The 71,077-nt window shown below is 45.2% G+C and overlaps 3 protein-coding genes and 3 long non-coding RNA genes across 12 annotated transcripts; 2 read left to right on the forward strand and 4 right to left on the reverse strand.

Moving 5' to 3' along the window:
* Nucleotides 1–13,963: 13,963 nt before the first annotated feature.
* LOC100275976 (uncharacterized) lies at nt 13,964–26,750 on the reverse strand. Of its 2 annotated transcripts, none has more exons than NM_001403698.1 (8): nt 26,573–26,750; nt 19,651–19,833; nt 19,490–19,526; nt 18,744–18,829; nt 14,974–15,069; nt 14,708–14,867; nt 14,463–14,616; nt 13,964–14,324 (listed from the first exon to the last, which is right to left on the reverse strand). In NM_001403698.1, the coding sequence occupies exons 2-8, from the start codon at nt 19,681–19,683 to the stop codon at nt 14,249–14,251; spliced, it is 642 nt and encodes a 213-aa protein (NP_001390627.1). In that variant the 5' UTR covers nt 19,684–19,833; nt 26,573–26,750; the 3' UTR covers nt 13,964–14,248. The 2 variants fall into 2 exon arrangements, with proteins under 2 accessions (NP_001390627.1, NP_001143353.1); NM_001149881.2 differs by having other exon boundaries at nt 13,964–14,354.
* LOC109946038 (uncharacterized) lies at nt 21,047–21,942 on the forward strand. 2 transcript variants are annotated; one of them, XR_002269150.2, is made up of 3 exons: nt 21,047–21,208; nt 21,312–21,414; nt 21,726–21,784. It is a non-coding gene; the product is annotated as an uncharacterized lncRNA (long non-coding RNA). The 2 variants fall into 2 exon arrangements; XR_002269149.3 differs by having other exon boundaries at nt 21,049–21,208; nt 21,740–21,942.
* Nucleotides 26,751–28,376: 1,626 nt separating the features above from the next.
* Nucleotides 28,377–29,704, reverse strand: LOC109939393 (probable histone H2A variant 3). Of its 3 annotated transcripts, none has more exons than XM_035967345.1 (3): nt 29,585–29,704; nt 29,217–29,275; nt 28,377–29,108 (listed from the first exon to the last, which is right to left on the reverse strand). In XM_035967345.1, exons 1-3 carry the CDS (start codon nt 29,702–29,704, stop codon nt 28,631–28,633), a joined length of 657 nt encoding a protein of 218 aa, XP_035823238.1. In that variant the 3' UTR covers nt 28,377–28,630. The 3 variants fall into 3 exon arrangements, 2 of the variants coding, with proteins under 2 accessions (XP_035823238.1, XP_020407468.1); XM_020551879.1 differs by lacking the exon at nt 29,585–29,704 and adding an exon at nt 29,383–29,435; XR_002268785.1 differs by lacking the exon at nt 29,585–29,704 and adding an exon at nt 29,358–29,441 and having other exon boundaries at nt 29,090–29,108.
* Nucleotides 29,705–30,128: 424 nt separating this feature from the next.
* LOC109945558 (uncharacterized) lies at nt 30,129–33,372 on the reverse strand. Of its 3 annotated transcripts, none has more exons than XR_002268786.2 (8): nt 33,228–33,372; nt 33,066–33,145; nt 32,079–32,153; nt 31,625–31,990; nt 31,459–31,495; nt 30,785–30,971; nt 30,368–30,424; nt 30,129–30,276 (listed from the first exon to the last, which is right to left on the reverse strand). It is a non-coding gene; the product is annotated as an uncharacterized lncRNA (long non-coding RNA). The 3 variants fall into 3 exon arrangements; XR_002268787.2 differs by having other exon boundaries at nt 30,368–30,428; XR_004857827.1 differs by having other exon boundaries at nt 30,368–30,517.
* A 589-nt stretch (nt 33,373–33,961) lies between these two features.
* On the reverse strand, nt 33,962–35,629 carry LOC103653737 (uncharacterized). Its single transcript, XR_002269151.2, has 3 exons — nt 35,282–35,629; nt 34,570–34,643; nt 33,962–34,469 (listed from the first exon to the last, which is right to left on the reverse strand). It is a non-coding gene; the product is annotated as an uncharacterized lncRNA (long non-coding RNA).
* Nucleotides 35,630–51,804: 16,175 nt separating this feature from the next.
* On the forward strand, nt 51,805–52,743 carry LOC103653738 (exocyst complex component SEC5A). The gene is made up of 3 exons (XM_008680553.2): nt 51,805–51,830; nt 51,911–52,105; nt 52,210–52,743. The coding sequence occupies exons 1-3, from the start codon at nt 51,824–51,826 to the stop codon at nt 52,329–52,331; spliced, it is 324 nt and encodes a 107-aa protein (XP_008678775.1). The 5' UTR covers nt 51,805–51,823; the 3' UTR covers nt 52,332–52,743.
* Nucleotides 52,744–71,077: the final 18,334 nt, after the last annotated feature.

A 71,077-nucleotide genomic window follows, 5' to 3' on the forward strand; every position in this document is an offset into this window, starting at 1 on the left:
TATGCATGGAATTTACAACTCAGTGATCCAATCCAGTGTGAAGCATTTGGATACCAATAGTAATATGGTCAAGCCAATTCACGATTCCTCATATCTTGTTCGTTTTGGCTTGACCAATCCTCTTAATCACCTCAATCTCTATTTTGATCATATTTATGCATAGTGATTTCTCAAGTCTTGTCCATATATTCAAACCAATATAGAGACCATATTATATCCATTTTTATTGTCTCATTGATTATTTAACCTTGTGTTGAACCTTTGTTCACTGATCATTATGCACTATTCATGTATGTTCATCATACTTAATTTCCTGTTCAACACTTAGCAAACTTGTTAAACCTTTAAATGTGTTGCTATCCAAATCACCAAAACCCACAAAATGGGATGAATGCACTTTCAAAGATGTCGTTGTAGGAGTCGAGCAGAGCCTTCGTCAGGTCATGTGGTGCGGTCACGGTAGAGCAGTGTGGTCCAGGGGCGCCCATGCTAGACCACGTGATCACGTGGTTGTCACGCTAGAACGTCATATGGAGTGCGTCGAAGTTCCACATGATTGCTCCCAAGGAGGGGTGCCACTGAACACCTAGGATGACGTCGAAGCCAGTGACAGGGAGGACAAAGTAGTAAAAATGTCAAAGTCCTCAGTGTCGATGGAGATGTGTTGCCGGAGGGCTACGCCTTTGTTGGCGATACAGTCGTTGTTCGTGACCTTGACGGAGAGATCCTTGTGTGGCGTAACATGCAAGCCTAGCTAAAAGGCCACCTCCTGCAGTACGAACATGTGTGTGGAGACTGAGTCAACAAGCGCCACGAGTGGGGTGTCATTGATTTGGATCTTTAGCTACATGGTAGCACCGACGTCGATGCTCGTTAGGGCATGCGACGAGATACCCAATGCCTTGGCTACTTCATCCATCTCCTGGTCATCGTCCAGTTCCATCAGAAATACCCCCATGCCTGCACACTTATGGTTAGGTGTGTATTCCTCTAGGCAGTGGTAGCACTCCCCATTCGCCTGCTTCCACTACCGGAATCCGAGGCTTTGCCGAGTGTTGGATTCTTTGTCGAGTGCCTTTTGTCGGGCACTCGGCAAAGAAGGCTTTGCCGAGAGCCGCACTCGGTAAAGTTAGGCTCTCGGCAAAGAGCCTCTTTACCGAGTGTTGGACACTCGGCACAGGACCCCACTCGGCAAAGACAGGTTTGCCGAGTGTCAAACACTCGGCAAAGGGGGCTCTCGGCAAAGGGCCGTCAGCGGCCGTCCCAAAGCTGACGGCCGTCAGTCTTTGCCGAGAGCCAACGGTTGGCACTCGGCAAAGAGTCTTCTTTGCCGAGTGTCACATAGTAGGCACTCGGCAAAGAACTCTTTGCCGAGTGTCATCTCTAGACACTCGGCAAAGTATATTTTTATTTTTTTTATTTTGTCTCCCAAACTTTTTGTGGTATGTTCCTACACTATGTAGACCTACATGTATCATTTGTGGACAATTATAACAGAGTTTCAATCGTTAGTAGATTTAGTTCGTTTATTTGAATTTCTTCGGAAAATTCAAATTTGAACTGCAGGTCACTCGAAACTTGGAAAGCCGTGCATGAAAAAATGATATTCATGTTACTTAGCATAAGTTACGACCAATTGCAGAAGCGTACCGGAAACTTCGAGCAACATGCTCACTAAACATGGCCGTGAACTTGGCATCCACATGTTTAAAAATTGTATAAAACACAAACAAAGTCAGAAAATCATGAAACTTGTCCACGTGTCATGATATCATATGTACAGGCTGTGATAAAAATTTTAGAATGTTTGGAGAAAGTTGTGAGACACTATGTGTAGAAACCTAAGAGATCCACATTGAAACTCTTTGATTTCATGTGTAGTCCTCTAGGTTTCTACACATAGTGTCTCACAACTTTCTCCAAACATTCTACAATTTTTATCACAGCCTGTACATATGATATCATGACACATGGACAAGTTTCATGATTTTCTGACTTTGTTTGTGTTTTATACAATTTTTAAACATGTGGATGCCAAGTTCACGGCCATGTTTAGTGAGCATGTTGCTCGAAGTTTCCGGTACGCTTCTGCAATCGGTCGTAACTTATGCTAAGTAACATGAATATCATTTTTTCATGCACGGTTTTCCAAGTTTCGAGTGACCTGCAGTTCAAATTTGAATTTTCCGAAGAAATTCAAATAAACGAACTAAATCTACTAACGATTGAAACTCTGTTATAATTGTCCACAAATGATACATGTAGGTCTACATAGTGTAGGAACATACCACAAAAAGTTTGGGAGACAAAATAAAAAAATAAAAATATACTTTGCCGAGTGTCTAGAGATGACACTCGGCAAAGAGTTCTTTGCCGAGTGTCAAATGGGTGACACTCGGCAAAGTGTAATGGCATAATCTTTGCCGAGTGTCTCCCGGATGACACTCGGCAAAGACGCCTTTGCCGAGTGCCGCATCTAGGGCACTCGGCAAAGTGTATTTTAAAATTAAAAAAATCTTTGCCGAGTGCCAGATCGCGGGCACTCGGCAAAGACCGTTTAATTACCACCAGTTAAACCTTTCTTCCTCACTCTCTCACTCTCTTTCACACCGTCGCCGCTGCCGCGCCCCTCGCCCTCGACGCGTCGCGCCGCCGCGCGCGCGCTGCTCCGGGGCCGCGCCCCTCGCCCTCGCCCTCGCCGCGCCGGGGCCGCCCGCCGCGCCCGCGCCCCTCGCCGTCCGGTTCGCCGGCGTCGCGCCCTCGCAAGCCCGCCGTCGCGCCCTCCACGCCGTCGCGACCTCCACGCCGTCACACCCGTTCGCCGTCGTGCACCGTCCACGCCGAGCAACTAGGTATAAACTAATTTTGGGATTTTAGTTGCTAAATATTGTCAAATAAATGTTTGATTGTTGTGAAATAGAGTTAGGTTTTTTGTGTGTGATTGTGTATTGTGAAATAGAGTTAGGTTTTTAGTGGTCACTTTGCATGCATTAGGTAAGTCTTTTAATTGCACAAAAGATGTTTATGTGGTTATTTAGGCATTAATGTATATGTGTGGATATGTATATGTGTGGATGTCAGCCATCGTGCTGCTACTTATATTTACAGGCTTTGAAAACCTTCCCGTGCAGGGGAGGTGCTGCCGGATTTTTTTGTTGATAGGATTTGGTTAAATATGTTATAGGATGGAGGACCGTGAGTGGATGTACACGGGCCGTAGAGGAAGGAACGATGTCACCAATGAATGGATTAGAAAGACCGATGATTTCGTGGAACGGACATATGGCGAAGCTGCTAAAGGAGCGAGTCTAGTCCCATGCCCGTGCAGCAAATGTGACAACCGGAAAAGAAAACCAAAGAAGACCATGGTAGAACATATTTGGAAGAATGGATTTACGCCGGGCTATACTCGGTGGATATTTCATGGTGAAGCGCATCGTACGAGAGAGGAGGTGCTGAGACAACGTGTCGAGGATTATGACGCGGATGCGGGGGTAGCTGATATGTTGAACGACTATCAGGAGGCACAGTACACGGGAGGATGTATGGATGACGAGCCAGAGCCGACTGCAAAGGCGTTCTACGACATGTTCGACGCGGCACAGAAGCCCCTTCACGGCCAGACAAAGGTTTCTCAACTGGATGCCATTGGGCGTGTAATGGTGTTCAAGTTGCAGTACAGCATGAGTAGAGACGCATTCGATGGCTTGTTGACGGTTATTGGGAGTCTGCTTCCGGATGATCACGTTCTGCCAAAGAGCATGTACGAGGCACATAAACTACTTCGTGCACTCAAGATGACGTATGAGCAGATTCATGCTTGTCCGAAGGGCTGCGTGCTATTTAGGAAAGAATACGCGGAGGCAAAGTACTGTCCCAAGTGTAATTCGTCTAGGTTTATGGAGGTAGACTCTGGTGATGGATAGAAGAGGCAGCTCGACATCCCCTTGACAATCCTACGACACCTTCCGTTCATATCGAGGATCCAGCGTCTTTACATGACAGAGGAATCCGCGAAACCGATGACATGGCACAAAAATGGAAAACGATACAATCCTGACAATATGGTGCACGCATCAGATGGTGAAGCATGGAAACACTTTGATGACATTCACCGTGAGAAAGCCGAAGAGGCTCGTAATGTACGTGTTGCGTTGGCCACAGATGGGTTCAATCCCTATGGAATGAGCGCTGCCCCGTACACATGTTGGCCCGTGTTTGTTATCCCAATCAATCCCCCCCTGGTGTGTGCTTTCAAAGGCAGAATATATTCGTGTCGTTGATAATTCCCGGACACCCGGGGAACAAAATGGGCGTGTACATGGAGCCTTTGATCGATGAATTGGTACGTGCCTGGGAGGAAGGGGTATGGACGTATGACCGAGCTACGAAGACAAACTTCAGAATGCATGTTTGGTACCAGTACTCCATGCATGACTTACCGGCGTATGGGCTATTCTATGCCTGGTGTGTTCACGGTAAGTTCCCATGCCCAGTTTGCAAGGAAGCTCTCAGGTTCATTTGGTTGAAAAAGGGTGGCAAATATTCGTCCTTCGATAAACATCGACAATTTCTTCCTGCTGACCATCCATTCCGCCTAGACATCAAGAACTTTACGAAAGGTGTCGTAGTGACAGACCGCCCCCCTGCAACGATGACTGGTGCCGAAATTCGTCAACAGATAGATGGGCTCGTGGCCAATACAGAAGGTGGTTTTGTGGGATATGGTGAGCAGCATATGTGGACACATAAGTCTGGCTTGACTCGGCTCCCCTATTATGACGACCTGCTCCTTCCACACAACATTGACGTGATGCACACTGAAAAGAATGTTGCCGAGGCACTGTGGGCAACAATTATGGACATTCCTGATAAGTCAAAGGATAATGTGAAGGCAAGAGTGGATCTGGCAGCGTTATGTGATAGACCAAAACTAGAGATGAAGCCGCCAAGTGGCGGAAAGACGTGGAGAAGGCCTAAGGCCGATTTCGTCCTAAGCAGGGCCCAGAGGAAGGAAGTACTTCAGTGGATCAAGATGTTGATGTTCCCTGATGGATATGCAGCTAACCTGAGTAGGGGGTGAACTTATCTACTATGCGAGTCTTAGGGATGAAGAGTCATGACTTCCACATATGGATTGAACGGATTCTTCCTGCGATGGTTCGAGGCTATGTCCCTGAGCATGTCTGGCTAGCGCTTTCAGAGTTGAGCTATTTCTTCCGTCAGCTTTGTGCAAAAGAGTTATCTCGGACCGTGGTTGCAGACTTGGAAAGATTGGCCCCCGTGTTACTGTGTAAGCTTGAGAAGATATTTCCACCCGGCTTCTTCAATCCAATGCAGCATTTCATTCTTCATCTCCCCTATGAGGCACGAATGGGGGGCCCCGTGCAGGGACGTTGGTGCTATCCAATCGAGAGATGTCTAAAGACTATTCGAAAGAAATGTAGAAATAAATGCAAAATCGAGGCTTCCATTGCAGAGGCATACATTCTAGAGGAGGTCTCAAACTTCACAACAACTTATTATGGTGACAAACTGCCGAGCGTGCATAATCCACCCCCTCGTTACAATGATGGCGACAATGAATCGAACCTTAGCATATTTTGAGGCCAACTCGGAAGCGCAAGTGGCTCGACCACCAAGACCCTGACACATGAAGAGTGGCGGCATATCATGTTATACATATTGACCAACCTTGAAGAGGTGACGCCATACATGGAACAATTTCTTCATGAATTCTGGCGTCGATCAAGGGACCCCACTCCACAGGAATATGACGCTCTTCTTAGAAAGGGTGCGAGAAATGGGTTGCCCGATTTCATTTCCTGGTTCAAACGTAAGGTACGTGCTTAGTTTGTAAAAGAGATACGTCTTTAAACTCAATTTAGCGTCTTTTAACTTGCGAATACTTGCAGGGCCAAAGAGATCCGTCTATGAGTGCCGAGTTGAGACAAGTAGCCAATGGCTTTGCTTATAGGGTCAAGAAATATTCTGGGTATGACGTCAATGGATACCGTTTTCGCACAACACACTACGACAAAAGTCGGCCCAATCGGAAAACAACGTGTTCTGGAGTCTTTACGTTGGGCCTTGACAATGTCGATTATTTTGGACGAATCGAAGAAATATATGAGCTCAATTTTTATGGTTCCAAATCTCTTACTCCAGTGATATTCAAATGTCATTGGTTTGACCCTCAAGTGACGAGACGGACACATTCTAATCTTGGGATAGTCGAAATTCGACAAGATTCCACCTTAGCAGGAGACGATGTCTATATCGTGGCCCAACAGGCCACACAAGTGTATTATCTCCCATATGCGTGTCAAACGAAAGAACATCTTAAGGGTTGGGATGTTGTGTATAAGGTATCGCCACATGGGAGGTTACCTGTTCCTAACGATGAAGATTACAACTTAGACCCGGACACATATGATGGAGAGTTCTTCCAAGAAGATGGGCTAGAAGGGCGATTTGAGATAGACTTAACCGAAGCTATCAGAATGGACGTAGATATTGAAATGGTTGTTGATGAGGAGGATGATGAGGTGCAAAATGATAATGACTTAGCAATCCTTGAAGGCAATGACATTAATGACGAACTTGCGTCTTCTGATGGTGTTGAGATTGAAATGCTTGATAGTGATGATGAGAGTTATGATCCGGCTAACCCCGACACATATGAAGATTATTTTTAATCGATGTAATGCTATATGACTTTTTATTTCGCACCTGTTTTTAAATACAACTTTTTATATGTGCTTATTTGTTTACTCTTAATTGCAGGTTGTTGGACAAATATGGTGGGCGGTTTCCTGAGGAGGAGGAGGGGGAGGAGGAGTAGGACGGCGGGCGATGCAGAGCATGCAGCGCAGCAGGACGAGGCAGAGCAGGCAGCGCAGCAGCAGGCGGCGCCTCAGGACGACGACGACCAGTAGCAGGACGCCTCAGGTTCAGGCGGCTCTAGTTCGAGGAGCATCTACCTGCGAGGCCCCGCGAGTCTCCCGCCGCGTCCCATACTTCGGGACAGACGGCCGCTGATTCGACCGGAAGGGGAGAGGTATGTAACTTTATGTTCTTCATTCTTGTTCATATTATGTGTTCAAAATCATAATATAAACTAATACTTTTTATTTATCACTTGGACAGGTCTTGGACGGTTTTGGATTATGCTGGGGGTCATCGTCGCCCCCCCAATAACATCCTGGGCCTGCTGTGCAGGGAACACTTCCCTGGACTTGTGGAGTACGCCGGAGTGACGGGCCCAGCCTTCACCTTCGACCACTACGCCGTCGCCCCTGATGCAGTAGACCGGGACGGCAGGGAATTCAATAACAAGGCGGAGCGGGTGAAGCAAGAGCCGTGGGTAAGTCTTAGTATAATGTAAAATATGTCGTATTCGTTGCAAATTCTTGAAATAATGTATGGATACATCGTTTTTGTATGCAGGATTTCTTCAGATGCGATGCTGGATATGAGGCTAGGGCGGATGTGGTGGCCACCACGAGCTGTAAGAAGCTCGTCGTGGACATGCACTATGAGGCCCGCATCCAGGCCATCATCACCTACCACGGCTCCGTCCTTGGGGAGAAGGTGACCAAACCTCAAGCCCGAACCATGTCGTTGACCAGGGAGCAGTACCTGCAGGTAAAGTCATGCATGTTTGGTACCAGTACTCCATGCATGAATTTTATTTTATCTTCTAATATGCACTTTATGTGTTTACTTTGTAGGTGATTCCACATTGGTGCGCCGCACATCCTCTGTGTTGGGAGCAGATGGTGGATAGGTGGTGTTCGGCTGAGTGGGACGAGGCGCACACAGCTAGCCGGGAACGGCGTTTGATGATGCAAGGCCCCTCCCACCACCAAGCCAGCCGGAGCCTGGGCCAATATGCCGAAGCATGGGTACGCCACCTTTTTTATTTAGATATATAGCACTAAGTTAGATATTATTTCTAACTATCTCGTTGGTTTTCGTTGCAGTCGGCGTCACATGGTGGCAGACCTTGCTCCACCTTCTCGGCCTATGCTATGGCCCATAAGGGTAAGGTGACGTCCGACGTCACCTACAACCCGGATGACGGGCCCGAGGCCTACACCAACCCCGCCGTCTACAGCCGCCTCCATGATTACACCGCCATGGCGCAGGAGGTCCATGGCCCAGACTATGATCCGAGCACCGAGTCGATCGACCCCGATGTGCTCATGAGGGTCGGAGGAGGCAAGAGACATGGGCGGTACTGGATTGCCGACGGGGCAATCGACTCGTCCTCCACTCCCACTCTATCTCAGGTGAGAGCAAGGAGCACGGGCTCGAGTCCAGCCATACGACCTCGACAGCTCACAGCATCGCATACAGCAACTCGAGGTTAGTGCTTCTGTAACTCGTCCTTTCTTGAGTTATATACCCTCTCTTTGAGTTACTATAACGTTGGCTTGTAATATTACAGACCCAACTAGAATAAGAGAGGAGGGAACGTCAAGAGATGGAGGCGAGGATAATGGCGGAGCGGGCGGCGGCTGATCAGAGGATGGCGGATATGTTCCAGTACATGCAGAGCCTTGGCGCCGCACAGGGCATCGCTCCGCCACCTCCATTGTTCCCCCCAGTTGACCCTACTCTCTTCCACACTCCTGTGAGTATCAAAATTGTAGTTAGATGTTTGTAATGCATTTGGTATAACACATGCAATCTCTTCTCTGTGCAGGGCCAATCTGGGGCGGCATCCAACAACCCTCCGGAAGGGTTCAACCCAACGCAGCCCCGGTCAAACCGCCCACCTCCATGAGTGTTGTGTTTTCATTGTTTTAGACTTCAGAACTTATGTATAATACTTATGTCTGTGTTTGATACTTATGTGAGAGCTTGCGACATTTGAGACTTATGTTTGTGTTTAATACTTGTGTTGAACACTTATGTTTGTGATGGATATTTATGTTTGTGGTGACAGTTTTATGTTTGTGTTGGCTATTTATGTCTGTGATGATATCTGTGATGTATATATGTGATATATATGTGATATCTTCTGTTTGTGTGGATGGAATACAAAAAACAAATAAAAAAGGTATATACTGGTCACTTTGTCGAGTGTTACACTCGGCAAAGAGGCTCTTTGTCGAGTGTCTGTGTCATAACACTCGGCAAAGAGCACAGACCTGGGCACCGGCTTAGGTTCTTTGCCGAGTGTTATGTCGCTGGCACTTGGCAAAGAGGTCGGCTTTGCCGAGTGCCACTTGGGACACTCGGCAAAGAACCTGACATGGGGACACTCCCTGGCGGGTTCTTTGCCGAGTGTCCCACGTGGCACTCGACAAAGATGGATTTTTTGCCGAGTGCTACCTGGAAGACACTCGGCAAAGCTAACTTCTTTGCCGAGTGTCACAAGAGACACTCGGCAAAGCCGTCGTCTCCGTCACCCGGCGCCGTAACGACCGCTTTTCTTTGCCGAGTGCTCTCTGGCACTCGGCAAAGAGTTTTGCCGAGTGCCCGAGAAAAAGCACTCGGCAAAGAAGGCTTTGCCGATGCACTGTTTGCCGAGCCTTCTTTGCCGAGTGTTTTTAAGGCTTCGCCGAGTGCTTTAGGCACTCGGCAAAGCCATTGATTCCGGTAGTGTTCACTGCCAGCGCGTTAGTGGCCAGCCATCAGAATCGAGGTCTGGTGGGGGTTGTCAGTCCTAGGACCCTAGGTTTGGGCTAGCCAGCAATGCGGCCGGACATGCCTTGGTCGCTCGTGGTCGCCTCCAAGCATCTCTCGTACGCCCGCACCAAGCTCATGGATGTCTACAGCTTGGTGGGGCACTAGAGCTCGATGTCGGTCTTCAATGGCTCACCTAGCCTCGCGGTGAAAAGATTCACTTACTGCCCCATGTCAGGTCTGCACAATGATAGAAGAAAGTGGAGAACTATTGTTAGTACACCTCCACCATACCTGTGCAGTACAGGGCCTTCATCTCTGCCAGGTTGTTGGTGCATATGGGAAGCTGTGAAAATGGATGTGGATGAATTCGACGAAGCATGCCCAGGACATGCATGCTGTCATGGTCGCTTTCTAGGGCATAGTACCACTCGTAAGCCACCCCATCTAAGTGTAGCGTGGCGAGCCATACCTTTTCCTCGGCCATGGTGTGCATACCCTGGAAGTACGTCTCGCATTTATTCAGCCACGAGAGGGGATTCGACTCGCTGTCATAGCTAGGAAAGTAGAGTTTGTATCAGCAAGGGCCGCTATTGTGGCGATTGTCACGGTTGTAGAAGCCATCACCACCGCGACGGCGCATTTGGTGTTATTGGGTTGCACCGTCGAGCCCGACAAGTGCTCGGTTTCCGGCTAGTTATCGACCTCCATGCACACTAGGCACACATTATGGGTGTCTGGTGGTGATTTGCGCCAACGCCTTCACCTGCTAGTCCAAAATCTAGCGCAGTCTCTGTAATGGAGGGCTGCTTAGGATCGTCGTCGAGGCCGAACATGGTTGTTGATGAGATGGCGCTAGTTCCAAATTTGATATGGCCTACTGGCCCGAGCTTGATAAGCAGATGAGACTAGGGGGAGAGCGTAGGGCGTAGGGAACTGGTCGGAAACAATTGTCATCACTAGTGTCCAGTGAAGCCACTGGCAATTCCCAATCAGGTCAACTTCTTTGATGATTTCATTATACAAACCACTAGTGCTTGTGTAGATGTTAAGCATCTTATCCTACTAACATGGTCAGATCATGTTTGAATGCATTAGAGCTAATAGTTAGCTACTAAAATTAGCTAAAGATATCCAACCAGTCTAGCTAATAATTCAACTATTAGTTGCTTATAGCAAATTAGTTAATTTTGGTAACAATTTTTTAGCCAACTAACTATTAGCTCTAGTGCATTAAAACATCCCCTAAGTCAACCGACTGCGGATAATTATCCCATTTATTTCTATCCAAACTAACAACTTTATATGCTAACAACCTTGTCTGCAGCAACTAACCTAGAACCTGATCTGCTAACAACTTTATCTACAATAACTAAGGAGGTGTTTGAATGCCTTAAGCTAATAGTTAGTTGGCTAAAAAATTATTAGTGAAATTAGTTAGCTAATTAACAACTAGCCGGTTAACTATTAGATAATTTGCTAAAAATAGTTAATAGCTGAACTATTAGCTAAATTGATTGAATGTCTTCAAGTAACTTTAGCAGCTAATTAATGAATTCAAACATCTCCTAATTTGGGTGCAACAACTAATCTGAACGCCTTCTCTATATAATGATGAAACTGACATATTTATGGAGGAAAGACACACGATGAATACAATACAACTCACGGTTTATGAATTCTTAGACTTTCCTTTCCTCATTTCATTCATTTATACCCGTTCAAAATCTTTTATTTTTTATTTTGATTTACAGCAGAAGTGGCAGTTTAATTAGAAATATAGAAAGGTTGTTGCGCTACTTTGGAGTTGCGATTTGCTACTTCTTAAGAGTACGTGGCCCGCTATGGCTAGGTCTATAGGAATAGATATTAATTGTGTAGAAACTGGGGCCCTTCGGAATACGTAAAAAAGTTCTTGAATCCTGTGCTTTTTCTACAAAGCTAAACATATGGTCAGCTATCGGCTCATTTGAATTTCCACGAGCTGACTTAACATCCTAGCTCGGTTTGTTAACGAGTCATCTCAATTTATTAACGAGCCAACTCGCGATCTAAACGAGCTACCATATTCCAGCAAAACGAAACTATATGCATATCATTTATACAATAATTGATAAACATGTTATATATATGTGAGGTATTTATGGCCTATGAATTAAACAAATGATTAATGAACTATGTCTATGTGTTAATTTGGTCTATGCAAATATAATTATGGGTTAAACTGATGAACATGTATGTGAATAGTGAATTAATAAGTGATGAATTGTATTACTTTAGTATTACATTGACGTGGTTTGTGAAACTATGAGTATAATTACTATTTTCTATTGTTAAGTTAGTTTGAAATTAACTAAAAAATAATTAGTATGTACATATTATTTTTTCTGCTCTCGCTCGCGAGCTAAACGAGCCAGCTCGAGCTCGTAAACGAGCAGAGCCGAGCTGACTATGTGGCTCGTTACCTTAACGAGTCGAGCTCGCTCGTTAGCTTAACGAGCCAGCTCGAACTCGGACGAGCCGAGCTCGCTCGTTATCCACCCCTAGTAACTACGACGAAAAAAAATTCCCACAGTTCTCACGAACGCTTAACAGAATGCATTAGAACTCATATAAGGGCTAGTTTGGGAATACCAATTTCTCAAGGGATTTATGTTTTCCCATGGAAAAATAAACTAATTTCCTTTGGAAAAATGAAAATCCCTTGGAAAATTGAGGTTCCCAAACTAGCCTAAAAGTTCTATATGGGGATAAATCCCAACGAAGATCCTCGTCTTAGTTTAAATTATAAATAAGACATACATCTCTTGTTATTAATGCAAAACATTTTTACTTATATATATTGTTAAATATAAGAAACATCAAAATAAATATATTTGTACAATAAGTTTAACTAGTATACGAAAATATCGTACATACAAGTTTAACAGGTCCCGCGAAGAGCAGTGATAGGAAATGCTTTTCTGTCCTCATTCCTGTTTATCCGTCGGAGAAAGAATTTTCTCTGCTTACATCCCATGGAGGAAGAAACTTTCCAATCCCCTAAGAGCTTGTTCGGTTACACAATCTAGAAGCAGATTGGATGGCCCCTCCAATCTCATTCTGGATTGGCGTAACCGAACAAACCCTAACGAAAGAATTCCCTCGGGGAATCAGTGATCATGGCCCATTGCCATCTCTAAATATATTCCTGTAAAATTTCAGTATAATTCCAATGTTTTTTGTGTTCGAAAGGGCCCCTAAGCCTAAACATAGTTAAGCAAATCTGAGAGCGGTGTTTGAATGTTCTAGAACTAATAGTTAGTTGGCTAAAAATTGTTAGTGAAATTAACTAACTATAATTAACTATCTAACTCTTAACTAATCTATAAAAATAGCTAAACTATTAGTTAAGATGTTTGGATGTCTTAACTAATTTTAGCCATTAACTATTAGTTCTAGTGCACTCAAACACCTCCTAAGTTCTAAGTGTCCTCGAAGATCAAAAAGATATCTGCTTTGAGCTAAAGCGACCTCCAAGATGCCTTGGACGATTAGGTCAGGCCCCGGCAGACCGAGGAACCCTGGAAAACCCAATTCCACATCATCTATTTATCATCCGAAGAAGCTTCAATCTGTAGATCAGTCTGCTACATTTTTGTTCAACCAAAAATATATAGACCATGGAGAGTCCATAAATTATACTCCCTCAAACACAAAAACAAAACAACTATTGCTTTGCAAAAAGTTAAACAGGTTTAAGTTTAGCCAAATATATTTAAAAAAAATACTAATACTCCTTCCGTTCCAATTTATAATTTGTTTGATTTTTTTATAAATTTGACTGGCTTGTCTTATTCAAAACATTTCACAAAAATTTTGAATAAGACAAGCCGGTCAAACTTGATAAAAAAAGTCAAACGAATTATAATTTATAACAAAGAGAGTATTTTATAATATTAAATAAGTATTAATAAAAAATATGACATGTAGAAGATAAGACAGTCACCGTTAATTGTATTAAGATCTCAAAAACCTCCAACTCCTACCACGCCCATACACAGCAGCCCAGCCCATACGCCAGTGCTCTACCCATCCCATAGGTCAGTGCTCTACCCATACATAACATCACCTTACCATGTATGTCAACGATCAGAACCAGGACCAAAACTTAGACTTGTGCTTACATAGCATCACCTTAGCCTGTATGTCAACGATCAGAACCAGGACCAAAATTTAGACTTGCTTTAATGTAGGACAAACAAGAGAATTTCGTTAACCCTAGTCTAAAATTCGAATTCAAGACTTAAGGAATGTTACTCGAACCACCTAACTCACTCCCGAGATGCTTCGCAATAAGTATCAATCATGAAAAATACTTTTACATGATAAACTTATTTAGAATCATAATATTGTTCTTTATAAACTTAATCAAACTTAAGAATGTTTGACCGATGAGCAAGATCCCAACACAGTATGTACAAGCCAGATGAGCAGGGTTATGTACACAGAACTAGGTTTTCCCTAAGCATATTATATGGTTCACCACGATGGTTAACAGAGCCGTCTTCCAGAGAGGGCGGCAGCACGCTAATAAACTGAATACGGGCGCCCACTGAGATGTCGTCTTCAGTTAAAGCGAGTATGGGTGCCCGCTATTCAGAACTCTGCGAATGACGTCCGTGTTCCATCCAAATACAGAATCCGAGCTGTCAACACGTCCAAGGAAAAGGGGTCACCTGTTGATCGAGATATATGTAGAGAATCTTAACAAAACAAAAAAATTGTTTAGGCTAACTAAGGATGGGCCTTATCACAGGCCGACCAATATCAAATATATCACTCACCTTGGGATCATGATCTCGTGATTGAAAATCCTGTCAGGGATAGCAGGAATGTGGTCCTTTTTCTCGTTGGCGAACTTTATGATCTGGAACAGCACTTCGTTAATCGACGCCTCCAATGCAGCACGCCTTGTGCTGGTCTCCTCCACGGCATTTGCTAGGAGCATATTGCACAAAATGTTACTGCTACATTCTATATGCTTATGGTAGCCTCATGACGTCTGTGAAACTTTAGTTAACAAAATTACCTTGGATGTTTGTCAGCCCTTTGGAGCTGTTTGACTTGCTGTATCTTTTGGGGAACATGACTTGCAAATTGATGAACCATTGCTCCCAATAGATGCGCTCTGTTTTGTTGACAAACCAACCAGGGTGTCTGTGTTTCTCGTCGAAAAAGGAGAGGCAGATCTGAGATATTCAGGGAAGGTAAGCCACTTATCTTAATCAGAAGATAACATAGTTCAGCAGCAACAGAAGTAAAACGCAGCATATGTCTAATTGTTGTACTTCAGACCTGGCTTCTGCGGTTTGGGTGTTTCTCCACCCATGCACTGAACTGGTCTATCTTTTCGTCAACTTCCTTTTCTAGTTCCGGTAGACCACATTGTACCTAAACACATCAAAACATCGAAGTGAGCAGCAGCAAAGACAATGCAAATGAAAGGAAGTTATTAGACTGCAACAAGCAAGGTAATCATATTTGGACAATGCATAATGCATCTGTCATCGTGGTTAAGTTGGGAAGTCGTAGAGAGAAAGAAACTTGCTGCAATTCTTGTTGAAATATACAGTGAAGCCTAGACTTAAAAGTAGGCTTTGGATTTCTAACATACATAACATGAGTTGCTGCCCACAGTACATATTTATCTGCTCATCACTTGTTTGTTGATTCTAAATTTCACAGCTTCCCACAGTACATAATAATCTGCTCATCACTTGTTTGTTGATTCTAAATTTCACAGCTACACATTAAAATCAGTTTACCGAAAAGTAAATCTCAATTATACCTGAAAATGGATTTGGATCATCCAAAATCCAAATGGATTCAACCCGCTTTTGATTTAATTGAATGGATGTTGTTTAGACCAGGACATTCATTGCCATGAGATCCAAACAGGATTGGATTGGATTGGATAGAAGGCTGGATATCCAAATATCCATTGGACCTCTCCCCTCCTCCCGGTGCCTCTCCCATGTGGGCAGCGGCACCTTCACCGTGTGCATCTCCAGCTTCGAGTGGATGCTCACGGTGGCCTTCCTCCAGCTGTTCCTGCTACTGCAGTGATGCCTGCCGCCCTGCCGCCTAAAAAGTGTGTACTGATATGCTTCTCCAGCTTGCCGAACCATGCCTCGAATGGAGTGTAGCTTGTGTACCAGCATAGCTTGGCCGTCTCTGCCATGTCCGGCATTGATGCGCTCTGTCTTAAATCGTCATTGTCTCATGGCCCCGGGTGTTGGATCATATGGTACTGGAAGACCACCTGGTTAGGCCGTGCGAGCGGAGGCGTGTAGCAGCTCGTCCATGACAGCGTGCCACTGCATCTCTGCTTGTCCCTGGAGATGTCAAACTCAGTCGGTGATGCCAGCAAGCTAAAACAGGCTGCTGAGACGGTGGGTACCCTCGAGGACGAATGTATTTGGATGATTGGATTGGATTTGGATTGATGAGACACTGGACTAGACTGGATTTTTCTGTGCATGACAATGGTTTGGACTGAATGTGTGCCTCACTAGTTGGATTCCTTTTGGACCGGCCTCCACGAGGGCGTCTTCGCAGGTCGTTGTTGTGGCCACTCCCAGGTCTCGGCACTCGCCGGTCTACGCCATGGGATCCAGGTAGTTGTACACATGTCACTCCAGGTCTCCATCTGTCATGGGCATAATAGGGAGCGAGAGGCAACAGCCAAGCTGGAATAAGGCTAGAGAATAAGATTGAGATGAGCTGGGATAAGGTTAGAGAATAAGATTGAAATGAGAGAATTGTGGAGAGTTGGTTAGCATCAGATAAGTCCAAGAAAGTAGGAGTTAGTTGAGAGTTTGTAGGAGAAGTTGGTTAGCCATAGGGCTATTTATAAGCCGCATGGCAGCAGGGAATAAATCAAGCAAGATCATTATCAAACCAATCTCTCTCTTGCAATGACCCTCTCAAGCGCCTAGGGCTGCTACCCTAGAACCAAGCCTGCGGCAGAGGGGTATAACCTCGCCGGAGAAGACAGCTATCCCCATGGACCGAAGGTCCATGACACCTGGTATCAGCTCCAGGTTATCCTCACCACCACCAGCCGCCCATCCCTCACCACCACCAGCCGCCGCGCCATTTGCCACCGCAACGCCCTCCCACCCGCCCTCTCCAACTCCAGATGCATTCACTCGGCTCGAAGAGAAGTGGGATCAATTCGTTGTGATGTTCCACCGCTACAAGGAGAAGACAGAGAAGGAACTCCAAGCAGCGGTGCGGCTTCAGGCGGCAGCGCGAGGGTTCCTGGCACGCCGCCAGGTACAGTCCCTTCGTGGGGAGAAGCACCTTGCTGTGGCCTCCAGGGCCACCCCATGGCCGTCATCACATGAGCAGGCTGTGGTGCGCCTGCAAGCCGCAGTGTGCGGCTTCCTTGTTAGGCGGGCGGTGCAGAAGCTGCACTTGGCACTTGCTGATCAGCTCATCGCTGCACCAACTCGCAGCCTGCGCGTCCAACCACTTTTTGAACCCCCTGCAGAAGTCGAGATCTGGGTATGCAGCCCCCCTGCACGGCCAAAGAGGGTCGTCTCCCTCATTCGGGCAACTGCCTTGGTGCTGGACAGACCCAAGGGCTGGTTCCTCCTTCACCTTTCATCCAGCGTGAAGTCCGCAGTTCAGCTCTTTCCTTGGGATCCAGGAGGACAGGAGGACATAGCTGCAGTTCAAATTTATATTTTAGTTCCACAATTATTTTGTATTTTCGTCTTAAATAATAAAGGTAAGCCGAGATGTAAAAGGCTTAACCTTAAGTCGTGTCAGGTAAGTCTATGGCAGCTTGAGGACGAGCTGGTCCTCAAGGGAGGGGGAGATGTCATGGGCATAATAGGGAGCGAGAGGCAACAACCAGGCTGGGATAAGGATAGAGAATAAGATTGAGATGAGCTGGGATAAGGTTAGAGAATAAGATTGAAATGAGAGAATTGTGGAGAGTTAGTTAGCATCAGATAAGTCCAAGAAAGTAGGAGAAGTTGGTTAGCCATAGGGCTATTTATAAGCCGCATGGCAGCAGGGAATAAATCAAGCAAGATCATTATCAAACCAATCTCTCTCTTGCAATGACCCTCTCAAGCGCCTAGGGCTGCTACCCTAGAACCAAGCCTGCGGCAGAGGGGTATAACCTCGCCGGAGAAGACAGCTATCCCCATGGACCGAAGGTCCATGACACCATCGCCATGGGAACATCGTCATTTGCAGCCATGACCACCACCACAGCTCAAGGACGAGTTGTCTTGAAGAAGTGTAGTGTTATGGTATGTGGAGCCGTTAGAATAAGGAAAGAATAAGTTAGATTGATTTGGCTAGTTGGGACAAGGAAAGATTTGGTCAGTTAGGATAAGGGAAGATTTGGTTAGTTAGGATAAGGAAAGAGATAAGTTAGATTAATTTGGTTAGGATATTTCCTTAGGGGTTAGATAAGCCTCTCTATATAAAAGGAGAGGAGATGTATAAATCTAATCAAGCAAGAATTAAGGACAAATCTTCTCTCTTGCTCGGCCATGGGCAAGGCCCCGACCGCCCCCCTTGCACTCCCTCAACCATAGCCACCACCATAACAGATGTGGATGCTAATCCACTTCCAGGTCTAATCTCAGTACTATTAACAGTAATACTGAACCATGGCTCATGGCTACAGTTAGGTGAAGCATTACAATGGCAGAACCAGTTAGATTGGCAATAATAATGAGGAAAGAGGCATTCTCGACAGTCATAATACGTGAAATGCCAGTAAACACTCTAGTCACAGGTTTGGGTTCCAGACATGTCCATAAATAATCCAAGGTCACGTCTTCTTGTAACTTACTAAATTTAGAACACTCAATTATTGGCTCTTTGGAAAATTTATGCCACTGATGAATATATTGGCTTTAGAATCATATACTGCAAATAAGTAGTGGTGAAAATTGCACTTGGGAGTCTGTGAAAAGCAAAAGTGTCACTAATTTTCAAATGGAAGTAGTAATTTATAAATATAATAATTACTTAAAGCACAACACCATATGCCTTGGCCATTGAAACAAACCCAGATCTTAATGGAGGGAAATACTCACATAAGTAATATCGAGGAAATCACAGTCAACATCTTTGGGGCGAACCAGGCTGAGGGTTCTATGGAAAAATATGGTGTGCAAAATACCTGCAGCATAGTTCATATTTACCATATCCATTAGCGGGTGCTATGTAGTAGAGAACACACGTGAACTCCAGTTTCTTATTACTAATAGAAGAACCTGAAGTTAAGAAAGATAAGGATCCCCAGAGAAATCTTATGAAGTCATGTAAGTGATGAGTGCACTTACTAATACTCAGGGCAAGTATAAAATTCAACTATCTGTAGAGTGGAAGGAGCTCAAGCACATAGAAGAAGGTTAAGAACTCACAACAGCAAGGACTCTGGAACGAGATAAGCACAACAAAGCAATGAACAATATACAACAACTGTGTGATATAATATGATCTGCTGCAGACTAGCTTCACTATTAGCCCAATTTTTAGTTAAGCTTCCACTGCCGTACATCCATACAGCATTTACATTTCCCCATGAGCGAAACCAAGGTGAATCCCACTAGCTAACCACAATTATGATTTCAAAACTGCAACTTGAAATTACTCTATTCCAAAATTTACTGAAACCATAACAACGAATAAGCATGTGAACGAATACAGTACAGTATAGCTCCCGTGTCATGTCAAATTGTCAATAGAGAGCAATTTATTGAGCCGAACAGAAGCCCCCTTTCAACGAACATAGAGAGATGAGAAGAGATGTGAAAAAACTAAAATTTAGAGCACTCACAGCGCAGCACATCCCTGATCTCCGTCAGTTCCAGCTCCTGCAGCCCAAACAACAAGAATTCATAAAAGATAAATGAAAAAGAATTCGTCAGCATATGCGACCAGAAAGCAAGCAGAAGAACCCTAGTGAAACCGAGGCATGGGTTAGGATCAGTAGCGAACCAGCTCTTTCAGCTGACAGGTCTCGCAGTTCATCTCCGCTTGCCGCTGCGGTTCGGGGCAGAAGAATCAATCAGAACCTGATGGGTCGGCACTTCCAGTAGTTGGAGTAGGGGGGAGGTCGAGGGTTGTGACTTGGGAGAGTCGAGACAGGAAGTCGAGGAAGCGGGTTTGGGAAAATTAGATCTGTACCATTAAAAGATCCGATCTTAGAAAATTAGCATCGAAGAGACGAACATGTGGTTTTAGAAAGATATTATGGAAAGTCGCTTAGATTTCTACCATATGTTAAATATAACTGACTGATCACGAAACAATGCTATAAAATTTCAAAAATAAGGTTCGTACTTCTCAAGCAGATGCCGATACAAAGAGAAGGGGTGGATATGGCGTGCACCAGGGATCAGAGGCTCAAAAAGCTGCAGGCAAGACGGGGGCGAGACGGCGGTGCCAGGGAGGAGATGGCGAGGAAGAGAAGAATCCAAGCCGACTCGATAAGACCAGACCAACCAATCACCCATAATTTCTATTATATATATATATATATATATATATATATATATATAGTTTATGTATTAGAAGCCCTGGGCTTCCAATAAAACAAGGAAGCCTTGATCTAAAAGTCTATTTCGGTTCAGTCCAACCACAACCGGCCAGCCCGACCACAGCTCCACTCCCCATGTGCGCACAGTTACCCATCCATTCAGCTGAACCGTCCCCTAAAATCTGGGATATATAATTTTTTGGCCCCAAAACAAACCCTAATTCTCTCGCAGTCGCAGCGTAGGAGCGTTCACGTTGGCGGCGGCTGTTCGCTTCCTGTTCCCGGCGCCTCCACGAATCCGCCCCTGCCTTGCCCGCCGGCTCGCTGTCCGGCGCCCCGCATCCACACCTGATGGCTGACACAGATCTGGCCCTGCCTGCAGCGCTCGCACCGTCGCGTGTCCCGTTCTCCTCGCCGTTCGAAACTGGCCCCTGCCTCACCGTGTTGTGGGCACCGGCGGCTCCACGCGGGATGCGGCCACGCCTGACACCTCCACCTCCACGGCTGAGTGACGGATGAGCGGCTGGGAGGTCTCCTGCGGAGCGGCTCCACCAGCCGCCTCAACGTGCAGGCGCAAGAGTTCGTGCCGCGCGCTGCCGCGGTGCCCCTCCCCCTCCGCAACAGAAGGTAGTGTGTTTGTTCGCGCCGCCTCCCCACGTGGCGTTCTTCGTCGCAGCACCCTGGCCCCCACTGCGCCGGTTCGAGTACTATGCGGCGGTTGCCACCGGTAGGGTTGGCAAGTTCGGTCCTCCCACCGCTGCTGCAGAGCAGGAGGCCGAGGCTGAGCATTTTTATGCCTCCTTGTCAGGGGAACCTTTTGCAGGTATCAGATCTTGGGTATTTTTCCCTCTTGAAAGATTCAGATTCTTACAACCTTTTGCAGGTATCAGATCTTGGGTATTTTTCTGTTGATTCAGTTGTGTATTCTTGGAGCTGAAAGACTCGGAAGAAGTAATATATCGGCAATAGCTAGTTCCATTAATCAAATATCATCTGGAAGCTATCCATCGACTACAGGTGCTCTCTCTTGTACTTAATTTTTCTTATGCTGAATCTTAGAGTTTACTTGCTATTAACGTAATGCAGATACTTAACTTTTTGTTTCTGTTTTTTGTCCTAGTAATGTTAAACCAGGTCGGAGCATCCATCTTCTAAATGAAGGTGGAAATATAGTCAGTATCATCCGCAGTGGTAAAGCTGCAGATATAGCTTCTCATTCAGAGGTATCTGCTTTGTCAAATAAAATTTGAGTACTTGGCTATATTTGTAGCACACTACCTTTGGATAATTGTATGATACTCCATTAACGAAGCTAGATTTTTACATAGGCAAACAGGGTTATACACCATGTAGTTCTTTATGTACACATGGCAGACCAATTTGTCTCTGAAACGAGCCATTAGTCCACAAATGTTATATTTAAAAATTATAGATTAAGTTACTAGTTACATAGGCTTTCAACCACTACTCTTCAACTATATTGGTTTAGTTTACTATTGCTGTATTCATTGTGTAATGCTTACACTATACTTAGTGTCTAATGTTCAGACCTCCAATGGCAAGAGCAAATGCACCTTGTGTCTCAGCATCCGGCAAAATCCTACTGCCACAACCTGTGGACATGTTTTCTGCTGGTAAAAGTTGTTTTTTACAATGATCATGTATTGAGTCTTGACAGATATAAATTTTACACTTGAGCCATCAACAGTAGTGATGAACCTGCCATCCTGGCTTACTTCTGCACTAGTGACAGAAGCCTGCTAATTTTAGGTCACGTACATCAAAAGTTTTACATACGCTCCAGTAAAAAAGCCATTTAGCAATTTGGTAAACAACCGTAAAATGGGTATACATGTACTAAATAACATATTGATCTTGAATTCAACAATAGAAACACAATGCATGAATAATCAGCAAATAAATACTTAATTACTAATCTTTGTTTACTTTTGGTTTTAGCTTCATCATCTTATGAGAATTGTTCTGGCAGGATGTGGATCTTAACTGGTACCCAATAAAATTAGAAAGCAAGAACAATGAGATTTACAATGGTAGCAAAGTGTGTTATCTTTATACATAAACTTCTTAGGAGATGGAATCATGGTGTAAAGCATTTTGTATTGCAGCTACTGCTGACAAGGAAACAAATAAGCCGGCATGCTAAGCTGAGCGATAAGTTCCTCAATTCTTTTTGTCAGTACCTTAAGGAGTCTGTAGTCCTGTTTTTCTTTCAGGGTTCGCTGCAGATTTAAGGTACACATTACTTGATCTAAACCGTGCGGTGCCTTCTTTTGAGTTGTTACGCAACAAATGGTCCAGTTTTACGATGCGTTTTATGTTAAAAAATGACTACGCGACATGCAAGGAAACTAACGATAAACGTATGTGATTTTCACGCCGTAATTGTGCCATATTCGTCATTACGAAACAGATTGACGATTTACGCAAAATTTATACTCATTTACACTGTTTTGGTTCACGATTTACTCTTAAATCCGCTCGAGCCAGAACCCGCACACAATTTTTACGCCGTAATTTGTCCCCATTTGCCGTTACGAAATCAATCGATGATTTACACTGAAATTCGTACTCATTTACGCTGTTTTGGTTCACGTTTTATGCCGAAATCCGCCCGAGACAGCGTCTGTGGCGATTTTCACGCCGTAATTCGGGACCCATTTATCGTTACGAAACAAATCGATGATTTACGCTAAAATTTGTACTCATTTACGCTGTTTTGGTTCACGTTTTACGCTAAAATCCACCCGAGCCAGAACCCGCGCACGATCGGGTGCACACGATTTTTACGCCGTAATTTTGGGCTCTGTTTGCTGTTACAAAACAGATATAGGATTTACGCTAAATTTCGTACTCATTTACGCTGTTTTAGCTCACGTTTTACGCTGGAATCCGCCCGAGCCAGAATTCGCGCACGATCGGCTGCATGCGATTTTTACGCCGTAATTTTAGGCCTCGTTTGCTGTTACAAAACAGATATAAGATTTACGCTAAATTTCGTACTCATTTACGCTGTTTTAGCTCACGTTTTACGCTGCAATCCGCCCGAGCCAGAACCAGAACCAGATCGAGCGCGCGTAGATATACCTGACTGGGGCTTCCCATACTAATGGAAGCCCAGGGCTCCCATTACCATCAGCATATATATATATATATATATATATATATATATATATATATATATATATATATATATATATATATATATATATATATATACGGCGGCACTAAAATGCACCCATGTGTATTTTAGTTTGTGGATGCACAGACCCCAAGACTCCTTGTCCGACCAGAGCACCTAACACCCCGAGCACGCCTCCCCATAAGAGCACGCCCTCGGCCCTCCTGTACGCGCGCCTCGCTGCCCCCCGCCGCCACCGCGCCTCCCTGTCCCCGCGCGTTGCAACTAATGATTGCAATTGCGTGGTTTGTTGATTTTCTGTTGCGACGTTTGTTGCTTGTTGATTGCAACTAGGGGTATCCTCTAATTGCAAACTTGAGTCTCTGTTTTTACTCCTTGATTACCATTGCATGGTGTGTTGTTACTCCAGTTGCAACGTTTGTTGCTTGTTGATTGCAACTAGGGGTATCCGCTAATTGCAAACTTGAGTCTCTGTTGTTGCTACAGTTGCAACGTTTGTTGCTTGTTGATTGCAACTAGGGGTATCCTCCAATTGCAAACTTGAGTCTCTGTTTTTACTCCTTGATTACCATTGCACCACCGGCGTTTGTTCAATATTGGTTGCAACTAATGATTGCAACTGCATGGTTTGTTGATTTTCTGTTGCGACGTTTGTTGCTTGTTGATTGCAACTAGGGGTATCCTCTAATTGCAAACTTGAGTCTCTGTTTTTACTCCTTGATTACCATTGCATGGTGTGTTATTACTCCAGTTGCAACGTTTGTTGCTTGTTGATTGCAACTATGGGTATCCGCTAATTGCAAACTTGAGTCTCTGTTGGTGCTCCAGTTGCAACGTTTGTTGCTTGTTGATTGCAACTAGGGGTATCCTCTAATTGCAAACTTGAATCTGAAGTGAAAAGGTTCTGTCGGGAGCGTGCGGGAGGGACGAAGACAAAGCGTCGGTTCGGCCTGGGTGGGGCGGTTGGCTCGGACCAGGTGCTCCTGGCGCGTAGGTTCGGCCTGGGTATGTTCTCTATATTGAATGCACCCAGGTGTAATATATAAATACAGTATATATATAGGGTTTAGGGTCAAATGGAAGTCATGAACTTGAATGCATGACACCAGAGTACTAGACATGATGTTGTTCTATGACTCAAAAACAATTAAATGCGGGACACTAGAAGATTGTTGTGCTAATCAAGCATATCATCAGCTAGTTCAAACCTACCTCCATCTCTAGTTGGATCTTTAGTGGATGCAGCAGAAAGTTCTTCTCCTCCTTGTTCTTGCATTTCTTCATTAGAATCAGCTTCACCAGATTGTGGAGGAAGAGGAACAGCATGCTTCCTAATTCTAGAGTATGTTTGGTCAATAGCTCTAGGGAGATTTGCACCAGCCCCCAAAGAGAATTTTATCAACAGCAATTAGTCGATTGAACTCCTAATCGGACGACTAATCACCGTTTAATCGTAATTAGTCGGACGATCAGAGTTCTAGTCGCCCTAGTCGCATCATACACCCTAATCGAGCTTGCAATGGCGATAAGGCCGACTAATCGCGATTAGTCATACAACTTTAAAACATGGGGTACCACGTAACACAATCGCTTAGAGATCCTTATTGACACTCAAACAAAAGATAGAGGCAGTGTATGCTACCATTGGCATGACCACACTACATTATACATCAAGGAAATCTACATGATAATCTAAATAAAACAATAAAACTGAAAAAAGGAAATGGAAGCATCAAATCTGTCTAATGAACATTTGTACACCAGTATAGAAAAAAAATACATCTCACATTCCATATAGGAATGACATGAGCAGTGTTTTTAAGTCGTTCGACTAATCGCGATTAGTCAGCCGTATCGGTTTTTTAGCATCAGTATACATTTCGACACGACTTGGTCGACTTAATAACGAGTCATCTGACTAATCGTCTAATTCAAACGATTAGTCGCGGTTTTATGTCATGGACGACTTAAATAAAAAAGGTTTGGGTTTCATCTCTCAGCCCGTCAACCAGCCCATTAGGTCTTAGGGTTCCAAAAACAGACTGGTCCACTTCCAATCCACTATTCTCCAACCTTCTCTCCTGCCCCTCCACTCCCAGCCGCCAGAAACAGGAGTCGTTCGTCTCATCGTCAATTGTCAATCTCACTTGTGCTCGGTGGTGCTCCACGAGATCACCTCTCCCTTCGCCTCCTGCATCAACTGTCGGCAGCCACCAGCCACATCGTCCTCCAGCTCCGGTAATCCCTGTGAGGCTTTGACCCTGTCTATTATTTCCCTTCTAAATCTGCTCTGCTCCGCTCCGGTACTGTGCTTGAATGCTTGCCGTGTGGCTGAGATTATGTTACATCGATTGCTATGTTAGTGTACTTGGACAAGTCACTTTCTTCATTATAATCAGTTTTTTTGTGCAATCAGTATTTTTTCATACAAAAACATGGCAAGTCGTCTTATATCGGTTTTTTAGGGTCTAGACGATTTAGCCAATTAGTCGGACGACTTACTATCGATTAGTCGTCCGAGTTGCCCGATAAGTCAGCTGAATCGACTTATCGGTGCTCTAGCGACTCAAACCATCTCAATGACTTAACATTGGACATGAGTAAAAAGTGGAATAAGTCTACTCCCAAAGGGGATAGCAGTGAACTTGGCATGTGACATGGGATTCCATTGAACCCCCAATATGTCTAAAACAAATCTTCACCTGTCGTGGTTCCAAGGCCTATGGGATCAATTTAGACAAATTTCACACGCACTTACAAATTGGCAACTAACAAAGTTCAGCATGTCCAAGCACGTTTTGGTTGGTTCATTCATTTCTCACAATGATTTGAGGAAAATTTAAGGCAAATAAAACATTAGCCGGGAAGCCTTATTCTTCTTAATTTGTTAAAATTTAAGGCACAAAAACCTCTTATTCCTTCTCTTATCTCAGCTTGATTGATCACTGTCTCCTCAGCACAAAATTAAAATCCAAATTTCACATGTAAAATACAGTGGATCAATACGAGTTTCTAATACTTGGGCTATGGAATGCTTCCTCTCAGCAGATGACACAATAAAGGACGTGGGTGTACAAACCCAGTATTTTTTGCCAAAAAAATCGAAGTTAGTAGGCACTATATATATAAGCTTGAAATTAGATCATGCAAGTAGCTAAATAGGTTAGGGTTCGGGAACTCGGTTTCGCACAACAGAAAGGGAAGGGGAGGGGTGCCCATACTTTCTCGTCGCCGGCGAAGGGTTCGTTGAAGGCCTCGTGATGGGACTGAGGAACGGCTTGGCACCTGGCGTAGGTCGGCGGCGGTCGCCCGGTTGTCGCCGCGGGGGCGCGCGCGCACGGCGGGGTGAACGGGAGAAGATAAGGCAAGCGTGTAGGCACAGCCAGACTGCTTTAGTTTAGGCTCTCGGTTCTACTCGTTAAGCTAATAAGATAAACTTAGCTTAATTCATTTACGAGCTTAATGGGGTGTTTGGTTACACCCCGCTAAAGTTTAGTCCTGTCCCATCGAATGTTTGAACCTCCGTTCCGGGTATTAAATGTAGTCGGATTATAAAACTAATTTGTCAGCCGAAGATTAAAAGACGAGACAAATTTAGTCTAATTGGTTGGATCTATATTTCATACTCCTATTTAAAAGTCAAACGCTTGATGTGACCCGGACTAAACTTTAGCAGGAGCAACCAAACACCCCCTGCTTAAGCTGACTCATTTAGTTCACGAGTCAAATTAAAAAATAACATATATAATAATCAGTTTTAAATTAATTTCAAACTAATTTAATAATAAAAAATAATAATTATACTGATACTTTCATAGATCACATCAATATAACGTTAAATTAATATAACTCATTACTCATCAATTCATACATATTCATCAATAGGTCAGTGTCCGTGCGTTGCAACGGGGACCTATAATATCTCGATAATTTATATATACAAATGTGTTATGCAGTTATGAGATAAAGGATGACATTCGCGAGCTGTCCGGGATGACATCGAAGAGAAATTCGGGTCTGTGATGTACGGACACTCACCTAGTAGTGTATTATATAAGATAGGTTAGTGCCCGTGCATTGCACCTAGTTGTGAATGAACTGGAACTGAGTGAAAAAATAAAAAGAAAAATGATATCCAATTAAATTGTCTATACTGCATGTTTTAGTCATCGCCTAATTAAGCATCCACTTGAAGCCAATAGCAGTAGTGCACTCATTCTTGGAATCACCTCCTCTCCTCAGCAGCTGATACACACACAAAGAATTTGGCTAGGGCTGAATCACCCATCTACCAGTTAGCACGGTCGCTCGTACTACGAGAGCAATGCCGAGGGGTATGTCAATGAAGTAGTAGCATTCGACGTTGATGTAGGCACTTGCCACCTGCGGCCAACGCCCACTCCATCAGCCGTTGTCAAGTGAGCAAAAAGCTCAGTACCAGTAGTAGTGGGAAGAACACAACAAATGCATTACTGAAGGCGGATAAGTCTGTTCTCCAGTGAACTAACTTATGTAAAAACTGTAGTGACACTTGGATTAGACCTATGACCTATGGTTTAATAGTATCATTTTAGTTAAATACATAGCGCTATTTCCCCAAGTTTATGAAAAGGAGATTAGTAGATTACTGGTTTACTGATCTTCCCATTTCTCTTAACCTCTTAATACCTTAGCATTAGCCGCACATCAGTTAGTGAAAATGTACATGAATTAAAGAAAAGAATTCCAACCTCAAATATCCCAACAGCAAGGCAAACACAATGATCGTCTTCGCCAAAAGCAGGACACTCGTTCGACCATCATCCGTGACATAGTTATCCGCAATAACTCTAAACGCACTCTCTTGAAGTTCAATGAAAAAAAATCAAATAGAGCAGTATATCTGTAACCAAAAAAGGTAGCAGCCCTAAGCAATTATAAGAACCAAAAGGCTACAGATACATGCTTCAGTAATTCTTTGCTTTAGATGATAAATCTGAGCCCCCAGCACCCCGCAGGGCTACCAACAACATATTATAAGTATAATTGCAGCTACAAAAAATTTAAAAATAAACTGAATAGCAGTAGTCACATAACTAAATAAGCAATCAGGTTTGCACCCCTGAAGTTAACAACTCAACACAAACACAATAACCAAATAACTAATGAAGCACTACCAGGCAAGCGTTACACAAAGGAGCTCCAACCTAACAGCTCAACTAAAACCTACGGTACAACAAGGACTCACTCAGGAGCGCACAGAAGTCCAGTTTAAACTAAAGATGCACATCCCCTAGTCTTCACTCCTTGGATGACTTGTTGATCAGGGACTTGTGAATGTGCGGTATGACACCTCCGCCTGCGATGGTGCTCTTGGTGAGAGTGTCCAGCTCCTCGTCTCCATGAATAGCTAGCTGCAAATGGCGAGGGGTGATACGCTTCACCTTCAGATCCTTGCTAGCATTCCCAGCCAGCTCCAGAACCTCGGTAGTCAAGTACTCTAGGATGGCAGCTGAGTAGACGGCTGCGGTGGCACCAACACGACCATTTGCCTGAGTCCTTTGCTTCAGCTGACGGTGGATACGTCCAACAGGGAACTGAAAGCACATCAGTGAATATTTGGCCCTCTCCACTTTGATGGACTCCAGCATGCTCCCCAGATCCTCGGATGCGAGGCTGTCCTCCAGGGCATGCTGTCCAGCTGGCTCTTCCCTGCCATCCCACTCCTGCAGCAGCCCTCCTACCTCCGTCAGCGAGATCTCGTCTTCCAGTACGACTCTGGCAAATATTTGGTTCGATACTAAACGTATTAGGTGAAACCATTTGAGGACAACCAAATTTATAAGCAGGAAAGCAAGTAGAGAATAAAACATCCCAAATACGTACGTGGAACAAGAGCATGCACCATTGTTGATGACAAAATCCTTACCGACACCATTGGTTACCTGCAGGGCCATATGAGCAAAAATGAGAGTGCACATACTGAATATACTGAAACAAAAAAGAAAGAATAGGACAATAAAATACCAAGATAAGCGATATGTGCACCCACGTTGTACATAGGAAGCATGAAAATGGAACCACAAGTGGCTACAATATGTAGGAAGGATCAGGAACAGAAGAAATAGCACACGCCTAAAAAAATTTTGATCTTCCAAACAGACATAGCTTCACGAAGAACAAAAACAATTGGAGCTAAAAGCTGAAGTGACACATGATAATTTGAGCATTAAAGCATTCAATAGACTCACAACCACGATGAAAATGGGTTCAACATATGGCCGTTTTTTCTCAGTCCACTGAACCAAATTCTGCTCGTGGCGAAAGGAATCATGATTTTCTGACCACTCTTCCAAATCTTTTGCTGTGCACATGAAGTACCTACAAAATAATTGCAGCCTTCTAAGGTACTTGAAGGATAAAAAAATCTTAAATAAAAAGATAAATAAGATACAAATGAACAAAACATCATGTGTGTGGAACCGCAGATGTAATATGAAAACCAGGAAAATTACAAAATATTCAATGTCGCTCGTTCTACTGGTAAGACACAAATGGATTTATTAAGCATGGCATGGTTCATTAGACACCAAGCTGGACACAAGAAAACCGAGAAGGGACTATCACAGAACTTTTGCACGGGTTTGATCAGTCTCAACCAAGTTTACTATCTATGTTTATTGGTTAAATTGAACTAAAATTGCCACACATGTTATGTACAGATTCACGGATCAATCACATTGAAATTGACATTTCATTGTCGTCTCTAGTATAATGACACCGACACATACTTGTGGATCACCTATGTCACTGTCCGGTCGAGGCGCTGATGGCTTCTGTGGAGCAGATGATTTGGTCGAATTTACTGCTCACAACCATAGTATTTCAGCCCACCGTTACCAGGTGGAGGCAGCACCTGCCACAATTCGAAATTCCTCTCCGTTTGCTGCCCAAGAAACATGTAAAAACAACGGATATACATTACAATGAGACAGCAACCAGACAAATCTGAAAAAAAACAAATATTCATTACTTACAGATGGGTCAGTTGAGATCTAAACCTTTGTACCATCGACCTGTTCCCATCTTCTATTCTGTCTTTGCCATATGTAAGCAGTGATTAGTTGTTATAACTGAAAGATACCCGTGAAGAATATATAGTTGTTACAACACAAAAGAAGATGGTCCTGCACACAGTTTGCAACCTATCAAAAAATACAAACTGACAGTCTAATAAATACCTAACACTTGAGTTCATTATGATAACTATAGTTGTTTGACATAGAAATGCTTTCTAGCGCAATATGAAATTGAATGAACAAAAAATTGATGTATACTTTAATTTGTTAAATACCTTTATTGAGGGAATTTCTATTGGATCTTCTGTAACTGGTACTTCTATCCTAAACACAAGATAATCTGACAAACTAATAGAGTTTCTTAAGGGAATGTACCTTTCAACAAGACCTTCGGCTCTAACCACTTTCATGTTTCATTTCATTAAGGTGGTCCTTCTGTTGCATGATAGAACTGCAACAGAACTTGATACGGTTTTATGCAAGGCATCCATCTGATGGGTCAGTTGAGATCTAAACCTTTGTACCATCGACCTGTTCCCATCTTCTATTCTGTCTTTGCCATCTGTAAGCAGTGAGGAATAGTACCCACTGAAGTTAGACCATATCTAGTAACAGTCACAGAAAAAGAGTGATCCAGTTAAGATCATTGATATTAAAAAATAGTTAAGATCCCTAACCTATTTTGGAGGATAAAGAAACATCTGCTAGTGCATTTTCTAAGACTTTAAAACCACATGACTCATACTGGAAGGATACTTGAGCCTTTCACCCAACTCTGCACTCAGCTGTTATTCACCATCATAAAGATCTTTTAGTTTAACAAATTGATGATAACAGGTTTCACAAAAAAACATCTTAGCTGTTAATAATAACATCATTTTTTCAATTACTCAAGACAAGTAACCTTATACCTAGCCTCCAGATCAACTCCCAGTTGTTCAAGCCATAGCTTAAGTGACAGATAATTTGAACATGATGAGATAATGATACACAAAATAAAACATATTTGCTAAGACTGTAAAAGCACATGACTTAGACTGGAAGGATACCTGAGTGGCTGAGTCTTTCCAAGCTCTTCACCCAACTCTACACTCAGAGGTTGTTCACCATCATAAAGCTCTTTTAATTTAATCAATCGTTGATCACAGGTTTGGCAAAAAATATTTTAGCCATTAATGGCAGCATCATTTTTTTCAAATGCTTAAGACGACTAACCTTATCCCTTGCCAGTAGTGAGGTATGAGCATTGAGCGAACTAGCACCGACCTAAGAATCTGAAAAGTCATGAATAGCACATTAAGTAGAATTGAGAGGATGAGTCCCAACTTTATAGATCATTATGGAAGCAAAATATACTAAGACACGCAAATTCTATTGAACCAAAATCTACTGAAGTAATCCTGCACAACGCAAAGGTGAATGGACCATAGGGTGTGTCACATAGAAAAAGGGCTGAAGCGAGCAAGAAACTAAGATGAAGGGTGGGGCAAGAAATTGGGACGACAACAGTCTAGGGATGAAATGAAGCTGCCCTTTGTAATCACGTAGAAGGGATTGGGCCACCACACCGGAATGAGAAATCTAGCAGAAGCGATAAAATGAAGCATTATGAGAAAGGACTTAAAGTGGGATTCAAGAGGAGCGAAGGATGTAGAGAGAAGAACCTTACCTTTCGCCTTGCACGAGATGAGACTGAGCAGCGTAAAGAGCAGATGCTTCTTTTGTAGGCGTAGCTTGCTTGCGCCTACAAAAGAAAAGGAATTGTCAGAAAAACGGAGGAAATATAAAATCTATGACGACACCCAGTGTACATCAGTGACAAAGATAGAGCAAACTGGACAGAGATATGCTTACCTTGTGGGAGCATAAACTTGTGTTACAAGGGGTGAATATATAGGGAATAATCACTATTTTACAATTTTGAGCCCCTTATATATGTGCATAGTAGTGGCCTCGTTTCATAATAAAAAATGGGTGCACCTATATTGTTGAAACATTACCCTAATTCCCCCACGTTATACTGTTACCACTATTGTCAACTTACCAAAGAGCAACATTGTCAACTGAAACATCATACTATCATAAGTTTGTCTAGATCAGGAACTTAATAAGATGCAGAGCAAACATAATAAGCAACCGACAACTTTATGCACAAAATGTGTTATTTTGTTTGTCAATGTTTAGTGATGAAAACTGCAAACTACTACATCCGTTCATAAATATGACACTGTTGACTTTTTTTTGAAACCTTTGACCACTCTTATTCAAAATATTTATTCAAAAATGTAAAATTTTAAGTCAACCACAGACTACCTTAAGTGATAAAACAAAATACAACAAAATAAATTATAACTCATTATTTTTTGAATAAGACGAGTGGACAAATATTTCAAAAAAGTCAATGGTGTCATATATTTATGAACGGGAGTATCATACAAAGATACCAATGCGATAATTCTGTTGTCACAAGCTTGATTTCAGAAGGAAAATAGTACCAGCCACATCCCATTCAAGATCGAATACAGAATTTATAAGCATTTAAACTCAAATAATACTGATAGTCAATTATGCCAAGACCTTCTACGGACAATGGAAAATCAAAATAGTATTATAAATAAAGAATTCTTCAATAATACCATTATGAATATGAACTAACCAGTTGTCTTCGGACCATTTACATCCTTCAGTATCCATAAGCTGAATGCATGTCTTGACGCTGGAGAAAGGTTCTCAAAACTGTACACAAAAAGTCATAACACTATTAATTTGAAACAATACATCTCAAGTAGGAAGAATTAGCAATATAAAGGAGAATCACCTCTGATGTATAAGATCTCCATGTATAACCACCAAAGCACCAGATTTTACTTCCAGCGGTACAAATTCTTTCTGATCATAGACTGGGGAGGGCCGATCAAAATGTGTACCATTTTCATCTCTGACCATACGTCTCACCAAACTCTCTAATACAAAACACAAAAGTTAAAAATTAAACTTAGACAGTCCTGCCTTTCAAGACGTTCTTAGGCATAAAGTAATTGTGTTAAAAATACTTTTATGTGATCCTGGAATTGCCCACAGGCAACCATTGTTGATTGTTGCATCTTCAAGTGCAAGCCACAACCCTGTGCATGTACGAGGTTCCGTGTAAAGGAATGTATTATCCTGGTGCGGCACGACCTCACCACCAATACCTGGTTGCTATCAAAAAGAAGAAGAAGAAACTAAGAATTTAAGAAATAACATATAATGCTAGCAAAAATAGAGTCCAAACAATCTACCTTAAATATGTACATAGATTGAATGACTGCAGGCCTCTTGTAGCCTAAAGAAGAGAACAAGCTTGCAACACTCTCTGAGAAAGAAAACTTTTTGAACACCGGATCAAGTTCATGTAATGCTGCATATCAGGAAAGATGGCGAAGGTAAGATACATCAAGCCCTGTTGTTCAGGACTTCAGGATATGCTGGACAGTGGACACCATTGTTTCTTAAACAGCTTACATAATACATTCACAACATGGAAGATAATATACACTATAAAGCAGAAGCAAGCAAACAGGAGCGGTCTATCTAAAAAATGATGGGGGTTATAACATAACACCACTATAGAAAACAAATTGAATCATAAATATTTAAGATAAAACGTGAGAAGATTCGCGCTCGTACCGTGATGTCAGGATAAAATTTTGGTTATGGCATTTAAAAGCCTTCAGGAGCAGGAGTCAGTGCAGTGAGGTAATCGTACCGTGATGTCAGTTGTCACACTATCCGATGCTCCTTCAAATAATCTCCACAGAGGTATGCGAATGCTATTAGCAACGCATCAATCAGCGCCATCTCCACTCCTGCTCTGGCCTTAAATGGAAAAGGATACAATCAAATACAATCATAGGACTAATCATTAATAAGTCTAAACAGAAATAAAGCAATTGAATGGCCATCAATAAAAATGAGAATCAATGAGAAACTATGTCAGTTCCTTATGTCTGCATCTCATCAATTTCCAAGGGAAAAAACTGGAACGCCTCCATATGTGCTAGTATATGTTAAAGGAGCCCTGTAAGCAGCAAGGAAAACATGTAGGCAGGTTATGAACTTAAGAATAATAACAAATTGACACTGCTAATTCTGTACAGAATCATGAGTTTTTGACTTACAATAGTGAGAAGTGGCTGGCACATCGAAAAAATGGTTGATGCTGATTAGTATTTTGATCCCCTACACCAACCACCTAACAGAAGTGAGATGGTAATATATTAACACCATGACACAAAACTTACAGCTATTACTTCCTATGATACCCATTTCCCATTCACAACAAATTGACAAATCAGATAGTTCAGAACAAACACAGATCAGAACTATGACCATTCTTATTTTGTTTTGACCTGGGTTGACCGTTCCGTTAGCAATTGAGACGATTTGAACAAAGAAAACGACAACCTCATCACTGCCCCCTTTCTGAATTAGAGATGTTAATAGCAATCGTTCCTGCAATTAGCAATAGCTAAGGCGTCCTTACTGAATTAGCGTGTTGGGGATATCAACCCGCACAAACTCCTCAGGGTCTGAATTAACGAGATCCGATATCAAACCACCGGAATAACCTCATCATGGCCCGAATTAACGTGTTCCAAAGTTAAACCACCACAATAACCCAGACAGAGAACAAACTAAAACGTCAAAGCCCTAATGCAAGCATCACACTGCAAGTCAATCGTCCGAGAAAAAAACACACCCTTAATTGGTAAACCCTGAGGATTCAAGCCTTCAAGCCCAAGCGTACTCCTACCTCGCAAGCTTTCGCCTCCAGCGGGACCTAGAAATTGAAGAGTCCAAACCAACCCATCAAAAGGTAATGAATCTTACCGGAACGGAGTCGGGTGGCCTCTGCCCCACGTTGCCATCCTGCTCCGCCATGGAATAGAGAGGGATGTGGGCGCCAGTTACGGTTTCGAGAATGAAGTAGGGTCGGGGCTCACCGCGGATGTCGAGCAGCTGCACAACATGCCGAACGATGGCGTCATGTGGCGGGTTGCACCTGTAGTGGTCATCGTAGAAGGCGCAGGCCACCAGCCTCACCAGTCTGTCAAAAAACCAACCCACCCGATCCCGCACGGAGGTCAAAAAAACGGCGGCGACCAAGCTTTCGAGAATGAAGTAGGGTCGGGGCTCACCGCAGCCGCCGTCGTGCTAGGAGGAGAGCATGGAAGCCCTGACGGCGAGTGTGGCGGTCTCCTTGCACCGCAGGCCCGCGATAGCGTCACTGCGAACGAGATTCGTGCGAGCGGGACGATGGAGGAAGGAGGGCGAGGCCGTTGATTGGGCGACGACTGTCACGGCGGGGCATCGCGTGCGGGACTGGGGAGGAGGGGGCGGTGGGGGCGGTGGGGCGAGAGCATGGAAGCAGACGTGGGATGGATACAGAGGCTGGGGCGGGGGGCGGGCGGACTGTGGGCATGGCCGGGGAGGCGAGGCGAGGTGTGGGTGGCCGATTGACTCACGGATCTGCCAGAGCGCCCACGGCGGGGCATCGTGGCGCACGCCTGGCCCGCGGCGGTGACGGAGGGCAGCACGGGCGCCTCGCCCTAGCCAACGGCGACGTTGGAGAGCGCGGCTAGGCGCGAGGACGCGATGGTGAAGGGCGCAACGAGCGGGATGCGGAGCGAGCGCGCGCCGGCCGCCGACATGTCCACGGAGAAGGTCTCCTTGAGCGCGTCGAAGCCAAACGAGCCCATGGGGGAGGGCGGGGACGTGGACGGCGAGACGGCGCAGAGGCGGGTGGTGGCGATGGCGGGCTGTTGGCGGTGGATGTGGATCGACCTCGTGGGCGCCGCCGCCGATGGGTGAGCGGGGCGGTGCATGCACGGCGATGGGTGGAGGCGGGGTGGTTGCCAAAGGCAGGGACGGCTGGGACGGGGGAGGGGGCGGGGGCGGGGAGGAGCACGGTCGGATCGCCCTGGATGAAGCGAACGGTCCAGATTCACCGACGGCAGAACGAGAAAAGGCAGGCTACCCTTAGAGCCTTAATAAGTAGTATAGATACCAAACAGAGATTAGTATCTCCCAAGTTTTGCTTGCGGTCCAGAATTGGCTGGCAGTGACCACCTCGAGGATGGTGTCAGTTTCGAACTCCTTCCTCCATTTCAGCATCTCCGACCACATCAGCATTGCCTTATCGGCTTTGAACTTCCTGGCCTTGAGGAACCTGAACCAAACCACGCGTTTCAAGCACTGGCATAGTGGCATTCAATGAACCGCGTCCAAATGCAGCGCAGGCAAGGAAACAGAGGGGTGGGCTTTAATGTGACCTGAGCATCATGTGGTAGTCACCGTGCTTGTCGGGGAGGAGGCTGTGCGCGGCGAGGCGGTCCCGGAAGGAGGCGACGGTGCGCTCCCCCTGCCACCAGTACAAGATTCATATTCCTCCAATGAATGTGGATTCAGAGGAAGGCATAATTCCTTGTCAACAAAAAGGGGTTCTATCGTCCAGCAACCCTCAAACTTCCTCATAAAGCCATCTCGCTCTTGCCTAAACTTTACCTGCAGAAGGTATTGCATGGATCAAAATATCAGGCAAAGTATTGCATTTGCTAACCAAAGGATAATGTCAGTGTTTCAGTTTTTTACAGTGTGTTTTTTTTCTGTTCTGATCAACAAAAACATGAACAGAAAAGGTGCCAGACCACCAGAAGAACTTCTAGATTGCTGTCTTCTCCACTTCAATATCAATATTAATATATAAGGAAAAAAAGATGGACTTCCATATAAACTGGCATCATAAACATATAAAAAAGAAGATTGCATTTCTAAGTGATTTTGACCTTTGATCAACTTGTCCGGGCTATTGGACAATACAAAGAATTCATTACTCCAAGAATGAACACTTCTAGATATGTTAACTTTGTCAGCAATGCCTTTATCAACCTCAATGAATACTCTGCTGGATTTAGAAACAAGGCATTTCCCTGATAACTTTCTGTTGAAAAGATGTCTCATGGACCAGTTGGGCTGAAGTTGACCATGATTGGAATGTAGCTGTTCACCATGTACATTATTTGGTTGCAGCACAACAGTCAGAGTTTGATCAAGAATAATACCAAGTGACTGGGAGGATCTCAGTTTCAGTTTTTGTGAATGGTAATATCCTTTGTAAATTGAAGGCCTGTACAGCAAAGAAGTTATCCTAGCTTTGTCACGACATGGAAGAAGTTTCAACCAAGGTGTCAGATTCTCAGTGCATACTGCTTCACGAGGCAATGCACCATATCGCAAATTGCCTTCGTTCAGTTTGAAGCCCCAGCGAGGAGCAGAAACTGCAGTGGAAGACTCCAAAAAGTTGATGGATGCACAAAATAGGCCAGAGAGTGTTATGTGTCAGGTTCTTCCATGTTGCATCGATCTCAGACAAAGGAAGATCAAAAACTGCCCACAGCTCAACACCAGGAGGCTTTGCATTATTAGTTGACATAGGATCAAATCCACCCCACTGTTCATAGTTCCATCTTCCCTGGGTGAAAGATAGCTCCAACTCGCTAATATGATATTTCTTAACCTGATATTGACAAAGCAGAATAATGTTAATAGGGGTTCTCACTTCTCAGTCATTCATAAAATATGGCAGCATATAAGAAATGGAGGGCCCCTTTCTTCAGTGCCCAGGCTGTTGTGACTTAAAGGTATAAACAAGGGACAGTTTATTATATGTAAACCTAATAGGCAACAAAAGAATACAGAGTAAATTTCTCAAAGCCACCAACATTTGGGGTTAATGCCTAATAGGCACAAACCCACAAACTACTGTGCCCATTTCAGAGAACCCCCAATGCTCAGGGTCATTGACTTGTTGTCTTACAAACCCAACAACCACTGTGACCATTTCTAATTAAAATGGGCTTGAGCCTTTGTTCAGATTGCAAAACCTAAATTTCACAGCGGTTCCACAGCACCTAGATTCAACTTTGGGTAAAAACAAATCAGCACTTGAGACAACTTGATAGACATCATTCGGTGGGAAAATGAAACAAATGCAAAGCAAAGATCTCCCATCTTAACACACCTATGTACATGTGCCAAAAATAAAATCTTTGCAACAGTGCAGTTGCTTGTCTCATTGTCCCAGTGGAGTACCCACAGACAGATCAAACGTGTTATTGATCTACAAACACAACTATCTAGTTACATGCTAGTCCAGGCTAATGTACCAGTATGAACGGCGAATTAAAGCAGTATACAGTTGGAGCTTAAACCCTAAATCAGCCACATAGAGATCCACGCACCAGCTGGGAGATGGCCTTGGGGAAGAGGTGGTGGTGCCGACCAACGGAGGCAGCGGGGGGAGCAGAGGAGCGGAAGTGGAAGTGTGCCAGTGCCTTGCGGTCCGGGAGCGACCGCAGGAGCAGCTCCTCAGTGAACTTTTCATCCTCAGGCGCCGCCGCAGACGCAACGGCGGTGGTAAAGAGGAAGAGGAAGACGAGGGGCAGGAAGAGGATCGGTCCTGTGGGTGGACGCGGCGGCGCCATTAGCGCCAGAGAGCGCAGGAGGCCGCCGGGGTGCTGGAGATTAGGGTTTTCATTTGTCGTCGGAGATGGGCCTCGTACAAATTGGCAGATGGGCCTCATATGGCGCATGTGTCTTTGTCTTCATGGTTTGCAAGTTAAAATTAGTACCACATTGCCCACCAGTTGGTGTTTGAATCTGCTTATATGCCTACCTGTGCGCGTAGTAGTACTGTTGTGGTCACCGGATGCGTTGTGGGATGTATTTTTTTGGCTGAACCAGGAGCATGCACGGGTTATGTGGGCCCTACCTGTCAGAGACCGAACCGGCAGAACACAAAAAGGCAGGCTACTATTGCAGCCTTAATAAGTAGTAGAGATTTAACCCATAATTATATTTGCATAGATCAATTTAACACAGACACATTTCATTAATCATTAGTTTAACTTATAGACCATAAACACCACACAAACATATAACATATTCATAAGTAAACGATATGTATATAGCTTCGTTTTTTGAAATGTGATAGTGTTTTATCTTGCGAGCTGGCTTGTTGATGTCAGCTCATCTCTTGAAAAAATTCAAACGAACCGAGTTGAGCTGGTACAAACTGAGCGAGCCGATGAGTCACGAGCATTTCATTGAGCCCTACTTTGGTTAGATTTTGCAGAAGACAAATATAATAATAATTACTCAAATGGCCATATTTGTGAAATACTTCTGTCAATATATTTTCTTCCGCTCAACTACTGTATCAATTACCATCCTTCGAATTAATTTCTAAGTCAAATTTTGATTTACAACTGAATTTATAAATATATAATGATATTACATAAGTATATTACAAAAAAAGATATGGCCTAGTGCATTTAAATGATACTCCCTCCGTCCCAAATTGAAATTCGTTTTGCCTTTCAATAGATTCATAAAATAATTAATGTATATCTCTACTACTACTTATGTTAGTAGTGTAGGCGTCCACAACCACCCGTTCTATCGCGCGCAGATGCCCGCATCGCGCAGCCGCTCCGCAACCGCCCGCATCCGCGCCAGCACCGTAGCCGCTCCTTCCATCCTCCGCCATCCTTCCATCCACCGCGCGGATCCCAGCGCTCCCTCCCGCGCACCCGCAGCCGCGCCGCATCACGCAGCCGCCCCGCACCACGGATACCAGCGCTGCCTCCACCACACAAGCCTCCTCGCCATGCCCCATCCGCAGCGCCCACACCACCGTCCGCCGCCAGATCCGGATCCCGCCCCCATCATCGGCGCCTCCTCCCCCGCCCGCCCGAGACCCTTTCGCTCGCCATGGACGTCGTAGCCTCCCCTTGAAGCCTCTGTCCTCGCCAGTCCAATCTCCAACGTACGAATATCCGCTCGCCATGGACGTCGTGGCCTCATCCCGAGGCTCATGCCCAAAACCCTACGGGCGCCGCCTACTCCGACGACTCTGACGAGGCCGCTGCCCTGCGCCAGGAGAGAGGTCAAGAAGCCCTTGGTGAAGAAGCCGAAGGTGACGGTCGCGAGGCCGTCATCTTGATCGACGCCAAGAACCTCGCATCGCACCTTCTTGAGATCTCGGTAAGGCCGCATCAAACCTCTCGTCCCCGTCGAATTCCTGTTAAAAAAATAAGATGTTGTAACACCCCAGGATCCACAAACATCCTGAAATGCTACTAAACTACACAACTAACATTCATATATAAAATTTTGACAGCATCTCCTTTGAAAATTTGCATAAACGTGGAAGCAACAGAGTATAAGCAGATATCATGATAAGAAAACATACTAGACATTAATAATCGGCTAGCAATGGGAAGATAACCATAACGACATGAATTGAATTAACTAGTGTGCATGACTAGTTAAAGACAAACATCCTTTGACAAGAAGTTTCTAATTAAATCATGGCTGTGCCTGGGCAGCGTTATTATGAGAGTGAAGGTGGACGTGCTGCTACTCCCCTCATTCCCAACATGAATCAAGTACCTGCATTGAGTAATGCAAGAGTGAGATGAAACATCTCAGCAGGTGAATTGTTTCGACGAGATATTTAAACCAAAAAAAATTGAATTAATCAACATTTTAAAGGGATCACAATTGAGATCAGAAATACTTGTAGATATAGAACTCAATAGTCCCAAAATAACCAATGCCATCTCATTTCCTCGAACAACCACAATAGGTTGTATAACACTTTCCTGCATCAACAATACCTGCAAATATCACTTCAATGTATGCATAGTAATGCAATGTGTAAGTCATCTGCCTTCATACCTCTTAGAGTATAAAACCACACCATCTGCAAATACCACTTCAATGAATGCATATGAATGCAATGCATATGTCCTCTGCCTTCATACCTCTAAGGGTATGAAGCCGCATCGTACCCCTCCTCGGGCAACGTACGATGCTAAGTTGTACCGGTACGGTCGGACCATAGGTCACGACAAAACTTCAGATGCAAGTGAATCATGCAATGTATATGGCATGCTACATTTATCAATATATTTCACTTCCTTCACATACAATACAACCTCAAATAATACTTCATTTACCTTCAGATACAATACAACCTCAGATAATACTTCATTTACCTTCAGGGGTGTGAATTAATCTCACGAGTCATACTCGAATCATAATCATCATCAATATATGATTGAGCATCAGTATAATGCAAGCAAGTAAAGCATCACCATAGAGTTCAATTATGAAAGAATCCAATACTTTTGAATATTAGAGTGTAGGCAATAGAAATAACAGGTCAGAACGGAAGCAACCACTGCTACATTCACTTGCCTTCATCGAAGAAGAAGAAATGTACTAGGCATGATCTGGAGTGTAGCCACCTGCTAGCGGGCATAAAACTTAGTACAAATATTTCACAAACATTTGCCATCAATCAACAAAACACCCCTGCACTTGAAACCAAGACCTAGTGGAAAGACTCCCACCCTGAACCACATGCCATACAGCAGCAACGCTGTTTGTTAATTTTGTATCTTTAAAATTAAAACAGCGGTGATATCAAACAAATACTCTAGGAGTATCTACACAAAATACTCTACAACTTCAGTATTCAATAGATAATTAAATTCTTCCATCTACAAGTTCTAAAACATCTGACAAGATAACTGACTGAATCTGTTTTAGACAGCAGTATGGTTAACTTTAAAATTCGATATCTCCCAAACTACTGAACCAAAAATTATGAAATTCTGCTGGAAGTAAGAACTTTTATCCCTCTACAAAAGTCTCCATAGTTTGAAGAGCCAATTCGACCATTTACTAGATGAAACCCACCAGTGAACAGACCCACTCATTTTTGTCAGGTTAACAGGAACAGCCACAGTAAAACAAACATAACTGGAGTTTCACAAATCATATGAATGCACTCTTTAACAATCTGGAAAGCTTATGAAATTATCTACAACTTCTTTTACCAACTCACAGTTTAATTCTGTTGATAAAATTGCCTAACTCTTAAGATAACAGATTCTGCACAGAATTATGAGACTGAAAAACTGCTATAATCAAACTGCCATAACTTTCTGTTCTGATGTCCGATTGAGGTGTTCTTCGCGGCCACGGAAAGATCTACAAATTATCTACGACTCATATATAAACTTTTTATTTTTTTGAGGCCACTAAGATCACGGAAAACTGGCATGAACAGAAACTGTCGAATCTGCCATTCTGCAGAAATTAAATTCGAGATCAAAACCTAACCCCACATCTAATCCAACCTCTAATTCTTCAATCCACATGATCCACAACCTCCAAAAACACATAATTATATGGAGGAACAAGGATCCCATCCTTACCTAGAGTTTCCCCAAGAAAATCTGCAATAGATGGGGGGGGGGGGGGTAGAACATCTCCTTGATCCTCTCTTCCTCTTCAATCCATCTTGCTCCTCCTCTTCTCGATCCTTGCTGCGTGGGGGAGGGGAAGATCTATGGAGGAGGAAGAAATGGTGGGAGGCTGCCATGGGAGGAGAGGGGACGGCCAACCAAGGGAAAAATGGGGGAGGGTGGCGGCCAAGAGAGGGGGGTGGAGGGAAAAGGGGTGGCCCCCTAGGGTTTTGTGGGAGAAAAGAACCGACGCCCCAGATGACTTCTGCCTTGCATCCAACGGCCCACAACCCTTTCCCACATCCACGCACCGAAGATCAACTTTTGGTCAACATTTTTTTGGGATATTACACTCTACCCCCCTTAAAAAGAATTCGTCCTCGAATTCGGCCACTCCAAGCAAAACACCCATGGTACCCCATATAGCACCACCATTCAAAACATGGGTCCATTATTGGTCTTAATTAACACAAGAACTTCTACCTTGGACTAATTGTCTAAGGAAACTACACAACCTGACATCAAGCATGAAACAACATGCAATGAAGCTCAAAGCAAGTCATAGATGCAATCAACACTACAATTTCACACCATCAAATTGGGACGCAACTATACATCAACATCAATGTCTTAAGACAACACTCTTTTATGAAGGGGTAATATGCACTAAGCACAACCCTTACCAACTTCAATAATTAATTTTAATTAAATGGTGAAACATCCACACCCGACGAATGTATAAGAAGATCAAACACCTCACCTCAAAGCACCACGAAACAAGTAGTTCTATTGAAACAAAACTCCTAATCTTCCTAAACCTTATTCTTGCCATCATGAAAAGATAATCATGTAATCTAACATTCTTTGCACCCCGCAAAAGGGAGAAAATCTACAGAACTAATGGAGCAATAAAGCCAATAAGAAGCGAATAACATTCTGCGCGGCATAGGTCATCGAAGAAATGCCAAAAGCTCCACAAAGAGCACTGACAGCACAATAACACAATACTTGGTTAACCAATGTCACTATACTTCATCCAACAACTCAACTAAGAAAAATATCCAAACCAGTGAGGTTAACCTACACATAATATAAGTTTTCATCTACTGTAGTTCATAAACTTACATTTCATTCTATCATACGATGCACTCAAAGTACCAGACATACAAAGTCAATAATAACCCCTAATCCTTCACACATTTGACAAACATATTAAGCTGATGTAAAAACCACATCATCTAGGAGTAGGTGACTAGCCACACCCAACCAACTCTAGGCTAGGCAATGACTTCCTTCAAACCAATAGATAGGTGGTCTAAAAAATGGCTCCACAAGCATGCATCGAAAAGGGAACCATCAGATCCTCAATGTATCAATACATAATCAATGGATCAAGAGAATCAAAGATTTATTCTACAATTAGTATGACTAACAGGCAACCACTTTAAACCACATCTAGGCTTTGTGGCAACTAAAACACACAATAGGAGAGAGACATGTAAGCCATTCTGGCTATGAAAAGACTTCCCCCAAAAATCCATATAAAGTACCAATATTCATTTCTTTCAGAACTGGTTTCTCAACATAAACAATCATTCTTTGCAATGATAGTTGGAGCTATCCACCAACCGCTCAACAACTTAAATTCAAATTGATGATTACCTTGTACCCCAAAACATGCAATTCACACTCCTCTTAGAAACATCCACAATCAAGCATATATAACAATATTATTGTAATAAAACTCAACCATGAAAAACATGGTGAAAACAACATAGGCATACTTGTATATCACAATCATAATAACAACTTCATTCTCACAAATGACCAGCGATATCTATCGCATTAATAAAACAATATCAAAATTTCAGAAATAAATTATATCAAGCATTAAGCCATAAACAACTTACCACATAACCGTAAAGGAATAGGGAGGGGTGAGGTTATTGTCATCTGCACTTCAAAGACACTAACATATATCAAAGATATTTAAACCCATACCCTTCCTATATGTGCGAGTGTGTCAAATTTATCTTCAAATTGCCAAGAATCTAAAGCCTATGCTCTGATACCAACTGTAACACCCCAGGATCCACAAACATCCTGAAATGCTACTAAACTACACAACTAACATTCATATATAAAATTTTGACAGCATCTCCTTTGAAAATTTGCATAAACGTGGAAGCAACAGAGTATAAGCAGATATCATGATAAGAAAACATACTAGACATTAATAATCGGCTAGCAATGGGAAGATAACCATAACGACATGAATTGAATTAACTAGTGTGCATGACTAGTTAAAGACAAACATCCTTTGACAAGAAGTTTCTAATTAAATCATGGCTGTGCCTGGGCAGCGTTATTATGAGAGTGAAGGTGGACGTGCTGCTACTCCCCTCATTCCCAACATGAATCAAGTACCTGCATTGAGTAATGCAAGAGTGAGATGAAACATCTCAGCAGGTGAATTGTTTCGACGAGATATTTAAACCAAAAAAATTGAATTAATCAACATTTTAAAGGGATCACAATTGAGATCAGAAATACTTGTAGATATAGAACTCAATAGTCCCAAAATAAACAATGCCATCTCATTTCCTCGAACAACCACAATAGGTTGTATAACACTTTCCTGCATCAACAATACCTGCAAATATCACTTCAATGTATGCATAGTAATGCAATGTGTAAGTCATCTGCCTTCATACCTCTTAGAGTATAAAACCACACCATCTGCAAATACCACTTCAATGAATGCATATGAATGCAATGCATATGTCCTCTGCCTTCATACCTCTAAGGGTATGAAGCCGCATCGTACCCCTCCTCGGGCAACGTACGATGCTAAGTTATACCGGTACGGTCGGACCATAGGTCACGACAAAACTTCAGATGCAAGTGAATCATGCAATGTATATGGCATGCTACATTTATCAATATATTTCACTTCCTTCACATACAATACAACCTCAAATAATACTTCATTTACCTTCAGATACAATACAACCTCAGATAATACTTCATTTACCTTCAGGGGTGTGAATTAATCTCACGAGTCATACTCGAATCATAATCATCATCAATATATGATTGAGCATCAGTATAATGCAAGCAAGTAAAGCATCACCATAGAGTTCAATTATGAAAGAATCCAATACTTTTGAATATTAGAGTGTAGGCAATAGAAATAACAGGTCAGAACGGAAGCAACCACTGCTACATTCACTTGCCTTCATCGAAGAAGAAGAAATGTACTAGGCATGATCTGGAGTGTAGCCACCTGCTAGCGGGCATAAAACTTAGTACAAATATTTCACAAACATTTGCCATCAATCAACAAAACACCCCTGCACTTGAAACCAAGACCTAGTGGAAAGACTCCCACCCTGAACCACATGCCATACAGCAGCAACGCTGTTTGTTAATTTTGTATCTTTAAAATTAAAACAGCGGTGATATCAAACAAATACTCTAGGAGTATCTACACAAAATACTCTACAACTTCAGTATTCAATAGATAATTAAATTCTTCCATCTACAAGTTCTAAAACATCTGACAAGATAACTGACTGAATCTGTTTTAGACAGCAGTATGGTTAACTTTAAAATTCGATATCTCCCAAACTACTGAACCAAAAATTATGAAATTCTGCTGGAAGTAAGAACTTTTATCCCTCTACAAAAGTCTCCATAGTTTGAAGAGCCAATTCGACCATTTACTAGATGAAACCCACCAGTGAACAGACCCACTCATTTTTGTCAGGTTAACAGGAACAGCCACAGTAAAACAAACATAACTGGAGTTTCACAAATCATATGAATGCACTCTTTAACAATCTGGAAAGCTTATGAAATTATCTACAACTTCTTTTACCAACTCACAGTTTAATTCTGTTGATAAAATTGCCTAACTCTTAAGATAACAGATTCTGCACAGAATTATGAGACTGAAAAACTGCTATAATCAAACTGCCATAACTTTCTGTTCTGATGTCCGATTGAGGTGTTCTTCGCGGCCACGGAAAGATCTACAAATTATCTACGACTCATATATAAACTTTTTATTTTTTTGAGGCCACTAAGACCACGGAAAACTGGCATGAACAGAAACTGTCGAATCTGCCATTCTGCAGAAATTAAATTCGAGATCAAAACCTAACCCCACATCTAATCCAACCTCTAATTCTTCAATCCACATGATCCACAACCTCCAAAAACACATAATTATATGGAGGAACAAGGATCCCATCCTTACCTAGAGTTTCCCCAAGAAAATCTGCAATAGATGGGGGGGGGGGTAGAACATCTCCTTGATCCTCTCTTCCTCTTCAATCCATCTTGCTCCTCCTCTTCTCGATCCTTGCTGCGTGGGGGAGGGGAAGATCTATGGAGGAGGAAGAAATGGTGGGAGGCTGCCATGGGAGGAGAGGGGACGGCCAACCAAGGGAAAAATGGGGGAGGGTGGCGGCCAAGAGAGGGGGGTGGAGGGAAAAGGGGTGGCCCCCTAGGGTTTTGTGGGAGAAAAGAACCGACGCCCCAGATGACTTCTGCCTTGCATCCAACGGCCCACAACCCTTTCCCACATCCACGCACCGAAGATCAACTTTTGGTCAACATTTTTTTGGGATATTACAGATGTTGTGATGACCTCCCTCCTGGCACCTCCCTCCTGGCATCGACGGTGTGTCAGTCGTCGCGGCAGGCAGAGCTCTTGGGCTCCTGCTCTTTTCTCCGCACCCAGTGCCGTCACGGGTGATTCTAGGGTTTCGTCGCCGGCGGCAACAACCTGCCTGTAGCGATTCGACGTAAGCATCCCTATTCCTCTCCTCCGGAGGCCTGTCTCCTCGCCATATCGTCGATTTAGCCTGAGTGCGGGTCCACGCCCCTGCAGACCCACGACGACGGCCTGCAGTTCCAGTCCACCTCCGACGAGATGGACCTATCTGCAACTTGTGGACAGCCTGCAGAAACAGCTCGTATTGGAGGTTTGCCTTTTCTGTCCTTATGCCTTCTTCTAATCCTCCTCATTTATGTTCAGTGATGATGAATTCATTCATGCCTTTGATAATGTCGATTTGTAGTTGGAAATTAGAGTTCATTTTAGACTTTGGAAAGTTGAGTTCATGAAAGAACACATCCGCAATCACCCCTAACCAATCAGCTCCCTGGCAGCAACACATAATCAGAACTGCATATTAGAATTGATGATTGAATTGTCATATCAGTGTCTTGTTGCAGCTACTAACAAATTGCTTTCGAGTTGTGGGCATATGGATATGTTCTCCTTTGACTACATGTTAGATATCTGAAACTGTCATTGAAGATCGATTCTGTTTGGAGCATGGCACTGAAGGATGGTATAGTGCACTGGATCTTGGCCCTTTTTGTTTAATTTAGAGAAAAGTTATGGTTGGGAGAGAGCCTTTTGTTTTTAGGCAACTCGAATGTAAACTATTTTTTGTTGAATGTGCATGGTCATGGTGGCTGGTTCATTGACCATTATGAAGTGCTTGTAGATGAGAGTTTCTGGCTGCAATATATTTATGCTGAAGAGTGATGTGATCTGCATGCATGTTTTTGAACAATCAGAATAGGTCATTTTCAGAAATGGTTTATTACTAAGCTCATCAATGCCATTTATTTATCTTACCATGTACCTCATAAATTGGTAACCTGGTTTTATACACAAGAGTTGATTGTATTAAGCTTGCTATTTGACTGTATTAAGCTTGCTATTTGATTCCTCAAAAAAGCTTGTTATTTGATTAAACCCGTGCCTTTTCTGATGTAATGGTGGAACTCAGTGTTGAAGACTTTTTTAAACCATTCTAGAATTTACTAATTTCTATTTACAGATTGTTGTATTTCATGTATATAAATCTCTAGCAGATCCTATGACTGATATTGATACATTTTTCCATCTACGTTATTTATCACCTATGTTCTGTGGTTTATCCTTTGGCATGCATGTCAATGTTAAGTTGTTACTCTACTCCTATTGATAATCTGAAGTAAGGTTCAACAAACTGTCCATGTTAGAAAATGTCAGGATTACTAATTAGTCTATTCAGACATTTAGAGAAGCCCCTGTACCATCATTTGATAGTAGCAGAAGTCACTATAAGACCATAAAATGGGACCATAGTTTGAATTCTGAATTATTTGTACCTCACAACATTCAATGTCAACAGAAACCATTTCAATAGTTAGATGCATATTTGAACGTCATAAACCTTACCTTAAAGGCATCACCAACTATATATCTTACTTAGTCCTTTATCATTTTCAAATGCCAATCAGTGAACACCAAATTTTAGGTTTGTTAAATGCTTGTTACAAGTCAGGAATGAGATATTATCTTCAGATGATAAATAAAAAAACTAGGAACTGGGAATTGTGCCACTATGTTGTGTACTTAGTTCCTATCTAATTCTAATTCCTTGGTTTATTCTTCAATAACAAATTTCTGGGAGGAGGACAATGCACTCTTTCTACAGTGATGTTGTGCGCCTTCAGGTTTGTTTCCCTCTGTGACATGCTACCATGCTGCCACTACCACCATTTCCTCTGTTCCCAGTGTTCATATTTTTTTCTGAATCCTTTGTTTCAGGGTCTAAGGGAAAGGTTTTCACACTGCAACTCAAACATGGACGCGGGCTAGGTTAGTACTTAATCTTCAATAATCTCTACTACTTCTTAAGAGAATACTGTAGGCGTCCACAACCCCACGGTTCTGCCAGTCTCCCCGCCATCAACGCCGATCCGCCCCACCCTCCTTCATCGCAGGCTGCCGCCGACCACGCGCACCCTCGCGTCCCCATTCATCCCGCTGCCGTCACGCACGGACTGCCTCCAGGCCGCGCCCTACCTCCCTCCCCAAACCCCGTTCATCTCGCCTCCGTTCATCCCGTGAACCCATCCCCGCGTCCGCTCCATCCATGGCAGAACCGCAAGCCATGCCTAGCCGCGTCCGCTCTCCGTCCGCGCGCAGATCCGCGCGCAGAACCGCCCAACTTCGCCCCGTGTCTGCGCCATCCATGGCAGCCACCCCGGATCTGCGTGCCCCAGCCTCCATGGAAGCCGTCAGCGCGCAGAACTTTCCAACTGCGCCCCGCGTCCGCGCCGTCCATGGAAGTCGCCCCTGATCTACGCGCCCCACCTTGCGACTGCGCGCAGATCCCTCCATGGAAGCCACCGCTAACCTCGACCTAACTGCGCCTACACTCCGTACATGGAAGTCGTCGCTAACCTCGACCCAACTGCCAAATACGGTGTCTCCCACCCGGATCTACGCGCCCCAAATTATGGTACAGCGCAGACGGAGGCTAACCTTCCATGGGTAGCGCGTAGATCATCCGGGGCAGCCCTATAAGTTATCAAGTGTGTACGCCCCAACAACCCATAGATGCGGCTCGGCGCTCTCCATCGTCTGGTATACCAGGTACACACAGATCTCATCTGTGTGTTGTTTTCTGTAATAGCATGTTGGTTGTGTCATCTGTAGTATTGTTAGTCTTCATCAGTACTAAAAGAAACAGACTCATTAGTCTCACATCAATGTTTCTGTACAGACTCGTTAGTTTTCAGGCGGGTCACACAATCAAAATTATAATAGTAGAGAAATGCTCTTTTTTCTTTGCTTTTCACCACACACAACTAAAATCTTCAAATATTGTGTAGCATGGAGGCTGTATGGTGTATGATCTAGGCAATATGATAAGCTATTGAGTGGAATATCTCATTCTATATTGGTAGATATTTATTTACTTATTCACACTAGTTTCTGCTTCTACAGATTCACAATTAAACATATAATTAAACTATGAGTATGGTTCAAAAGCAGACTTACTTTCTAACATTATAAGAGGAAACCAATGAAATGTGTACCTGATAGAAGTGCCAGTAAAAACCATACTCATAGTTTGCAACTGTACAGATAAATGAAACAGTGAGCCTCCTTGACCGCCTTACTTCTGCTAAACCAGTTCTCCAGTCTTGGTGTTTCCAAAGGATCCCATGATCCTCCTCATGCAAACAAACATAGTTCTCAATTGTCTCCACACCACCAGTGAAGTTTGTGAAATGTGCATCAAAATATTTTATGTAGCCCAAGCACCCTCTTGTAGAAATCCTTGCATTGTAAAGAAATATAGCATTTCAATGACCATTTCACCCTTTTTGTATCCACCATTTCTACATTTCACAAGTTCCAGTGAATAGGTGATAGTTGTGATTTTAAGGTGGTTGAAAATGAAGGTAGGAGAAGGGGCACGTGAATCTGAATGATGCATACTTAAGTGGCACTTTTGCCTCTACCAAATTTTCTCCCTGTTTATTTGATGCTTGCCTTTGTTTCATTGTTTTATATTTGAGTTGTGATTCTTTTAGTGCAAAAATTGCTTTTTTTAATCACCTATATCTGGTGGTGGTATCTGCCGGATAGGCTTCAGGAGAGGCTAAGAAAGTCTAAATGTTTAATCCTTGAAGAGGCTGCAAAGAACAAAGGTTTTGACCTTGGTAACGGTGAGTTATTTTATTAATGTTTTTATGCCAACAACTTTAGCTTTTGTACACTAGCACTATTTTCTTAAGGCAATACAATTGAATTCGGGAGTGGTTTATCTGCATTAGAATGACGATGATAAAAACCAGGAGATAAAACCAGGAGATAAATATCTTCCAAGATGGGAGTTTTTCTTCTCTCAAAACCAGGAGATAAAAACCTTAATTTTAACTCCCCTGTCCAAATCTGAGAGGATACAAGAATCTAGGGGCCAAGGCAACACCTGCAGCAGCCTGCAACTGCAATCCTTCACTGTAGGAGGCTTCAGGTTTTGGGTATGGAATTCGAAATGCTCTTCCCTCTGTTTTGTTGGTATTATTCTATTTTCTTTATTCTAAGTTATTGTGTTGTTAATATATCAAAGTTTATAATAGAACTTACCAACTAATCGTATGAAAATATGATGATAAATCCCTGTGGTTGATCATTGACGCTTCAGTAAGTTATCCAATTTCAAAGGAGATGTCTCAAGGTTTGGAGCCCAATATGCGAGGTAGGTTTCATGGTTTTATAGGAATTCTTCTTGCATTTGATTCATGCTTATTAATAGGTCTATTTTTTGCACTTTTGCAGACAAAGTTATCTATTCATCTCCAAATTTTGATCCCAAAGTTTTCCTTTCGTGGGTCCACAAAGACACGAGCGCTGCTGACTTAGAGGCTAGTGCTCTCACCTTGAAAACTGATCTCAAAGGGAGAACACAGCAGAAAAAACTGTTAGTCAAGGAGAACTTTGATTGTTTTGTCTCGTGCAAAACTACAATAGATGGTATTTGTGTAGTTGTTATATACATCCATATTGCAAATAAATGTTCATGATCCTGAGTTTATGGACAATGTTTTGCATCCCCTTGTAACACAGTTTTTTTGCAGACATTGAGTCGAAATTGAGACAAATAGAGGAAGATCCTGAAGGTGCAGGTACTGCTCACTTGTATTCAGTGACACTAAAAATTAGTGGTGTGGCAAATCGTGCATTTGAGCCTCGATTATAGAATTTTGTTAATGTCTCATATATGCTCAACTCTTGGAAGATTTCCATTTAATAATACTATAATCGACGCCGAGGATGGTGGTCCGTAAATACCATGTCACCCCAATCCCCATCGCCCCCAAGACACAGATTTGGGGCCACCCCAATCCCCATCCTCGACTGCGCTCTCTAAGGAATACTGATGCTTTGGTGTCAACTTTGGCTCTCCAATACTTTACAAGGTATATACGATTTATTATTGGTTATGGGTTATGGGGGCTTTGAGTCTTCGATCTAACGATATATTATGGGAGCTCCGAGTCCTCAATCTGGTAGTTGTGGGATATGCTTGTAGCCAGTCGTTCTGATGATTCCAATAGGCTCTTTCTTAGGGTTGGATCTCCTCATGGTTTTCTTTTAATTAAATAAGTTTGTGGTGCAGACACTAATTTCTATGAATATAACCTATCCATCATTGTTTCACTTCAAGTCTGGCACTGCCATGTCTCTGTATGCTTGATAGTCTGTCTAAACCTTGGAGTAGCAGATTTCCATGGGTTGTTGTATCGATGGTGCTTAAGTACGGGTAAGCTAGATAGGGATGCAAGTAGCAGATTATGCTAGATTCTTGCATAGGGAAAATTATGTAGTATTGTGGGGGTAACAAGTAGGTTCCTTTTTTGAAGGTACACGTGAGCATGCCTATACTATGCCAGATGCTTGATCAGTTCAAAAACATTTGTGTGGGGGAGCTGTCTTTATTCTTGTTTATTTATCAGTTCAAACAGATTGTCATGAACATGCTTGATTGCCTTCGTTTAACAGAGAAACCAATAGTATATAAAATCATGGGCAGAGGTCCTCGAACCATGGTGTACTATAGTGGCCCTTTGTACTCTGTATCTAATCATCTAACCTTAGATGCAGGCATTAGTTTATGTGCTGATACCGTCATACGCCGTTGTTTCATGGCAATGTCCATCAGACAGACAAAGAGTGACGACGACACTAGCTCACATATGAACTGCAAAGGGTTTTCTTACTTCTTGCATGTTGGTGTAAAGAGTAGGTAAACCTGCTTGCGCGATGGTACAAGCAGCAGCAACAGAGGTATAGGGAAATTTTTTGGACTGTAACAAGTTGCGAACCCTTGACTTCAATTGTGATGTTTAGACCTTCCCTTCATCATGGATTTCCTGAAACTCTTTTCTTCAACTTTGGAACCCCTTTGTTTATATAATCTACAGACTCTAGAACTGTTGTGGTATAATGGGCAGACAATGGAAATGTTGTTCACCTTCAATTCTCAGAGGACCTACCACTATTGTATTGTCAATTGTTTTGTTGTTTGTAGACCACAAGGCTTGACGCAGTAAACACCACTATTTGACCGAGGTGAATCTAGGTGACCACAATCTATGCTCTTCTATTATGTTCTTTATTTTAACTGAACGATGTAAAAAATCATTGAATGATTGTTATATGTTTAAAGAATTACAAATGTTGATTATGTTAGTGAGTGTGCTATCTATTGAATGATGATGTGAAGCAATGGACCTGGAGACATGTTCTTTTAAGCCTTGAGCGTGTATGTGTTCGTGTACTTTGTGTTAATGAAATTCTTTTCAATATACCATGTTATTTTTCTTGTAAATAATCTATTAACCATTTTTCATACAACTGCTAAATGAAATAGCTTTTGCCATAGCTTTTTTAAAAATCTTCGAAGAGGCCGCCACTAAATGGCTCCACGAATAAATGGGTGTGAAGTCTTGGATGCTTGGTTTGCTCACAGGGATTGTATTCTCCTACTAGCCATAGGATCAGGTGCATTTTCTGTAATACTCCTCTTTATCTTTTGTAATTTATTATTTATTCCATGTGGATGGTAGTTTCGTCCTCCTTTTTTCACATGGATAACTTTACTGGCAGGAAAGTCCCTCTATTTTCAGATCCCCCAAGGGTTTTCTTTGATTCTTAATCAGTTGTCTGTCGTTTGTAGGCTGTGGAATACGGAGTTCACAAGATCTAGGAGATGAACAACCTCGGGATAACCCTCTCACGGTCTCATGCCAGCAGCCGCACCCACGCCCCGTTTCGTCTCGCACGCTCTCGCCAACTTGTGGTTGCCCATCCACTGCCAAGCACCCAGCCCCAACAGTCGCACTGTCATCAGTGTTTTTTCTTTTACATCAAGCTTTTGTTCTGAAATTATATTGTCTATGATTTGTAACTTGCTTGATCAGCAAGCTTTTGTCTGGTCCTTGATTGGGTAGGCGGCTGTGCAGTGCATGGTGGACTTGAGAAGTTCGTCAACTGTATTGGATAGTTGGGCTAGGGAAAGTTATTTTTGCTCCTGATAGTAACTGGATTTAATTTAACATGAACTTGTTTGTACGCGTTGGCATAATGTAGGTTTCATGCGTGAGTGGAACACAGCTTGTAACCATATAGTCTAGCAAATTTTTGGTTCAACCTATTTAATGTTCCGATAGCATGTAATCATATAACAACCATACCAGAACTACTATCAAATAAATGTGAAAACAGAGAACATTCTGAGCAAAAAGACATGATCAACAAAATTATTACCCTGTCAACAAAAATTCGAAGATATCTTAACCTTACCGAAGAAAAAATTAGATAGGTATATATTTGTGAGGATTTTTATTCCTACTTAGAATATTTAGATTTCTAAACTACAATGGTATATAGATAATGTTTTTGGAATATGTCTCCGTTTCTTCTTGTTTAGTCTCATGTTAATATTACGGTTATTCTTGGATCAACATCATTCGAGTATTTGACTATTGCTTGTCATGTGCACTTGTTATTTTTGCATCACTATTTTGAACCAATTTTTAAGCTACCGTAGCAACGCACGGACACACACCTAGTGTTTGTATATGTGTCTAGATTTATCATCACCAAGTTGAATATCATCAACATCAACATAGCCTTTTAGCCTGAAGTAAGTTGGTGTAGGTTAGAGTTGAAACCCAATAAGATGTCACCAAAAGAAGAAAGAGAGAGAAAGGGGAGGGAAAAACTTTTGAGAGCACTAAAAGAAAAAGGTCTAATGATGGTTCAGGCATGTGGATAGCTTCTTTCCAAGAACTTTTATCCAAACACAACTCCATTGGGATATTCCATTCCTTTAAGTCTCTTTTAATTACCTCCTCCCATGTCAAGTTTGGTCGACCTCTACCTCTCTTCACATTATTGTCTCGTCTTATGATGCCTCTATGCACCGATGCCTCAGGGGTCTCCGGTGGACATGCCCAAACCATCTCAACCGGTGTTAAATAAGTTTTTCTTCAATTGGCGCTACTCCTAGCTGATCGCGTATGTCATCGTTTCTCACTCGGTCTAATCTTGTGTACCCACATATCCAACACAACATACGCATCTCTGTGACACTTAGTTGTTGGATATGTCGCCTCTTAGTAGGCCAACACTTAGCCCATATAACATAGCAGGCCTAATCATTGTCCTGTAGAACTTTCCTTTCAACTTCTGTGGCACTCTCTTGTCGCATAGGACCTTCGATGTTTGACGCTATTTCATCCACCCCGCTTTGATTCTATGGCTAACATCTTCATCAATATCACCATCTCTTTGTAGCATCGATCCCAAATAACGGAAGGTGTCCTTCTTTGGTACTACCTGGCCTCCCAAACTTACATCTCCATCCTCACTAATTGTAGTACCAAAGTCACATCTCATATACTCGGTTTTGGTCCTGCTAATTCTAAATCCTTTTGACTCTAGGGTCTGACGCCATAACTCTAGCTTTTCTATTTACTCCTTTCCGGCTTTCATCTACTAGAACTACATCGTCAGCGAAAAGCATCACCAAGGGATATCTCCTTGTATATCCCTCATGACCTCATCTATCAGACTATCACTAAGGCAAATAGATAATGGCTCAAAGCTAAACCTTGATGTAGTCCTATGTTAATCAGGAAAACATTTGTATCACCATAAGTTGTTCGGACGCTAGTCATAATCTTGTCATACATGTCCTTGATGAGCGCAACATACTTTGTTGGAACTTTATTCTTATCCAATGTCCACCACATGAGATTCCTAGGTATTTTATCATAGGCCTTTTCCAAGTCGATAAAAACCATGTGCAAGTCCTTCTTCTGCTCCTTATGTCGCTCTGTGACCTACCTTATTAAGAAAATTGCTTCCATGGTTGACCTTCCAGGCATGAATCCAAATTGGTTCATGGTGATATGCGTCATTACTCTCAAGCGATGCTCAATAACTCTCTCCCATAGCTTCATAGTGTGGTTCATGAGCTTAATCCCTCGATAGTTGGTACCAAGGTTTTCAAGTCGGTAAGTCGAGTCGAGTCGACAAGGTACCGACTTGGTGACTAGTCAATAAGTCAGTCGACTAGTCGTTGACTTGCCAATATAGTAGCTGTTTTGCCTGTATAATGGCTTCATATAGACAATATATCAATTATATATGAAGAAAGATGATGTTTTACTCTTTTGAAGTCTGAAATTGAACGAAACTAAAATAAACAGCAAGTCTTACCTCATTTGAAGCCTCAAACTGAACCAAATCAGCCACATAAGTGATAAGTCATAAACTCATAAGTCATAACAACCATATAGTTCAAATTGGAAAATAAATAGCAAGAAAATATAGTTCAAACTTGAAATGAAATAAACTCCATTAGATAGCTAAGCTACTGCTGCAGCTAGATAGATACTAGATACCCTAAGTATCTCCCAAATCAAGATCATCCATTGCATTTTCTTCACCACCAGCACCAGCTTGAGTTAGATTGTTATGTGGAGATTCACCAAAGTCATCCACTTCTTCATCATCATTAGGCATGTACTCTTCATCATCTTGTTCATTGCCCTCGTTGCCTTGCTCTTACTCTTCCATAACTCTCTCCTTCTGTGTAGCAGCAGCTTCACAACGCCTTGAATAAACAGACTCATATCGGGCTCTTCTTGGGAAGTTGCGACCTTGAAGTGAACTAGAAGCACCGATTGCATCATCCACATGAGCCCATGCAAGATCATCCCCTTCTCTAACTGTTTCATTTTGATTGTCCACCCACTCATTGTCCCATTGGAAATCCTCTAAAATTAAAGGGTTACCAATATTTCCCTCCTCACGCAATCTTTGGAACCTAGCTGCCATCTTTCTATTGTATTGGATATAAACCAAATTGTTTAACCTTTGGTGCTCCAATCTGTTCCTTTTTTTGTATGAATCTATGTGTTAAATAATGAATCAGTGGTGCTGTCCTAGAATCAATTAAAACAAGATAGAAACTGAAATAACAATTTTTTACTTACAAATTCAAAAGTGATCCAATTGCGCTCACATCCGGAAGCGGAACAACAAAGGCATCAAGAAGCTTGCCATGCCTATATATGAAGGTCGTCACTTGGCGAGCATGGGAAATGCATTTCTTGAACTCTCTAATTTTCCCAATGTCCTCAAGCATGAGATCCAAACAGTGAGCAACACATGGAGTCCAAAACAAGTGAGGGATCTTTCTTTCTAAAAGTCTTCCAGCAGCCTTAAATTAGCCCATTATATGTAACAATCTGCACTACCTTGTCTCTACCAATGGCATCAATTCTTTTCTCTAGTAGTGCAGCTAACATCTGAGCATCTGCTATCTCACTTGAGGCATTGACAGACTCCAAGAAAAATGTGCCAGCTGGACTATTGACAAGAAAATTGATCAAGTGCCGACCCCTCCTATCTGTCCAACCATCAGACATAAGTGTGCAACCAAATTTAGTCCAAGCCAACTCATGAGTCTTTTTTATCTCATCTACACTATTCTTTGCCTTCTCAAGCAATGGCACCGATATGAATGTTTCACATACCCAGGACCATATTGCCCAACCGCTTCAAGCATGATCTCAAAGGCCCTTGAGTTGATGACATTAAGTGGTAAGCCACACTCATAAATAAAATCAGCACCATACATATATGTTCTTTCCTTCTCCTCCTTCCTCTTTCGTTGCAATGTAGTTTGAGTGTTGCCCTTGCAATGCCTCTCACGAACCACATCTCCAGGTGCTTTGCGAAGCGTGGACCCAATTGACTTAGAAGACTTCGATGCGTGTTGATTATTTGGGCTTGCTTCAGCTGAGAGCCTTCTCTTTTGGGTTGTTCCGGAACTAGGCTAAACAACCGAATGAGATGCTTTACTTTCCCCTTCTCCAAATACTTCATCTTCATCATCTTTATCACCCTCTTTATCATCATCCAACTCAATAGGCTTCTGTCTAGCATTCTTCTTCAAATAATCACTCATCTCATTGCTGATTGTTGATATTGTCTTCGGGCACTTAGCAACATCACCATGACCACCAACAAGGTGCTGCTTCAACCTTCTAACACCTGCATGAACAATTTTTCCACAAAGGATGCACTTCACCACATCTTTTTTGTCCAAATCCTTCCAATAACAATAGTTCCATGCTGGATCCTTCGATTTTGCCTTTCTCTTAGGATCTCTAGCTAGATCATATGGTTGCTGGCTTTCTGACCCCCTTGTGGTCGATCTGCAGATGCATCTTCCATATCCCTAGAGCTTGCTGTGACTTGTGAGGGAGCACAGGTTGCTGAGACTTGTCAGGGCGTGCAGAGGGGCGGCACAGGACTCACCAGAGCTTGCGGCTCCTCTGCAAGCTCAGGATTCACCACCAGAGGCCTCGACGGCTGGAGGTGGGCGACGGCCAGAGGTGGGCGCTTGGGCGGCGGCCAGAGGAGGGGCTGGCGCAGGATTCACCACCTTGTAGAGGAGGGGAGGTGGCCAGAGGAGGGCGGCGGGTAGAGGTGGGCGACCAGCGGTGGCCAGCGGTGGGGCTGGCGGCGGGTAGGGCGACGTGTAGATGGTAGAGGGCTAGAGGCGGCTGTTGGAGGTAGGGTTTATGGTGTGTAATGGGCCTTTGTGGTGTTTGGGCTGAACTGGGGACAAGTCGGCCGACTAGTTCGACCAAGTCGACGACTAGTCGACTAATATATTCCAGTCGCTGGCATGTCACCCGACTTGCGAGAAAAGTCGTGCCAAGCCCCCAAGTCGGCCACCCATGACTGACTGGACGGCTAGTCGACGATTTGAAATCAAGGGTTGGTACAACTTTGAATATCTCTCTTGTTCTTGAAGATTGGTACTAATGTACTCTGTGGGAACTTGCTTTCCTGGGCAAGTTGATCCAACGGGGGAGTGAAAGCAATGTAAACAAGGTTTTAGCTTGAGATGACAATAGCTCTGTTAATCTAGCCTCTCAAGGGCACTGTGCGGGGGTATTTATAGGTGTCTGAGTGCCCAGCGCCAAGGATTAAGGAAGCATGTGCCCTCAGGTGCCTAGGTCCTCCTCGGAATATTCCCATTAAAGCAGGGTTACAGACTGTAATAACAGAAAAACCTTTACAATTTAGGCCCGTAATGCGCAGCGACAGCGCGGGGCCCGTTATGATGGGCCGGATTGCACGTGGGCCCTCGTGTTGGGCGACGCCGCGGGATGGGGCGACCTCGCCATAGGTCTTCGTCCTTCGGCGTGTCGGACGAAGGGTGGAGTCTGTCAGTCGTCGTCTCTGTTGGTGCAGCGAGACTGGCGAAGGCATCGAGCGAAGGGTAGCGTCTTCGCCTTCGCCCCAACATTTGCCCTCCGAGGGACCTGTTTGACCAAGTCATCTGATGCTGAAGGTGTCGCTAGATGGTGGAGACAATGCCCTCGCTCGAAGTGGTTCCGCGGGGTTTTTTGACATGACCGTTGATTGACGCCGCACCGTTGGATTGCGGGTTTCCCAAAGCGCCGCGCCCTGTGTATAAAAGGGGGTGGGGGCGGCGGCGCGTTTGGAACTTTATCTTTTCGCGCGCCGCGAAAACCCTAACTTCCTTTTCAAACCGCTCGCTTGCTCGTCTGCCCTCCTTGCTCCTGCTCGTCGGAGATCTGGCCCGTGTGAAGCAGACCGCCCGCCGCCACCGACGGTACGTAGCCATGTCGTCCTCTTCCTCTTCTGCTGCCGATACACCGCCGACCAGTGTATCGTCCGAGGAGACGCTGAGCAACGTGGCGGCGGAGGAGTTGCGTCCCGGCGACACAGTGGAATTCGGCGCGTCGCGGATGTCCTCGGTCCGCGTGCAAGACATGCAACAACTTGGGTATTTTGGCGGCGGAGTGGCACGTGTCCCGGGGGCAGAGGAGGTCCCCAAGCCAGAAGGCGAGTTAGTCGTCTTCGAGGCTTTTTTCGCCACTGGCCTTCGTCTGCCCGCGCATCGATTTGTGGGAGAGGTTCTGCGTAGATTCGAAGTCCAGGTCCACCAGCTGACACCAAATGTCGTGGTGACCCTGGCAAAGTATGTCTGGGCAACGACTTCGTACGGCGGGCAGCCCTCTGTCGAAGTCTTCGCGAAGCATTATTGTCTACATTGGTAGAAAAGGAAAATCGGAAATAAGATTGCTCAATTTGGATCTTGCACATTTACGCTGAAGACCGGCAAGACTTCGATGGAAGTCGTGGAGTTGGTTCCCTGCGCCCGCAATAAATGGGGCAACTGGTGGGAATTTTGGTTCTACGTTACCGAAGGCATAGTCGAAGACCATCCAGGGCTCCCCGTGGCTGTCATGTGTTCGCATTATTACACAGCGTACCCACAGTTTAAGGTAGCGGAGGAGGATGAAAACGAAGGGGGCCTTCGGTGCGTGGCCCGCATGAGTAGCGGGCGCGACCTTGTTGAGGAGTTTGTCGGGTATGAGGTATGGCCCTTGGCGCGTGGCTAGGCGCTGGGCGAAGTATGCCCTCGCCAGATGCCCTCCTATGGCGGGATGCTAGTGCGGAGTCCTGCCTTCACACTGGATTTGCATGGCCGAGATCCCGCCGCATTCGTGCGTGAAGCGAAAGACGGTGCAGCGAGGATTGTGGGGCGCTACGTGCCGAAGACAGAGGGTCTGCGGAGCTGGGATATCCGTGGGACCAATGAAAGGCTGAATCGGGTCTTCGAGTTGAACCGTTTGCCTTACGGTGGTTACCCCGGGGAAGACGCCACCGACCGCCGCGGGAAGAAACCGATGGGCGGTACCGAGGAAGGGCCATCGCAGGAGGCCGCCCCGGCCACTAAGAAGAGAAAATTAGGTACTATAGTGGGGGGAAAGGGGGTGTCTGATAATTTTGTTGTGGAGTTGATGGGGACATGCGCGGCCTCCGGGGGAAGGATGTCTTCACCCGAGCTCCGGGAGTCTTCGGCGCAAATGCTGGAGGTTACCGGGGGTCGGTGGCTAAAGAATCTTTCGATCCCCTGGGCAGAGGGCGAAGACATGTCTACGTCGCGTATAGCTCGTGGATTGAAGATTTTCCCTTATGGATGGAATATTGCTGCTGTTGTGTCGGCAGTGATGAACAAGGATCACTAGGATGCTGCGCAGAAGCGCCGGGCGGTCGTCAGGCTCCCCGATCCTAGGCGTGAAGCGAAGAGAGCGCGAAGGCTGCCGCCGCCGGCGGTAGCTAGCCGACGCTGGCCATGAAACCGGCTGCACCCGGCTCCAGCAAGGTGTCGGAGAGTGCGAAGGCCGTTGCTGCCGGCGGAACCAAGTCGACCCAGGGCGAGGCCGCGAAGGTCCGGGAGTTGCCTTCGCCGGGGAAGCGCGTTGCCGACTTCGGCACAAATATTAGCGTGGATGACTATTTTGTCGGTAAGTTTTTTCTTCTTTTTTTTGACCAGTGGTACGTTGCAAGGTCAAGCGAGGGGCAAATGGTTGTTGTCCCGCCTGCGGTGGCAACCACGGCGTCAACCGCGGTGGTCGGGGCGAAGGGTAGCGCTTTCTGCGCAAGCGGCGAGATTTCGTCGGCCGCTGCCGTTAAGGGCGAGGCGGGCACCATGTCCCGCCGGCTGAGGGAGGAGTCGCTGCAGCTGTCGCAGCAGCTAAGTCAAGTAAGTTGAGCTGGACTTCGAGGTTTGCCGTTTTCATGGGGATTGTGGTCTCATGTATTTCTGTTAGGCGGCCGACTTTGCCGGCCGCGTGGCGTCGGGTGCCCTCACTGCAGATGTGTCTGCCGAAGTCGAGAGACTTCGGGCGCAGCACGCGGACGCCGTCCGGGAGAAGTCGGTCGTGGAGAGCAAGAGACGCAGGTTGGCGGAGAAGGTGGCCGCCCTGGAGGTCGAGAGGGCGGACCTCCAACGCCAGCTGGTGGAAGAAAGGAGGGAGGCCAACCAGGCTATTGCCGAGGCGCAGGCCGCGCAGGCGGCGGCCAAACTAGCGCGGGCAGAGGGAAGCCTTGCCAGCCAACGCGCGGAGGAATGGGAGGAGCGGTTCAACGCTCTGCGCGACCGCATGGAGAAGGCCGAGGCCTCTACGCGCTCGGAAGTGGAACGGACGCGCGCACAGCTCGTGGAGTCGTACCACGAGCTAGGTGCGCGGACAACTGACTTCGAGGTGCCCGACCGAGAGGCGGGCCTTCGCTTCCTCGAGTGGCTGCAAGAGGAACTGCAGGTGCTCCCGACCCTCGTGGAGGGTTTCATGTCCTTTGCCTCCCTCGTCACCTGCAAAGGGGCCATGAACGCGATGTCTCGCGAGGGCCGCAGACACTTCGAGGTCTTCGACCAAGCTGACGAGAGCTTTGAACGCGAGATTTTTAAGGCCGAAGACCCAGTTGTGAAGCAGTCGGCGGGGGCATTGTTTGATAGGATGTGGGGGGCGTATGGTCGGGAGGCTGTCCGGGAGCGGTCCGACCGAGCGAGGGAGCAGGTGATGTTTATTGTTTTGCTGTGGTTTGTTGTGCGTTGGTGTGTGTGGTGTTTGCTGAAAGAATGTGCTGCTGCTGCAGATGGAGCGCGGCGAGGACCCTGTGTTGGCCGCTGTGCCGACAGCCGAAGGCACCCAGGAGGTGGTGGCGGAGCCAGCGGTCGAAGACCCTACGACCGCGGCCGCGCCTTCACAGGTGGCTAAGTAGTTGAATAGGTGGAGGGGAAGTTGTAAATTTTGTCTACGTGTTACTGAACCTCGGTTGCTGCGCAGGTTCAGGATTTTGGGCCTGCGCACGCAACCGCCACTGAAAGTGCTAATTTTGTGGCGGCTTCGACCGCGGTTGCGGAAATGATTCGGATGATTCTGTGTCTAAGTTTTTTGAGTCTGATGGTTCTGGGAGTTCGCTGGTGTGGACGGAGGAGTCTTCAGATGAGGATTTGGATTATTTCGCGGCATTGGATGTGGCTGCGGCGGAGACTTCTCCGCGTGTGATGGATGCTGTTCCCGGTCCGAGTGCTGGGCGTAGGCGGCGAAGGGCGGTGGCGAAGCGTAGGGTGAGTGAGGTTGAGGGTGGTCATCTTCGTGTGGACAGGGCTGGCAAGCAGGAATTGTTGGCCTCGCCGGCTGGGGTGAGCGTAGGTGAGGGGGAGTTGCGAAATCTTTTTGAGGGTGAAGAACTAAGGATAATGTTGTTTAACTATAGGGAGATGGGTATCATCCCGAAGGTTGAACCAATGTAATGTTTGGTGCCCTCGCTGCACGTATGTAACTATAATTTGTATGATGAGTCTGTGTGCCATCGCTGATCCAGCCGTGCCCGTGGGGGACTTGTGCATTTGATCTAGCGCGTTTATTATGCCGGTCCGGCTGCGCCTGTAATCGGTCTTTGCGCGGATAGTTTTTCGACGAAGTTTTTCGCACGGATGTGCCTGCGATTTTGCGCGCTTGTTGTGCTAGTCCGGCTGCACCCTTGGGCGACTTTTGCACGGATAGTCTTTTGAAGAAGACTTCGATTTTGCGCACTTGTCGTGCTAGTCCGGCTGCACCCTTGGGCGACTTTTACACGGATAATCTTTTGAGGAAGACTTCGATTTTGCGCACTTGGTGTGCTAGTCCGATTGCACCCTTAGGTGACTTTTGCACGGATAGTCTTTTGAAGAAGACTTCGATTTTGCGCACTTGGTGTGCTAGTCCGGCTGCACCCTTAGGCGACTTTTGCACGGATAGTCTTTTGAAGAAGACTTCGATTTTGCGCACTTGTTGTGCTAGTCCGGCTGCACCCTTAGGCGACTTTGGCACGGATAATCTTTTGAAGAAGACTTCGATTTTGCGCACTTGTTGTGCTAGTCCGGCTGCACCCTTGGGCGACTTTTGCACGGATAGTCTTTTGAAGAAGACTTCGATTTTGCGCACTTGTTGTGCTAGTCCGGCTGCACCCTTAGGCGACTTTTGCGCGGAGTGTCGCACGCGAAGGTAGCCAGTGCTGCCCCTCGCGGCGACTTTGTATTGGTCGAATGCCGAAGACCGTCGATGCGGTCTTTTTTCGACGTAGATTTTTGCGGGGGATTTTTCGCGTGTATATTACATGGCTCCGCCTCGTTAAAAACCTCACCCCCCGGGAGGAAAAGAGTGCGGACCGGAATAAAATTGTTTTGCGAATTACAAGGGCGAGCTGGCCCTGAGGAGTCAAACAAAAAATTTGCGGAGATTATCAATGTTCCAAGAATGCTCTAAGTCTTCGTCGGATGGCGTTGTGAGCCTGTACGCGCTGGGGGACGCCTTCATCTTGACGATGAAAGGGCCCTCCCACTTGGGCTCTAGCTTGCCCCGGGACTCTGTTCGTGCTGTCCAGACGAGTACGAGATCTCCTTCGCTGAATTCCCTCAGGATGACTATGTGGTCGCGCCATGCTTTTGTTTGAGCTTGGTATTTGTTTAGAGCCTATAGGGTGAAGACGCGGTCTCCGTCGATGAGGTCCTTCGAAGTAGGCTCGTCCACGTCGGGGGCGGCTGACGGAACTGTCCGTGGTGACCCATGTTTTATTTCTTGCGGGCTCATGGCCTCCGATCCATATAGGAGGTGGAAAGGGGTGAACCCGGTCGCCCTGCACTCGGTTGTGTTCAGTGCCCAAACCGCTTCAGGTAACAGGTCGGCCCACTTGCCTTTTTTGTCGTCGAGGAGCATTTTCTTGATAGCTGTGAAGATTTTGCCATTGGAGCGTTCCACAACTCAGTTGGATTGCGGGTGATACACTGAGGCGAAGGCAAGCGTGGTGCCAATGGAGAAGCAGAAATCCTTGAAGTCTTGGCTATCAAATTGCTTGCCATTGTCAACTGTGAGTTCGGACGGGACTCCGAAGCGGCAAACAATGTTTTGCCAGAAGAATTTCTGGGCAGTCTGTGATGTTATCGTGGATACAGCCCTCGCCTCGATTCATTTGGTAAAATACTCAACAGCGACGAAGGTGAACTTGAGGTTCCCCTGGGCCGTGGGTAGGGGCCCTATAATGTCCAGGCCCCAGCGCTGAAGAGGCCACGTGTGGGCGATTAGCTTCATGAATTGCGAAGGGCTTCCCGAGCGTGGAGAAAATTTCTGGCAGGCTTCGCAGGACCTTGTGACCCGATTTGCAGCGCAAATCATGGCGGGCCAGTAGAAACCTTGATGGATTACCTTTGCGGCTAGGGCCCTAGGCCCTGCGTGAGAGCCGCAAGTCCCGCTGTGGACTTCGCGCAGAATTTGGACGCCTTCGGTCTCGGTGACACATTTAAGCATAGGTTGACTGACCCCCTTCTTGTAAAGCTGGCCTTCAATTAGTGCGAAGTCCCGGCTTCGATGTTTGAGGCGCTTGGCCTCATTGATGTCGGTTGGATGATAGTACCCCTGCAGGAACAGGGTTATTGGTGCCCGCCAGTCTTCGGTCATGATGAGGTTGACTATGCGGTGGCCCTCGCTGTCATTGGTTATTTGGAGCCCCTCTGGGTTGCGGACGGCTGGCGTGCCGATGACATGGTAGAATACATCGGAGGGCAGGGCCTCGCCTCTGGCGGCTGCTTTGGCCAATGCGTCGGCCTCCTCATTCTTGGCTCGGTCCACATGCTGCAAGGTGAAACCTTTGAATTGCCTCTCGAGACTACGGATAGCCGCGAGGTACTGCATAAGTGCGGGGTCCTTCGCTGCGTAGTCTTTCTCGACTTGGCCGGCGACTACCTTGGAGTCTGTTCTGATGATGCAGGTGGTGACGCCAAGTGCCCTTAGCTTGCGAAGGCCGAGGATGACAACTTCATATTCTGCTATGTTGTTAGTGCATCTGTCAGACTCCAAAGCAAAGCTGAGGCGTGCTGCGTATCTGTGCTTGACCCCTGTGGGTGAAGTAATGACTGCAGCGGCACCTGCCCCCGCATGGCACCATGCATCGTCGCAATGGATTGTCCACACCTTCTCTGCGGACGGGTCCGGCTATGTTATTGGCCCAGTCCAGTCGACGACGAAGTCTGCCAGGACTTGTGACTTGATGGCTGTCCTGGGTTCGAATGTGATGTGGTAGCCGGAGAGTTCGACCGCCCATTTGGCAATCCGGACTGATGCCTCCGGATTTCTAAACAATTCGCCGAGTCCCCTATCTGAGGTGACCCAGACCTTGAATGCTTCAAAATAATGGCGCAATTTGCGCAAAGCCATGACAACTGCATAGGCGATTTTTTCCAGTTCCGTCATATTGCATTTTGATGTCGTAAGTACTTCGGAAACGTAATAAACTGGGCATTGCCTGACCGTGCCCTCTCTGCTCTGCTCTTGAACCAGTGCTACGCTGACCGCATGCGGCGAAGCTGCTATGTAGAGCAACAGGGGTAGCGAGGGGTCTGGGCTTGTAAGAATCGCCAACTCTGATAGGTACTGCTTCAATGAAGCGAAGGCCACCACCTGCTCTGGTCCCCATGCGAAGTCTTTTGCGCCGCGGAGTGTTTTGAGGAAAGGGAGGCTTCGCTCTGCGGATTTAGAGATGAATCTGTTGAGGGCGGCCAAACTGCCTATCAGTCGTTGGACGTCTCTGGCTGACTGTGGGGGCGTCATGTTGATGATGGCCTGGATTTTGGTTGGATTGGCTTCAATCCCGCGGTGCGACACCAGGTAGCCCAATATTTTCCCCTGGCGAACGCCGAAGACGCACTTTTCGGGGTTTAGGCGAAGTCGTGCGTCCCGCATGTTCGCAAACGTTTTGGCTAGGTCAGCCAGATGGTCTTCCTTGCTTCTGCTGGCGACGACAATGTCGTCCACATATGTAAATATATTTCTGTCGACTTGGCCCTCGAGCACCGTTTTGGTGAGCCGAGAGAAAGTGGACCCGGCGTTCTTAAGTCCCTCCGGCATTCTGATGAAGCAATACATGCCGAAGGGTGTTAGGAAACTGGTGCTCGCCTTGTCCTCCTCCTTCATGTATATTTGATGGTAGCCGGAGAAGCAATCAAGGAGTGACATGACCTCGCACCCGGCCGCGCTATCGACGATTTTGTCGATCTGAGGCAGCGAGAAGTTGTCCTTGGGGCAGGCCTTGTTAAGACTGGTGAAATCGATGCACATCCGCCATTTGCCGCTCTTCTTCTGCACCATCACTACGTTGGCGAGCCATGTAGGGTAGGCAATTGGCTCGATAAATTTGGCCTCAAGCAGGCGATGTACCTCAGCCTTGGCGGTTTCTGTCTTCTCATCAGACATCTTGCACAGCCGCTGTTTCTTCGGCCTTACCGAAGGGTCAATTCCCAAGCTGTGCTCGATGATGGAGCGACTGACTCCGACCAGGTCGAGGGCGGACCAGGCGAATACGTCTTTATTCTTGGACAGACAGCAGAGGAGTCTTTCCTCGTCATGCAGAGTGAGGTCTTCGCTGATGGTGACCATCTGCTTGGGCGTTGCTTTGTCGAGGGGAACAGTCTTGGTCCCGTCGTTGCTCTGCAGCTGTGCTTTGTCATGTTCTTTAGCGTTTGGGCTAGCAGACTCGGGGGCCTCGCGCTGGGCCGTGAGGCAGTGTATGTTTCTTTGCCCAGGAACAAAGTCTCTTTCTATGTTGCGCGCAGCCTGCTGGTTGCCGTAGACTGTGATGGCGCCTTGCGGACCTGGAATCTTCATGCACAAGTAAAGTCCGTGAATGGCCGCCTCAAACTTGTTGATGGAGCCCCGACCCATTATGGCGTTGTACGGGTACACCATGTTGACGATGTCGAACGTGACTTGCTCACTTCAGGCATTGGGTGCTACATCGAAGGAGAGGGGTAACTCTATTTTGCCGACAGGAAAGGTGCCCTTGCCGCCAAAGCCATACAGTGGGTTGTTCGAAGGCTTGAGCAGGCTGTGGCTTATGCCCATGCGATCGAAGGCATGGAGGAAAATGATATCCGCCTGGCTGCCATTGTCGACTAAGACTTTGTGCAGATCCCATCCTGCTACACTGCAGTTGATAACCATGGCGTCGATGTGCGGTGCACTGCGCAGATCGACGTCTCGGGCGTCGAAGGTCAAAGGCACATGGGACCACTTTGTCTGCACGACTGGACCGGTGATGGCGACGTGGTTGATGCTGCGGTAATGGTCCCTCTTCTGCCGCTTTGTGTCGAAGTCGGCGCTGGACCCCCCAGTGATCATATGAATGACTCCGCAATACGGCTGATCGGCGAAGTCTTCTTGCTTTGGGGCTTGTGGGTGGTTGTGGTGGTGGACGTTTTGTTGTTGCTGGTGTGGAGGTGGGGGTGGGGGAGGTACGATTTGTACCTCCTAGTGGTGTTGGTATGCGTGGTGTGGTGGATGCGGAGCGGGGCCGTGGTTGTATGGCTGAGAGGGTTGCTGGTATGTGTGTGCGACAACTCTAGGGTTGTCGGCTGGTTGCGCTCGTGCCATCCTGTCTCTGGTGGCCTTCGTTTCTGGGCAGTCTCTTGTAGGGTGGACGCAGCCTACGCCGTGGAACAGACAGTAAAATATGCGCGGCTGCTACGCGCGTCCCCGGCCCGACCATGAGTTCTGTTTCCGCGGCCCTGGGGGGATACTCCTGGCGGCGAGGGGCCTCGCCAGCGGGGTTCTGGTTGGCGATGTTGTGCACCTGCTGCTGATTGCGGCCGTCCCGACCGGAGTCTGCCTGCGAGGGCCTCGTCCACGTGCGGCTGGACTGTGGAGTGTCTTTGGGTTTCCTCTGAGACTCGACTTTGCGCTGGTGGAGCTCTTCGGATCTGGCATATTTTTCAAATAGCTGATACAGCTCCTGGAGGTTCTTGGGCGGATCCCTGATGCAGTGGCTGTAAAGGACGCTGGCCCGAAGGCCACTAATGGCGTAGTGGATGACGATCTGGTCATCAACCGAAGGCAGTTGTGACTTGAGGGTCAGAAACTTGCGGTAGTACTCCCACAGAGTCTCTTTTTCCAGCTGCTTGCAGAGTGAAAGTTCAGCCAAGGCGTCGGTGTCTGGGCGGTACCCTTGGAAGTTGAGCAAGAATTTGTCCCGGAGACTTCTCCAGGAGTCGATGGACAATGGGGGCAACCTGGTGTACCAGGTGAGGGCTGGGCCTTCGAGGGCGATGATGAATGATTTGGCCATCATGGCGTCGTCCCCTCCGGATGATGCAACAATGACCTGATAACTCATGATATATTGTGCTGGGTCAGTGCTGCCGTTGTACTTGGGATAGGTCCCTGCCCTGAAGTTGGCGGGCCATGGTGATACTTGCAGGTGTGGCGCCAGGGGACTTCGCTCGTCAAGGTAGTTGACACCTTGGAAGGCCGCAGCGTGTGGGATGGCGTGGCCGCGCTGAGGGATGTACAGGTCTTCGACTTGTGCGCGCTGTTGGAGGGGTGGGCCGTGTTGCAGGCCGAGTTGGCCTTCGCGCTGCATGAGCGCGATCTCTTGTTCGAGCTCCTGAGCCTTCTGCTCTTCGTCGTGTATCATCTGTCGCACCTTGGCTTGTGCAGACACACGTTGGCGCTTGGCCTCGAGGATCTCTTTTTGCTTCTGGAGGTTGCGGTTCTTGATGTGCAAGGCGCGCAGCTGTAGCTGCTCTTCTGCTGAAACGCCGATGACTTTGCCGTCCTCGGTGGTGTCCGCGCCCTCCGGTGGAGCGAAGCCTGGGGGAAGTTGCGGTTGTCCTCCAGAGCTGCAGGTGCGGAGACTGTCTTCGGGAGTGGGTTGTTCGTTGCGCTGCCTCTTGCTGAGTGCGTCGTCTTCGCAGGCCTCTTGGTGGGTGGTGTCGACAAGGGCCTTGCCCTTTTTCTTGGCCAGCAGTGCTGCCTTCGCAGCCTCGTCAGCCTTCGAGCTAGCTCTCTTGGGTGCCATCGCGGGTGGTTTTTTTGTAGCACGAACGGTGGGCGCCAAATGTTGGAACTTGCTTTCCTGGGCAAGTTGATCCAACAGGGGAGTGAAAGCAATGTAAACAAGGTTTTAGCTTGAGATGGCAATAGCTCTGTTAATCTAGCCTCTCAAGGGCACTGTGCGGGGGTATTTATAGGTGTCTGAGTGCCCAGCGCCAAGGATTAAGGACGCATGTGCCCTCAGGTGCCTAGGTCCTCCCCGGAATATTCCCATTAAAGCAGGGTTACAGACTGTAATAACAGAAAAACCTTTACAATTTAGGCCCGTAATGCACAGCGACAGCGCGGGGCCCGTTATGATGGGCCGGATTGCACGTGGGCCCTCGTGTTGGGCGACGCCGCGGGATGGGGCGACCTCGCCATAGGTCTTCGTCCTTCGGCGTGTCGGACGAAGGGTGGAGTCTGCCAGTCGTCGTCTTCGTTGGTGCAGCGAGACTGGCGAAGGCATCGAGCGAAGGGTAGCGTCTTCGCCTCCGCCCCAACATACTCCTCCTACACTCATCGAGCATCCTGTTTGATCAAAAAATATGGTTTAACAACTTTGAATATCATCATCAATTCGAATATAGATATAAAAAACAAGTGCTACAACGACTACTAAATTAGGACATAGGGAATACTAATTTTATGTCATAAGTTTATTGTGTTTTTATACAAATTTAGTTAAAGTTTTTTT

This window comes from Zea mays, chromosome 4 (assembly GCF_902167145.1).
Source record: "Zea mays cultivar B73 chromosome 4, Zm-B73-REFERENCE-NAM-5.0, whole genome shotgun sequence".
Classification (NCBI taxonomy): Eukaryota; Viridiplantae; Streptophyta; class Magnoliopsida; order Poales; family Poaceae; genus Zea; species Zea mays.

Bases quoted from the DNA above. Each gene is read 5' to 3' on its own strand.
- LOC109939393 (XM_035967345.1), bottom strand. From the start codon at position 29,704: ATGTGCACAGCAAAAGATTTGGAAGAGTGGTCAGAAAATCATGATTCC. The intron at 29,276-29,584 runs GTTGTGAGTCTA...ATGGCCCTGCAG, and splicing joins TTGAACCCATTTTCATCGTG to GTAACCAATGGTGTCGGTAA. The intron at 29,109-29,216 runs GTACGTATTTGG...AATATTTGCCAG, and splicing joins GGTGCATGCTCTTGTTCCAC to AGTCGTACTGGAAGACGAGA.
- LOC100275976 (NM_001403698.1), bottom strand. From the start codon at position 19,683: ATGAACTGCGAGACCTGTCAGCTGAAAGAGCTG. The intron at 19,527-19,650 runs GTTCGCTACTGA...TTTGGGCTGCAG, and splicing joins CCTGTCAGCTGAAAGAGCTG to GAGCTGGAACTGACGGAGAT. The intron at 14,325-14,462 runs GTGAGTGATATA...ACGTGTTGACAG, and splicing joins CACGAGATCATGATCCCAAG to CTCGGATTCTGTATTTGGAT.
- LOC103653738 (XM_008680553.2), top strand. The intron at 52,106-52,209 runs GTATTTGTGTAG...GTTTTTTTGCAG, and splicing joins GTGCAAAACTACAATAGATG to ACATTGAGTCGAAATTGAGA.